Consider the following 72,089-nt stretch of genomic DNA (forward strand, 5'->3'; position numbering starts at 1 on the left):
CTATTATCATCCTGTTTGTAACAATTTTTATTACTCAGAAAAATGCAAACATCTTAGCAATCAACTTTGATTACCATTAATGCCCCCATAACAAAAATGTAGTCAATTCTACCAATTTTGTGGTAATAACAGCCTAGTAGTTTAGATTCAAATTCACTGCAAGAATTTTTTAATCCTGTAATTATAGAAAATATCACCATCAACATTTTACAAATGCAGTTGTTTTAATATTACATTTAAAAATTTTAAATTTTAAATTTTCCTGCTTGAAGATAAAAACTTATTTATATTATCTGGTCTACTTCCCTTTTATAATTTCTGTGCACTGTTAATCATTTTTACTGCTGTGCTAGAGGAAGCAGTCTGAGATCAGCAGTGGAGAGAATGGGAAAGAAAGGGAATTTTGTAAAGAAAAAAAAGTCACATAAACTAGAAGTTAAAACAAGGTATTCAACAAATATTTTCATGATGCTTGACATCTCATGGCCATTAAAAAAGCATTATTTAAGTTTAAATTGGGGGCCAGAAAGATATTTCAAGTGGTAGAACACATGTCTAACAAATAAGATGCTGTAACCAAACACTGGGTCTCCATAGAAACAAACTGTCTTTACAATTTATTTTTACTGAAGTATAATTTATAATAGTATTAATGATTTTTAATATTTTTAGGCATGCAGTGTTACTTCAGCACATCCACCACCAGAGTTTCAATCTCTGCTCTCCCTGGATTCCTCTTCTGCACCCTCTTCCCTCTGCAAAGCAGCCTGAGTTCTATAGAAAGATCCTTGGATTTTGTTGTCATTAGTGACAGCTTATTTCATTTTTTTCTTTATGCTTTACATATGAGAGAGATTGTAGTGTATTTGTCCTTTTTTCTGACCCACTTCACATATTACCCCACTGTTACCATGCAAGATGCAAGATTTTATCTTTCTTAGATCTTAGTAGTATCTGTGTGAATGTGTGTGTGTGTGTGTGTGTGTGTCTGTGTGTATACATAAATTTCTTCATCCAATCATCTGTTGTTGGATACTTCAGTGGTTTACAGATCTTGGCCATTGTGAATAGTGCTTCAATGAATATTGAATGTAATTTTTAAATATCTATTCTTTGGTTAGATAACAATGAGTAGAATCTCTGGGCCATTGGAAAGCTCTACTCTTAACTTTTTGACAAGTCCCCATTATTTTTCCATGAATGTTGAACCACATAACATTTTCAGTCCACACTTGGTGAAGGAAGGCATGGTTTTCACCATATCCATATCAATTTTGTCTGTTTCTGGACATTTTGAAGTAGGCCAGTTCTGACTGGTGTGAGGTGATATGCTTGTGATGTGCCTGTTGGCCATATTCATGTCTTCTTGAGGAAAATATCTGTCATAAACTCTCCCCATTTTTGATGGGGTTGTTTGTTTTGGGTTATTGAGTTTTGTCAATGCTTTATATATCTTGGATATGAGTTCTTTTTCTTTCTTTTTTTGAGTTCTTTTTCAAATGGTGTGTAAATATTTTCTTGCATTTAGTATGATGTTTTAAAATATTTTACCCATTGTTTCACAATCATGAACTTTTTAAACACTATCCTCCCGTTGTTCATTGATTTCCTCGAGCGGGCCCAGTAACATCTCCATTTTGAGACTTGTTGTTACTGCGTTTGGCATATTGAATATGTCATGGGTAGCTTGCCAGGCTTTGCCGTGAAGGCGAGATACTCTAGGTAGCTTGCCAGGCTCTCTGAGAGGGGCAGAGGAATTGAACCCGGCTCAGCCGGCCTGGCTGCGTGCAAGGCAAACGCCCAACCGCTGTGCTATCGCTCCAGCCATGAACCCCTTGTCAGATGGGTATTGAGTGAATATCCTTTCCCATTCTGTAGATTTTCTTTGTATTTTGGTCACTGTATCTTTTGTAGTGCAGAAGCTTCTTAGTTTAGTATAGTCTCATTTGTTTATCACTGTTTCCACTTGGTTGGTCAGTGCCATGTCATCTTTGAAGATACCATTAGCCTGCTCCCAGCAGCCCGGCAGACCTCCTTTACCTCCACTACCTCCACTACCCGGCTGCCGACATACTCCAGGACACTTTCTGGACACTTAAGCTGATACGCACAAGTGAAGCCCCATAGAGCGAGGGAAGTGGAACTCTGTGACCTCGGACTCCAGGATCAATGGACCCGGGAACAGAGATCCTCTGCCTGCTCTCAGCAGCCTGACAGACCTCCATTAGCTTCATTATCTCTACTACCTGGCCGCCGACACACTCCAAGATGCTTTCTGGAACACACGCCCAAAATGCCGCTGTGTGACACATCATAAAACACTTAATACAAGATTACTGCACCATATTTGATTGTGTTGAAATGTGGTTTCAACCATGGGAACACCTGCAAGAACGATTAAAGGCCGCCCTAAAAGTCTCTGTTCCTCAGGGTTGAATATACTGACATCTCCTCTCAAACATATGATCATCTAATCTTTGATAAAGGAGCAAGAAATGCAAAGTGGAGTAAGGAAAGCCTTTTTAACAAATGGTGCTGGCAAAACTGGAGGACTATATGCAAAAAAACTGGGCTTAGATCTCTGCCTAACAGCATGTACAAAAGTAAGATCAAAATGGATCAAAGACCTCAACATCAGACCAGAATCAGTAAGGTACATTGAAGACAAAGTTGGCAAAACCCTCCATGATATTGAAGCTAATGGTATCTTCAAAGATGTCCCACCACTGGCCAAGCAAGTGAAAACAGAGATAGACAAATGGGACTAAGAAGCTTCTGCACCTCAAAAGAAACAGTGACCAAAATACAAAGACAGTCTACAGAATAGCAAAAGATATTCTCCAAATACACACCCAACAAGGGGTTTATATCAAGGATATACAAAGTACTGGTTGAACTCCACAAGAAGAAAATGTCCAACCCCATGAAAAAATGGGGCAACGAAGTGAACAGAAACTTTCTCAAAGAAGAAATCCAAATGGCTAAAAGACACATGAGAAAATGCTCTACATCATTAATCATCAGGGAGATGCAGATCAAAACAACAATGAGATATCATTTCACACCACAGAGACTAGCCCACATTCAAAAGAACAAAAGCAACCTGTGTTGGCACGGATGTGGCGAGAAAGGGACCCTCCTACACTGCTGGTGGGAATGCCGACTGGTTCAACCATTTTGGAAAACAGTATGGACGATTCTCAAAAAATTAGAAATTGAGCTCCCATTTGACCCAGCAATACCACTCCTGGGAATATACACCGGAGAGGCAAAAAAGTAGAGTTGAAGTGACATCTGCACTTGTTTGTTCATTGCAGCACTCTTTACAATAGCTAGAATATGGAAAAAACTGTATGCCCAGGAACAGAAAACTGGTTAAAGAAACCTTGGTACATCTACACAATGGAGTACTATGTAGCAGTTAGAAAAAATGAAGTCATGAAATTTACATACAAGTGGTACTACATGGAAAATATCATGCTAAGCGAAATGAGTAAGAAAGAGAGGGACACACATAGAAAGATTGCATTCATCTGGGTAACATAAAGTAACAAAAACACCCAAGAACAGCTGTGATAAATACCAGGTTGTTCACTCCATGGCTTAGAGGCCAGCCGCACACTATAGGGGTAAAGGCAGCTCAGATAGAGAAGGGAGCACCAAATAAAGGGTGCTTAGAAGATCCACCCAGGATAGAAGATGCATGCTGAAAGTAGTCTATAGACCTAACATGATTGCCACCCAATGTCTCTTCTGCAGACCACAGCACCCAAAATGAGAGACAGAACAAAAGGGAGTGCCCTGCCACAGAGGCAGGGTGGGATGGGGGATGGGAGGGTGGGAGGGATACTGGGATTGGTGGGGGTGGAAAATGGGCACTGGTGGTGGGATGGGTACTCGATCATTGTATAACTGAAACCCAAGCACAACAACTTGTAAGTCTACAACTGTACCTCATGGTGTTTCACTAATAAAACAAAAAACATAAATAAATAAATAAATAAATAAATGTCTCTGTTCCTCTCGGAGAGCTTGCCTTGGTACTGAGACGGTTCTGCCCACACGGCAGATCTTGGAAAGCTATCCATGGTGTATTTGATATTCCAAAATCAGTAAATACAATGGGTCTCATTCCCCTGATCCTGAAAGAGCCACCAATAAGGCAGTGTTAAGAAGGATGAGGAAGGAGAGACTGATAAAATCTCAAGGCCGACCTAGGCTGCCACAATGAAGAAAGACAAAAATGACTGTCTGGATAACGGGTTAAAGAAACTTTGGTACATCTACACAATGGAGTATACTATGTAGCTGTTAGAATAGATGAAGTCATGAAATTTACATACAAGTGGTACTGCATGGAAAGTATCATGCTAAGCAAAATGAGTCAGAAAGAGAGGGATAGACATAAAAAGATTGCATTCATCTGGGGACATAAAGTAACAAAATAGGAGATTAATATCTAAGAATAGCCAAGATCAGTACCAGGAGGATTACTCCATGACTTAGAGGCCAGTCGGGCATTCTAGGGGAAAGGGCAGCTCAGATAGAGAAGGGAGCACCAAATAAAGGATGTTTGGAGGATCCTCCCAGGAGGGGAGATGCATGTCGAAAGTAGACTATGGACTGAACATGTTTGCCACTCAATGCCTCTTTTGCAGACCACAACACCCAAACGGAGAGAGAGAACACAGGGGATTGCCCTGCCACAGAGGCAGGGGGGGATGGGGGGATGGGGGTGGGAGGGATATTATCCATGGTGGTGAAAAACGGGCACTGGTGGAGGGATGGGTATCTGATCATTGTATAATCAAACCCAAGCACAAAAATGTGTAAGTCTACAACTGTAGCTTATGGTGTTTCACTAATAAAAATTAATTTAAAAAAATGACTGTCTGTACTTTCAATGCACATATGCTGGCATCGGATCCATTAGACTGTCTGAGTTCATCATGTTGCCCAAGACCATCCATGGTCACTCACAATTCCAGAAGGCCAAATCTAAACGTTGGACATGGGAGTCTCCCGGTGGATGGTTCCACTACGAAATAGTTCCACGACTACATCATATTCACTTGATGGCCTTGCCTGACTGATGTCGCTGTTGTCCCAAAATTCCAAACAGGATCGGACCACTTTCTCCTTCAAGCAAAATTCTACTTCACAGAGCAGGGAGAAAGGGCTGCAAAGTTTAAAAAGAGAACTCCCAGAACAACCACCAACTGGAAGCTCTTTGGCACTATTGCGGCCACATAGGAAAATTCCATCATTGACAACATTGACAAGGAATATGATCCACTGGTTCAGCACCTCCATGATTGTGCAAAGAACGCTGAGAGAGAGATAGCCACAAAAAGATGCCTTTGAAAACTCTCGAGCTCATTTGCCAACGCGGCTTGGCGCAAACCTCAGGCAACCACATGCGAACATCCAAGCTCTCAAAGCAGTGCAGAGAAGCAATCAAGGAAAACCTCAAAGAGAGAAGAGCAGCAGTGCTGGCAGATGCAGCAAAAGCTGGGAAAAGCATTCGCAATGCCTGCCTATTCTTCACCAACTACAAGACCAAGATGACTGCCCTCCAACTTCCTGATGGATCTATTACATCTTCCAGAAGGGCAATGGAGAAGATTATCCATGACATCCACTTGGATCTCTTTGATAACCACGTCCACCTGCCAACATACCAAATTCCGCAGAATGGATATGTCATTCCCAAAGTTCTCACTTCCGAAACTCGATATGCCATTTTGTTGGTAAAGAAGCAAACAGCACCTGGCCCAGACAAGGTCAGATCCGAACACCTGGAGAACCTGCCATTGATGAGTACTCATCAATACACTGGCTTGGCTCTTCACACACTACCTGTCTGAATGCAAGATTCCGTCCCAATGGAAAACCAGCAGGACTGTACTATTGTACAAGAAGGGAGACATTGGCAACTATGGCCCAATCTGCCTGTTGTCTCTCATCTACAAGCTGTTCACTCGAGTCATCCTGAATAGGATTGGCAGAACACTAGATGAAAGACAACATGTGAGTAAGCCGATTTCTGAAAAGGATTTAACACAATCGACCATATCCACACGATAACCAAGCTCATTGAGGTTTCTCAAGAGTTCAAGATGCCACTATGTCTAATGTTCATTGATTTAAAGAAGGCCTTTGATTCTGTTGAGACTGAAGTGGTCATCGAGACCCTAGCCAAACAGGGCGCTCAATGTCGATACATCAGGATCTTCCATGAGCTGTATTGCAGATTCACTACCAGGATCTCACCATTCTACAGAGAGATGATCATTGATGTCAAGAGAGGGGTTCAGCAGGGTGATACCATTTTACCGAAATTCTTCAGTTCCACCCTTGTAGAACTTCATGAGATGACTGGAATGGGAAGAAATGGGAGTAAAGATAGACAGTCGTCAACTACACAACCTCCGCTTCACTGATAACATCATTCTAATAACACCAAACATCAGCCAAGCAGCACAAATGCTGGCCGACTTCGACCATGACTGTGGAAAGGTTGGACTACAGCTGAACCTCACCAAGACAATGTTTATGAGAAATGGTCTCGTTCCTGATGTTCCATTCACTCTCAACGGGACAAACAACTCAGAATACAACAGTTATGTGCACCTAGGTCGAGAAGTCAACATGACGAATGACCTGGCACTGAGTTGCAAAGGAGGAAGAGAATGGCTTGAAACGCCTTCAACAACATCGAAGAAATAGCTAAGAGGATGAAGAACCTATGACTCCAGGCACATCTCTTTGATTCCACTCTTCTTCCTGCATTAACACACACCTCAGAGGCCTGGGCCCTACGCAAACAGGATGAGAACACTATTCAGGTCTCCCAAAGAGGAATCAAAAGAGCTATGCTTGGAGTATCATCCTTCACTTGAATGAGAGAAAGAATCTGGAATTCCCACCTCTGTCGATGGTCAAAAATCAGGGACACTGTCTCGTTTGCCAAGGCGTCAAAAATCAGATGGGCTGGACACGTAATGAGATTTGGAAACGACCACTGGACTAGAGGTATTACCAACTGGATTCCAGGGGACAGCAAAAGATTGCATGGCCACCCACCTATGAGATGGTCCGACTTCTTCATCAAGACCCTGAACAATCTGTTTGAGGCTCTTCATATTCCTAGAATGAGCAGGCACCATTCGGCTGTATTAGCAAGTGACAGGGATGAATGGAGACATTACTGGTGCCCGGTCGAGCAAGTCAATGAGTAACGGGATGTCAAGTGATCAAGTTAGCCTCAATATCGTGAATGGTTTTGCTGACCTTGTCTTCATTGTCTGGTCTGATGTTGAGGTCTTTAATCCATTTTCATCTGACTTTTGTGCATGGTATTAACTGGAGGTCTAAGCCCATTTTTTTTTTTGCATGTGATTGTCCAGTTATGCCAGCACCATTTGTTACAGAGGCTTTCCTTGCTCCACTTCACATTTCTTGCTCCCTTATCAAAGATTAGATGTTCACACATTTGGGGTTGTGTGTAAGAATATTTCACCCTGTTCCATTGGTCTGCAGCTCTGCCTTTATTCCAGTACCATGCTATTTTAATTGTTACCGCTTTGTAGTGGAGTTTGAGGTTTGGGAGGGTGATGTCTCCCATCATCTTTTTCCCAAGGATTGCTTTAGCTATTCAGCGTTTGGTGTTCCAAATGAATTTTAGGAGTGCTTGATCCATCAAAAAGATCATACACCACGACCAAGTGGGATGCATCCCAGGGATACAATGATGGTTTAACATTCAGAAATCAATCAACATAATCCATCATATCAACAAAAGTAAACATAAAAACCATATTATCATATCAATAGATGCAGAGAAAGCATTTGACAAGATCCATCACCTGTTTATGATGAAAACTCTCACCAAAATGGGCTTAGAAGGAACTTTCCTCAAGATAGTCAAAGCCATCTATGACAAACATATGCCAAGTATTATCCTCAAAGGGAAAAAACTAAAGGTCTTCCCTCTAAGATCAGGGACAAGATAAGGGTGCTCTCTTGCCACTTCTGTTCAATGTAGTACTGGAAGTACTAGCAATAGCAGTTAGGCAAGAAAAAGATATTAAGAACATCCAGATAGGAAAGAAAAATTCAAGCTCTCTCTATTCATAGATGATCTGATACTATGTCTAGAGAATCCTAAAGCCTCTACCAAGAAACTACTGGAAACAATGGACTTGTACAGTAAAATTTCGGGCTATAAAATCAATATCCAAAACTCCATGGCCTTCCTATCTGCAAATAATGAGACAGATGAAAGAGACATGAAAAAAAGCAATCCCGTTCACAATTGTGCCCCAGAAAATCAAATACCTTGGAATTGGCCTAACTAAGGAGGTAAAGGGCCTCTACAAAGAAAACTACAAAACATCACTCCACGAAATAAAAGAGGACATGAGGAAATGGAAACATATCCCCTGTTCATGAATAGGAAGAATTAACATTGTCAAAATGGCAATACTCCCCAAGGCACCATGCAGATTCAATGCGGGCCCTTGTCTTTACTGTCCTTGAGTGTTCATATCATATTATGTTATTTTATATTCCATGAATGAGTGCAGTCCTTCTATGTCTGTCCTTCTCTTTCTAGCTCATTTCACTTAGCGTGGTACTCTCCATGACCATCCTTTTATAAGCAAATTTCATGACTTCATATTTCCTAACAGATGCATAGTTTTCCATTGTGTAGATGTACCAAAGTTTTTTTAACCAGTCATCTGTTCCTCAGGCACTTGGGTTGTTTCCAGATTCTGGCTACTGTGACTTTTGACATTTGTATTTAATTTTTTGAGGAATTTTCTGTTCATTTTTTTTCTTTCGCAGGAGCGCTACCTTCCTTCACGGCATTACCACCAAATTCAATCCACTGCTCTTCGGAGCCTTGCATCACTTCTATGAATCTTGAACCCATAAAACTTCTATGACACTTAAGCCCTCCGGAAGCATCGATACAGGAAGCAGACTTGACTATGGCATCGCCGTTATTTCGGCCATCATGATGTTTTAAGAAAATGACCCCATCTACCCACAGACCAGCGAAAAACACACGAACATCTTCTTCATTCACTAAGTAAGGCAAGCCCCGGAGAAACAAATAAGGATTCTCAGCTTTCGATGGCCTTGTCTTTCTTGGCTTCAAGTCACCATGTCCGGTCCCGTTAGCATGGAACCCAGCATCTCGATTCAGTGGCGAGACATACTCAGAGTTACCTGCTTTTTTTCTTTATTTTTTGATGTGATTGAAGATTTTTTTCTTATATAATTCCACTAATGTCTTCAATATCCTGGAAATTAACCCCTTATCTATTGTACCCATTATTTACTCATTGGGTAAATAATTTTTCTCATTTCATGGCTTCTCTGTATTTTTGGTAACTTTGTTTTTTGAGGTGCAGAAGCTTCTTAGTTTAATGTAATCCCATTTGTTTGTGTTTGTTTCCACTTGTTTGTTTCCTGTGGTGTTTCATCCTTAAAGATGCCTTTAGCTTCAATGTCATGAAGGGTTCTGATACAATTTCCTCCATGTACCTTATGAATTCAGATCTGATATTGAGGGCCTTAATCCACTTTCATCTGACTTTTGTGCCTGGCATTAGACAAAGGTCTGAGTTCATTTTTTTTTGCAGGTAGCTGTCCAGTTTTCCCAGAGCTACTTGTTGAGGAGACTTTTTTGTTTGACTTCACTTCCAGCAATTCTTGCACAGTTGGTATAGTTATAGCAAGTTCTTATTTGTCTGACAATGTTTCTATCCCTCCCTCAGGTGTAAATGGTCGCTTTGCAGGATAGTAAATTTTAGATAGGAAGGTTTGTTCATTCAATATTTTGATTTTGTCATTCCACTCTTTTCTTTTAAGGTTTGGGGCCACATCCAGCGATATTCAAGACTTTACTCCTGACTTTGTGGTCAGGGATCAGTTCTAGCTAGTTCAGGGAACCATGTATGGTGCTAGAGATGGAACCCCAACTGGCTATGTGCAACTACCACTGTGCCATGGTTTTTCTCCCCCCAACTTTTCTTGTTTTTATGGTTTTTCTTTGGAGATCTGTGGTGATTCTTGTTATTTCCCTTTTATTTGCAGTTCCTCACTCAGTGCCTTCAGTAGTCTTTCTCTCTGTTTGGTTCCCCCCCCCCCCCCCTTTGATTTAAGTGTATTTAGCATTGTTCTATTCGAATCTCTTTTTCTTGATGTTCTCTGGGTCTCTTGAATCTATGCAAATTCATTCTAAGATTATCTACTATGTTTTGTTTGTTCGGTTGGAGGGCACACCCAGCAGTGCTTACACTTTCTCCTCCCTCTGCAACAAGTGATCACTTCTGGAAGACTCAGCAGACTATATGGGGTTTCAGGGATTGCACCAGGGTCAACCATGTGCAAGGCAATTGTTTTACTACTTCTCTGGGCCAGATTCTAATACTATCCTAATTTTTAGTTAAGATAGTATTAGAATCTATCCTTAACAGATTTAGAGACGTAAGTGCATCTTTTCACATTTAGAGAAATAAGTGATGGTAAGTCAATAAGAACCTAAAAAATAAAGAAAATTCAAAAACTAACATTGTGTTGTTAAATAAAGAGAATGCAAAGATCCAGAGTCAGTAGCTACTTCTTCCAACAAGTGTTGTGTTTTATGTTTGTTTGTTTTGTAGTGCTGGTGATAGAGCCAAAGAATCTTGGGTATTCAAGCACTGAACCATGTCCCAGGCCCAGCAACCACTTCTTAATACTGTTCAGATAAAAAAAAAAACTTTGAGGCTTATTGTCACATGAGGTGAAAGATAAGAGTGCCCACGACTAAAGAAGCTGGTGCATGGAAATTTTGATTCAATACTTTCTTTTCTTCACCTACTTAGTTTAGACATTTGTCCTTAAAAGTAAGCTTTATGCAAATAAAATAATGACCTTAACTTCAAGTGTATCAGTGTATCAATAGTCTGAACTTGAGAACCTACTCACAATTCTTTATCAGGAAAGTCTCAGCCAAGTCAGGTGGAAAGGGGGTCTACTCCAGGCCCTGAAGGACATTTGCTGTGTTGGATACATGTAAGGGAAAGCTAAGGACAGAGCGTCTGTAAGATCATGTCTCCTGTGGTTTCCTGAAAGAAAACCTTCCTTCAAGGTACTCTTCTCTAAAAGAAAAAGGGGAAAAAAAGAACTAGGATTGTCAACAGGCCAAGCAGAGGGAGAGGTTGAGTTATTTCCTGAGTGACTTTTTTTGGGAGGAAAGATGTAGAAATAGGTGCATGCCTTTCTGTGATATAGAAGTAGCGGCGACTCCGGGAAGCATTCTAGAGTGGGTTTTCTATGCCAGGGCAAAAATAACTCTGTGGTCAAGGGCTACAGGGAAGACTGCCAAAGATTAGAAAGAGTTGGCTTCATAGGTCCATTCTCCTGTCAGCCTCTGAAATGATTGATTATGGGGATTTAGCAGATCCTACAGCCCAAAACAGCACCAGGGGAGCCCAAGGGCAGTACACGGCTCCTCAATGTAATAATAACAATGAGATATTATCTCATATCACAGAGACTGGCACATATCAAAAAGAATAAGAACAACCAGTGCTGGCACAGATGTGGGGAGAAAGGGAATCTCTTTCATCGTTGGCGGGAATGCCGACTGATTCAAACTTTCTGAAAAACAATTTGGGCATCCTTAAAAAACTAGAAATTGAGCTTCCATATGACCCAGCAACAACACTTTTGGGGACATATGCCAAGGGTGCAAAAAGGCACAGTAGAAATAACATCTGCACCTGTGTGTTTATTGCAGCACTGTTCACATTTTTTTCTTCTTCACAATGATTTTCTTCTCATTCAGTCATTCACAGTACTGTTCAATCTGATTGGATGCTGGTCAGGTATGGGAGTAGAGGCCTGCAGAATCTTCTGATTTTAGGAGTTAAGTCTTCAGATATTTTATTGTTGTGTAAGAGTCTCTTAGGTGAGGTGCTGAAGCAGTTGGGTGAGGGGGGGGGGTGTGAGAGACACTTGGGAACTCAGGGAAGTGGTTCTTTTCTAAGCGGGAGAATTTTAGTATATCAACAATTGGCCAAGTCAGATTGCTATGTAGTGACTAGAAATCTCTACCTTTTATTGTGTTCTGACTTGTTCTGACTTATGAAGATGTTTTAAAAGTTCATTTTAAACAAAATCGTTTATGGTTTGAATTTGTCTTGAATAACTTGTTTTGATGACTTTTTTAAAAAAATTTTTTATCTGTAAATCCTTAATAAATATATTTGTACATATGATTGAATACTACATAGTATTACTATAGTAAAATTTCTAGACAACAAAAAGTTAGGTGAAAATATTTCTTTTTTGGGTTTTAAGAGCTTTTGTCAAAAGTTGTATGCTAATTTGCACACTCACACAATCGTTCTTGCATCTTCTTTTTAAATTTTTTTTAATGAAACACTGTGAGGTACATTTACAGACTTACACACTTTCGTGATTACGTTTCAGTCATACAACGGTTGAGTACCATTCCCTCCGCCAGTGCCCATTCTCCACCACCAATGTTCCCAGTATCCCTCCTGCCATCCCCCATCCCCCACCCCTCCCCCGCCTCTGTGGCAGGCACATTCCCTTTTACTCTCCCTCTCCTTTTGGGTGTTATGGTTTGCAGTACAGGTATTAAGTGACCATCATGTTCAGTCTATAGTCTACTTTCAGCACACATCTCATATCCCAAACGAGCCTTCCAAACATGCTTTGCTTGGTGGGCCCTTCTCTATCTAATCTGCCTTTCCTCCTGATCCCCCTCCCCCACATGTGAGGCCATCTTCCAAGCCATGGAAGAATCCTCCTGTCCTTATCTCTACTATCCTTGGGTGTTAATCTCCCATTATGTTGTTTTATGCTCCACAAATGAGTGTAGTCCTTTTATGTCTGTCCCTCTCTTTCTGACTCATTTCACTTAACATGATACTCTCCATGTCTCCATTGCACTTATATGCAAATTTCATGACTTCATATTTTCTAACAGTTGCGTAGTTTTCCACTGTACCAGAGTTTCTTTAACAGTCATCTGTTGTCTGGCACTCGGGATTTTTCCAGATATTGGCTATTGTAAATAGTACTGTAATAAACATACAAGTGCAGATATCTCTTCTACTGTACTTTTTTGCATCTCTGGGATATATTCCCAGAAGCATTATTTCTGAGTCAAATGTGAGCTCAATTTCTAATTTTTTGAGAAACGTCCATATTGTTTTCCAAAAAGGCTGGACCAGTAGGCATTGCCACCAGCAGTGAAGGAGAGTCCCCTTCTCCCTACATCCATGCCGACACCACTTGGTTTGTTCTTTTGGATGTGGGCCAGTCTCTGTGGTGTGATATGATATCTTATTGTTGTTTTGATCAGCATCTCCCTGGTGGTTAGTGATGAAGAGCATTTTTTATGTGCCTTTGACCATTCGGATTTCTTCTTTGAGAAAGTTTCTGTTCATTTCATCGCCCCATTTTCTGATGGGATTGAATGTTTTCTTCTTGTAGAGTTCAACCAGTGCCTTGTATATCCTTGATATTAAGCCCTTATCAGATGGGTATTGGGTGAATATCCTTTCCCATTCTGTAGACTGTCTTTGTATTCTGGTCACTGTTTCTTCTGAGGTACAGAAGCTTCTTAGTTTATGACAGGATGACATTGTCTTAAACCTGTATATTAGGAATTCTTCAAATACTCCTATATAGGGTAAAGAGGACCAAAATGCCCTTGATTCTGTAACAGCAGTGGTGATCATGGTATGATGAACTTTTATACTTTAAAAGCCAAAAACTCAAGAGCACCAGGTCTGGGCAAGGCTACTCTTTGCTGATCTGAATAGTTTTCTGAAGATCTTTAGGTACTTGCTCCTGCAAGTCCCCACCTATAATCTTGGTCCACAGGGACATAAATCAACCAGAAGTCTCAGGAAGAGAAGGAATGGCTACTTCTGCTTTGGGGAGGCTAATCCTTGAAGATTGTAGACAAATTCAACAACAGTCCCTGGAATAACAACCTTCAGAGCAGTCCACCTTGTCTGCCCATGTCTGTGCCAGGTGAGTTATTCATGAATCCCAAAGGTACTGTAATCACACTTCAAGAAAGTCAGAAACACAATTGTTGGCTCTCTATTCAAATGAGTTCTACTGTCACTTGTTAGATAGGGATTTATGGACTGGCAGGACTCTTATTATCTTTCAGGATATTGCTTGCATGAGAATAATGTGTATCTAAATTCCCACTGAACAATATATAAACAATTTTTCAGATATATGTCCTTTTACTTTTATTGAGATAATACTGGTTTAGAAGACTGTATATGTTTTAGGAATACAGTTTCGCACTTCTTCAAATGTAAGTTAGTACACCACAACCAACACCAAAGCACCAATATCCTCCACCACAATTCATTGTACCCCCTGCATCCTTGAGGACCTCAGAGATATTAATCCTTAATTCCCCTCCACCTTCATCCTCCCTTGAGATCTCAATCCATAATTTACAGATTTGTTTTAGTTTGATTTGATCTATTCCTTTCTTCGTGTCTTTATACCCACATTATGAGCTGGATAACCTGTCTGTCTTTCTCACCGACTTTCCCTTTTCCTTAACATGACGCCCACCTGGATTCATCCATGTCTAATACAAGCTCTTGCGGTTTGAGGCCCACTGACACAGAACCTTCAAACCATACCTATAATACAATAAGAAAGAGGTTAGCAAAGAAATGATGCCAAAGGGAAAGTGTTATAGAAAACAAAGTGAAGCCTGAATAATTTCTAGTTAAAAGACACATGCTTAAGGGCAAAATTACCCTAAATTTCCTAGTAGCCAGTGAACAGAAAGTAATTCACTAGTTACATGATTCCTGAGATTTTGTTTTAGCCAAATTTCTTCAGAAAAGTCCAATTATTCTCATTAGTGCCTCTGGCTAAGAATAATTCCCAACAGACATCCTCATATAATGTTTAACATATTGGTCAGTACTTGGTGGGACCTATTCAAGCACATTCTCTTCATAGTTGTTCTTACCTCTAAACCCCTATAAGGCTTTACTGAAATGAGGAAACAGGCTCAGAGAGGTTCAATAATTTTGGTGGGTCATACACCTCATAAATGGGTGATTTATGAAGTGTGTGACCTACCCAACTTGGACTTAACTGAAGCTTAACTGGGTCTGTAGTCATTTAATTCCCTGTTGTTGACAACTGCTTTATGAAAAGTAACTGTAGAGCAAAACCAAAAGTCTATGTGGTATTTCTTATAATAATCTCAGCTACCAATGATGGAAAATGTGACTCAACAAAAGAGTAGGTTGCTTTCAAACTAGAATCTTAAAAGCATTACTTTCAACATAACTTTAATATTTTATATTAAATCCTTCATTTTGTTCCTTGCACTCACTAAGTTACTAGAAATTAAAGTGCATGTTCTTTACCAAGGATACAAATATTTCTCTAACAAACAGGTCTCAGTTCAAAATTCTTTATTTTCTTTTTTCTTTTTTTGTATTGACCACAATTCTATACAAACCTTTTTTCTTGCCTTCTTTGAGTATAAAATATAATGTCAATTCCAGGAGTTTCTTCTGGTAAATAAATTTCCATCTCATATTCATTTTTTGCAACCCGATGGACAACACCATAATTTTTCTATTCAACCCTGTCAGAAATATAAAGTAAGTTACATTTTCAACATGGGAAGCTTATTTCTTATTCACATAGTATTTACTTTTAGTGTCAAGTTGAAGAGTAGCATTAAGTGAATGCCCACAAAGCACCTTAAAGGCTAAGGAAGGATTAAACTAAATACTAAACTCTGAGACAGGTTTATGTACACAGTAGCACACTTGCCTAGGGCTTAGTGTTCTTTCTCTTATCTGTACAGGATATCAGAGGTAATGTTTCTATTCATGAAATAGGACTAATCAACTTAGTCAAGTTTATATATAAGGCAAGGTGAATCAATTAAGACAGTTTCTGAAACTGATGTCAGATGTTATTTTCAACCTGCATTGGAAAAAACTACAATTGAAAGAAAGTCTTTGATTGGATGGTTCTTTCATGAGCAATGTCAAAACCAAGAAGAGTTGACAGAGAATGTAAGTATACCGTATACATATTGATTGAGACTAGTTGTTCTTATTAAAATGTTTGCACACATAAAATAAGAGAACAATTTTATTTAAAATGTGGGTCTATATGAGTCTAATAAAAAATGTAAGAGTAAGGAAATAATCTTATATAAATAACACACACTAAATTTTTCATATCACCAAGAACATAAAAATTATAATAAAACACCTCACACTTTGAAAACAATTTTATAAAGAAATACTTAGATTTAACCGTTTTTGCTAAAGTTTCATTGAATCATTTGTTAGTAGTTTGTTAGCCAATGAATTCTTGTTTGACTAGTTACTAAAAAGAATATACTATTCTTGCCATATAGTTCCATCAGTAAATACTGTCTCACCTTAGTTTTTAAGTAAATGTGAAAGGGAGCTTGACAGAAATTCAGCACAAATTTGTATCTAGATACAGTATATTTTGTAAAATGTTTTGTTTTCAAATAGTTTGTTTGATTTGATTTCAAATAGTGATTATTTATTTTCAAATAATCACCTGTCTCTGTTGCTACTTCTGTAATTTTACTGTGCATTATTATTCTGATGGCCTCCCATTACCCCTAAACACAAGATTTTTTTAAATGTCACTATCTATTGACTATTAAAGTACCACAGTAGAAAATGTCAGGAAAAAAGACATTGAAAAGCACACAGGGAAAAATCCCTTATGCTAATATTTCCTAGTTCATTCTTTAATGTAATTTACAATGTTTAAGATTCAGTCCAACTATCTATGTCCTGCTAGAATTTCACTTTAGTTTATACACAAACTTGTATGTAATAGGCACTGCTTTCTTTTGAAAGGAGTGGGCATAATATTTACAAATTATAATTGCATAGAAATTTGTACAAATTCAAGTAGAGGAAAAAAATAATATGTACTCAATGATCTCAATGATGACAAAGGTTATTCCCTTTCCATTACAATATTTGCAGATTCTCTAGAATGTTAGATTTTAATATGGTAAGGAAGTATCCTAAAGAGAACTTCCATGGTGAGAAGGAGGCACTGCCATCGTCTTCATGTACCTGGGCACATGCTGCCTTGTGATGCACCTAGGAGGTCTAAGGTATATGCCTTGAGTAAAGTAAGATATGTTTGAGGGCTACTGTCTAGTTCTTTGAGACTAACATCCATTGGCAGCAGTACCTACCACAAAGGTGAGAGAGAGAGCTCCTCTCGCTTACAGTTCTTCTATTTTCAGTGTGCCTGAATAACAGGGAAAGAGCTTACTGGTGTTTAAAACCAAAGTGAAATCTAACTGCTTTCCAAGGTAGGGTATTAGTGGCATTGTTCAACCCGAGAGAAAAGAAATCAGCATTTACTCCCCTCTCCTTGGCAAAAATGAGGATGAGGAGGAAGACATGGGGAGATCCAGAACCAAAGGACCCTAAGGAAAGCTTGGGAATGGATTCCTGAGAAGGGTCCAAGATCTTCAGCAAAACCAAGTGGGACAGGTTTAGAATTGTCCTACATGCTGAGAGATCAAGAAAAAAAGAATAAGAAGTCTAACCTTAATGCAATGCTAGAAGTGGCTACTGAACAGCATGGGCTGTCCCCCCACCCCCTAAAAAAATGAAATGGAGCTTGAATTGTCAAAATCCCCAAAGGAAGGATTTGCAGTAGAGAAAGACTTCTGTCTATATACAGTTGTAAATTGTCTTTGACAACTTTCCATACCTTCCCACTCACTATGGCTTCATATGGATATTCAGGGAAAGGGACAATATTCCTACTGTGCAGAGCACAGAGGGGACAGTTCAAGGACATGAGCTATATTGTGGGTGGGGAGTCCCATAAAAGCATAAACTCAGGGGAAAGGCCCACATGAGGATGAAATAATAGAAACAATAGTAATAGAAACCTTGCAGAAGGTGTGGGTTGGAAAATGAAGGTGACCTCAGTCATTCAGGTTTCATAGGACGACATCACTAGTGTAATATATATTACCATATATATTACCAGTAGTGTAATATATATTACCAATATATATAACCACATCTGGGTTAAGATATTTTAAATATGGGATAGAGAGTACACTGGGTAAAGTGCTTACCTTATACCCAGCCCACCCCTACCCAATCTTGGCACCCAATATGGTAACTTAAGGCCCACCAGGAGTGATCTCTGAGCACAAAGTCAGGACTACAGGGGCTGTGCCCCCGACCCTTTAAAAAATGCTTTAAATGTAACAGTGTGTTCAACTTAAAATAAGTGATAGGATAATCTTAGAATTTTCTTGTAATCATTTGAAGGAATTTTGTATCTTTATAATTAAAAATCTCAAATATTTTATGCCAATATTTTCATATAGTCTTTAATCCTTATTTCAAAAAACAAATTCATTTATTTTATTTTTTAAAATTTCATTAAAAAGTCATGATTTACAGAGTTACTGATAGTTGAGGTTTTTTTAAATTTTATTGAATCACTGTGAGATAGTTACAAGTTTTCATGTTTGGGTTATAATCACACAATGATCAAACACCCATCTCTCCACCATCCACATTCCCCACCACCAATATCCCTGGTATACCCCCCTTTCCCACCCTCCCCCTGCCTCCATGGCAGACAACATTCCCCATACTCTCTACTTTTGGGTATTATGGTTTGCAATACAGACACTGAGAGGTTATCATGTTTGGTCCTGTATCTACTTTCAACACACTTCTTCCACCCCGAACAATTCCTCCATTCATCATTTTCTTAGTGATCCCTTCTCTATTCCAGCTGCCTTCTCCCCTTTGCTCATGAAACAGGCTTCCAGCTATGGAGCAATCTTCCTGTCCTGTATATCTGCTATCCTTAGGGCTCCTGATAGTTGAGTTTTAAGTATACAAGAATTCAACAACAACCTCTTCATCAGAGTCAACTTCCCTCCACAGTCTTCCAAGATTCCCTCTCCATCCCAATCTCTGCTCCACCCCCACCTGTCAACTTGACAGGCACATTTCAAAGTTCCAGTGGTTGCCGCTTAGGTCTCATATTTTCAGTTTGTTGAATCTGTTTTTAGATATATGGCTACACCCGACTCATATCACTGCTATAACAGAAGTCCTGATGCCTGTTCACCCATTGCTTCTTTGAACAGGTGTATTCTGAAAGTCACACAATTGTTTTTATCCTATGCAACATTGCATATAATTTTTAAAAATGCTTCTTACCAGATAAAAAATGTTTTTCACACTCTAATCATAACTGAGACATTATCACATCTCTATCACTACAGCTACTTTTCCTGCTAGAAATATTTGCTATTGAAATACTTGGGACAGATCTCTTGCCCTTCTTAATTTTAAAAGGGATTTGCCAGTGTTATTTTAAAAAACTGAAAATATGCTTAAGAAAGTGTGCGTTATGTTTTAACATTAATATGCTTTTCAGAACCCACATTTTTGTTCCTGCAGGGCACCCAGAATAATGCTTGAGTAGAGCCACTAAGAATTGTTTTATACCTTAAATAAAAGTACTTTAAGGACCAAGGGCCCTCCAATTTTAAGGATTTGTATTGTATAAATGCATAGTTATACTAGTCTACCTTTGAAATGTAAAAACTTGCCAAATACAGTAATTGTTTTTAAATTAAGAATTATAATCACAGAATTCACGAACCATACATGCAGCAGATATTCTGTATATAAACGCACAATTTTAAGGTTACCCAAACTCAAACTGTACTGACTTTAATGGGTAGTGATAATAAGCATAATATACATACACATTTGTAATATATAATATGCATATATGTATATATATGAGATATTGAAATATAATTTAAATACTTAGCAACCTGACTACTGTGCATAAGGCAACTATTCAGTAAGTATTTGCTGATTCGGCAAGGGCTTTAGTTCATGGAGTTCATGTCTCATGCGCGTGCCCTGATCAGTTGAGACAGAATTAGCTCTGGCTTAATCGTCTGTGTGCTGCCCGAAGGGGTTGTGGAGGGTAAGAGTCTGAAGGCAGAGATTAAGGAATCTTCATCCTCCCAAAGTGCTGAGCATCCTGGATTAGGGTTCAGGGTCAGGGAAATCCAGGCTGAATGCAAACCTAAGCAGCAGGCATTGGGGATTACAGACACGCTGCATGAAAACGGATAGCCAGCCTGTACTTGGACTGAAGAGCGTTTTATCCGTCACAGCAAAGTGACCTTGGTTGAGTGTGTCCACATGTTTCTAAAATAGAAGAGTCTACCCTAAATATGTGAAAGTGGATATCTAAAGTCCGATGGTTGATCTTATGACTCAGTCCGCCCCACTCTCAAGACGGTGAGTTTGTAGAAAAGATTTGGAGCTTCAAGTACTCGCATGACTGATGAAGGGGAAGAAAGATCTGGTCAATTCTCGAATATTTCTTATGCAGAATAAAATAAAATATAATTTGGGTTAGGACAATGAAACCATCCCATAAAATATTAGAGCAATAGATATCTGTTATACATTCATCAAGATCTATAGGATTGACCACACTAAGAATGAACCCTAAAATAGATTGTAGATTTGGGTGATAATGAAGGGTCAATGTAAGGTCATCAACTATACATGTTCCACTCTGGTACAGGATGTTTATAGCAGAAGAAACTGCATGGTGGTGGAGAGATATAGGGGAGCTCTCTGCCTATGCAGATTGGGGTGGGGAATACCCGACTGCATTTATGTCTTCTTTTGATTTTGTGCTCAGGAATCACTCCTGGAAGTGCTGTATGTGGTGCCAGGGATCAAACCAGGTCAACTGTGTGCAAGGAGAACACCTTACCTGCTCTCCTATCACTCTAGCCATAGTAAATTATTTTTTATTTTTTTATTAGTGAAACACCATGAGGTACAATTATAGACTTACAAATTTTTGTGCTTGGGTTTTAATCACACAATGATCAAGTACCCATCCCTCCACCAGCGCCCATCCTCCACCACCAAGGGTCCGAGCATCCCTCCCACCCCCCTTCTCCCTCTTCCCACCCTGCCTCTGTGGCAGGACATTCCCCCTTGTTCTCTCTCTCTCCTTTTAGGTACTGTGGTTTGCAAGAGAGGCATTGAGTGACAATCATGTTTGGTCTATAGTCTACTTTCAGCATGCTTCTCCCCACCCTGGGGAGGTCCTCACAACACCCTTTATTTGGTGCTCTCTTCTCTATCTGAGCTTCCTTTTCACCTAGCACGTGTGGCTGGCCTTCAAGTCATGGAGCAAAATTCCTGGAACTAATCTCAACCAATCCTGGGTGTTAGTCTCCCATTTTGTTGCTTTATGTTCCCCAGATGAAAGCAATCTTTCTGTGTCTATCCCGCTCTTTCTGACTCATTTCACTTAACATGATACTTTCCATGTAGTACCACTTGTACGTAAATTTCATGGTCTTAGTCAATTTTTCTATAAAACTAAAATTGCTTTTAAAAATGAAATCTAGGGTGCCAAACAGATGGTACAGGGATAAAGTAAGACACTTGTCTTGCATGTGGTCAACTTTAGTTTGATTCTTTGAAGCAACCTTCAAGCACAGAGCCAGGAGTAGCCCTGAGCACTGCCGTTCTCCCTCCCAAATAAAAAATAAATAAATTACAAAATGGTGGAGAGTATTAAAATTGTGTTAGGATCAAGTTTGGGTTCAATTCTCAAAATAATAAAAAATATGTACAGATCTTTAAAAATTGTACTATTATGCGGGGCTAGAGAGATTGTATAGTGATTAGAGTGCTTGCATGCAGCCAAACCAGATTCAATCCCTGGTACCCCATATGTTCCCCAGGAATGATCCCTAAGCCAGGAAAAAGTCCTGGGCACAGCTGAAGGTGACCCCCAAACTAAAGAAGATTAAATTATCGTATAACATAATTTGGAATATACAAAGGGTAACAGGTATAGCATGATGCATTCAGATTGCTATAATAGAATGTCCAGGGTGCTTCATAAACACAGATATTTATTTCTGGAGGTGGAAAAGAAAGGTCTAAGACCAAAGTACTAACAGTTCTAGTGTCTGAATGAAACTGCATCTTGATTTACAGTTTAGTTTTTTCCCTATGTCTTCACATGGCAGAAGCATCAGGGAGCCTCCACTATCTCTTTTTTTAGGATACAAATACTATTTATGAGGGCTATCACTATCACAACCTAATCACCTCACTAAGATTCCTCCTCTGAATAATTAGATTTTGAAAATTAGAAAATTTTGAAAATTAGATTTCATGTATTGTAAAAGGGAGATTCCTAGATCACTCTTGACCCCAGTATTTAGAGAGAAGATAGAGAAGGAAAGAAATCAAGGGGAAAAGAGAAGTATAAGAAGTAATGGGTTCACAGGCAGCAGGACTTCAGTTATACCAGTGATATGGGTGAGGGAAATAGCCAGATACCCAAACATAGATTCAACAGAACTGAAAGCATGATATCTAAGTGGTGACCACTGAAACTTGGTAAGGTGCCTGTCAGGTTGTCAGGCAAGGGTTGAGTGGGGGTTGGGGGGATGGAGAAGGAATCTGGAAAAATTGAGGGAGGGAAGTTAACACTGGTGGAGGAATTGTTGTTGAATTATTGCATACCTGAAATTCAACTATCAGTAACTTTGTAAATCATGCATCTTTAATATTAATTTTTAAAATAAAATTAAAAAATAAAAGAGATGAAATTCAGAAATAAAGAGAAAGAAAGAAAGAAAAAAAGAAAGGAAGGAAGGAAGGAAGGAAGGAAGGAAGGAAGGAAGGAAGGAAATTAGATTTCAGCATCCATGGGTGGAAGGACAGGGCACAAACATTCACCAAGAAATGGTTTTAAAATGGAAACTATATATAAAATTTATACATTACATTCAATCCCTTGATACTTTAAGAAAAAGAAAACCTAACCTCAAGACCATGGCATTGAGCACAGGTACGGTACCCAAGAGGGCTTTAAATGTTAATTAGCTGACAGACCAGGGATGTGTCCAATGTTAGATTGCATGTCTTACATGTTTGAGACTCTGGGTTTATTCCTTGCTAGCCCCCACCCAAAGGAATGTAATTAGACGAACTTTTGTCTTTGGTGCTTCCTTTATGTAACTTTATTTATGAAAGCATAGCCTATTTCTGGCTCTTATTTCACTGATTGTGTGACTTAGAGTGAAAAATATATCTTACTGTGTTGTTGCAGACAATGAACCCTACAGAAACTCATAGAAACATACCTATGCCTGGCGAACTTGGTAGTACGGAAGAAAGGCATCTGTTCCAACTGTCTAGTGGAATGACTTTAGAAGGTAACTGCATTGCTACTATAACATTAGATGTTTTTGCTATGCAACCCCACCTCTTGACCCCTTCTTTAGTGCACTACAGTTACAGAGATTTTGGTCTGAAGACTTCCTCACACACAGTGGGAGTTTGTTGACTAACTCAAGCAGAACTCAGATGCAGGGGAGGACTGCTCAACAACCATGGCCCACAGAAATTGATGAATTGGGCCCCAGTTCCCACAGTGGTAATCCGCATGTTAACTCACTCCTTTTTGTCTTCTCTCTTTCTGATTTCATTTTCCAGTCCCTCATATGAGTTTCCTAGGTTCCCCTCCGGAATAAATGGCCTGCACTCAAATCCTGTTTTTATTTATTTATTTATTTTTATTTTTATTAATGAAACACAATGAGGTACAGTGGTAGACTTACAAATTTTTGTGCTTGGGTTTCAATTATACAATGATCAAGTAACCATCCCTCCACCAGTGCCCATTTTCCACCACCACAAATCCCAGTATCCCTCCCCCCTCCCATCCCCCACATCCCACCCTCCCTCTGTGGCAGGGCATTCCCTTTTGTTCTCTCCCTCCTTTTGGGTGCTGTGATTTGCAAAAGAGGCATTGAGTGGCAATCATGCTCAGCCTATAGTTTACTTTCGGCATGCTTCTCCCATCCTGGGAGGATCCTCCCAACACCCTTTATTTGGTGCTCCCTTCTCTATTTGAGCTGCCTTTTCCCTTAGCATGTGTGGCTGGCCTCCAAGCCATGGAGTGAACCTCCTAGTACTAATCTCAGCTATTCTTGGGTGTTAGTCTGCTATTTTGTTACTTTATGTTCCCCAGATGAATGCAATCTTTCTATGTCTGTCCCTCTCTTTCTGACTTATTTCTCTTAGCATGATACTTTCCATGTAGTACCACTTGTATGTTAAATCCTGTTTTTAAAAATTGAGGGAATTTCAAAGTAAGACACTGGTGTCTCTTAGGGTGGCTAATCACCATAGCACAGCCCTATGGTGATGTGTGAGAAAGAGGGAGGGCTGAATCCCTAGGGAGTATTTACTCTGGAAGGACTTTGCACCTCTCCTGGTTGTCTTTGTCCTTTTCCCATCTTCTATTATTGCCTGGTTTGTTTGGGCATCACATGGAGTGCACAGAAACACAATATTTTGTAATGTCAAAGACTCTCAATCAAGCTTATGCCAGAGACCATCAGCTCATGACGTAAGTCACACTCAGTAATGTTTCTGAATGAAACGTCTGGTTGTGTCCAACATTGCTCTGTTGTCTAATGGACTGAAAGAAAGAAGATGGCTCTGACCAGATCTCATGCGAACAAATGGACATTTCAAACCACAGGACACTGTCCTCACCAGAACTGCCAGCTCACATCTGATGCGCACCCAGCCAGCTATCTTTGTTGGCATTCTTGCTTCAACCAGGTGCCCAACCTGATATTTTAATTATAATTTTAATTGTTCCACATAACTCTAAGAGGTCACCCTCACTGCCTTCACAGAAACACAGAACTTTAAAAAATATGCATGAAATAAAGTGAGAAAAAAATATATGAGTATAAGGGAGATCTAGGTACTTAAATTTTCCAATTTGATCGGTAAAATTTGGCCTAAAAAGTGAAAGTTGTTTGAAATAGTATATATTTTAGCATTTAAGCATATGAATATATTTATTATTTAAAGAATGATATTCAGATATATTTCTTTTTTGAAAAAGAAGGACGACCACTGTATTGAAAAGTGGAATATTTCTCCCCAATTTCCCTTGTTTTTCAAGCACAACTGTAAGTATCTCAGACATCTTCAAGATGACAAATGAGGAATAATTAATTAGTACTTGTTTAACATTGAAAATTAAATATTGAAAAAAATTAATATTCAAATTACATTAACATGAAAATATAAGGCAAATTATAGCACTGTCCTCCCGTTGTTCATTGATTTGCTCAAGTGAGCACCAGTAACATCTCCATTGTGAGACTTGTTACTGCAAAATAGAATCCCTATAATGATAAATGCCTATCACAATCTCTTTTTGTGACTGGTTTCTGAAAATAAGTTAAAATTCTTCTGTTTGTATATGCCTGATACAATTTGGATGCTCATTCTAATTAAATACAGTCTCATAAAGTCAGCCTGTATTCACTCTAATAATATTTTCTTTCAGCTCTTAAGAAGATTTCCCCCCTCTTTTTTTTTTTTTTAAGTTTTTACTAGTGAAACACCATGAGGTACAGTTGTAGACTTACAAACTTTCATGCTTGGGTTTAAGTTATACAATGATCAAGTAACCATCCCTCCACCAGTGTCCATTCTCCATCACCAATGAACCCACCCGCCCCCAAGTCCCCAACATTTCCTTTTGCTCTCTCTTTCCTTTAGGGTATTGTGGTTTGCCAAAGAGGTATTGAGTGGCCATCAATAGTCTATAGTCTACTTTCATCATGCATCTCCCATCCCGAGAGAGTCCTGCAAACACCCTTTACATGGTGTTCCCTTCTCTATCTGAGCTGCTTTTCCCCCAGTGTGTGCTGCTGGTTTCCAAGTCATTGAGCAGACCTCCTGGTACTTAACTCAACTATTCTTGGGTGTTCGTCTCCCATTCTGTTACTGTATATTCTACAGATGAATGCAGTCTTTCTATGTCTGTCCCTTTCTTCTGACTCAGTTCACTTAGCATGATACTTTCCATGTAGAATCACTTGTTTGCAAATATTATGACTTCATCTTTTCTAACAGCTGCATAGTATTCCATTGTGTAGATGTACCAAAGTTTCTTTAACCAGTCATCTGTTCTTGGGCACTTGGGTTTTGTTTTGTTTTGTTTTGTTTCAGATTTTGGCTACTGTAAACAGTGCAGCAATTAACACAAGTGCAGATGTCATTTCGACTATACTTTTTTCTCTCTTTGGGATATATTCCCAGGAGTCATATTGCTGGGTCAAAGGGGAGCGCTATTTGTAATTTTTAAAAAATCGTCCATACTGTTTTGCTAAAAGGCTGAACTGTCGGCATTCCCACCAGTAGTGAAGGAGAGTCCCTTTATCCTCACATCCGTGCCAACACCAGTTGCTTTTATTCTTTTGGATGTAGGCCAATCTGTGTGGTGTGAGATGATATCTCGTTGTTGTCTTGATCTGTATCACCCTGATGATTAGTGATGTAGAGCATTTTCTAAAGTGCCTTTTAGCCATTTGGATTTCTTCTTTCACAAAGTTTCAGTTCATTTCATCATCCCATTATTTTATACTTTTATTAGTGAGACATCATGAGGTACAGTTGTAGACTTACAAATTTTTGTGCTTGGGTTTTAATTACACAATGATCAAATACCCATCCCTCCACCAGTGCCCATTTCCCACCACCACGGATCCCAGTATCCCTCCCACCCACCCCTATCCCCCCATCCCACCCTCCCTCTGTCGCAGGGCATTCCCTTTTGTTCTCTCTCTTATTGGGTGTTGTGGTTTGCAAAAGAGGCAATGTCATCACCCCATTTTTTGATGGGGTTGGATCTTTTCTTCTTGTGGAGTACATCCACAAGAAGCTTTGTATATCCTTGGTATCAAACCCTTATCAGATGGGTATTGGGTGAATATTCGTTTCCAGTCTGTAGATTGTCTTTGAATTTTGGTCACTGTTTCTTTTGAGGTGCAGAAGTTTCTTAGTTTAAGATAGTCCCACGTGTTTTCCTCTGTCTCATTATTTGCGTATAGGAAAGCCATGGACTTTTGGGTATTGATTTTATAGCCTGCGGCTTTACTGTACAAGTCTATTGTTTCTAGGAGTTTCTTGGTAGAGGATTTAGGGTTCTCTAGGTATAGTATCATATCATCTGAGAATACTGAGAGCTTGATTTCTTCCTTTCCTATGTGTATGCCCTTAATATCTTTTTCTTGCTTAACTGCTATTGCAAGTAATTCCAGTACTATATTGAACAGAAGTGCTGAGAGTAGGCAGCCTTGTCTTGTCCCTGGTCTTAGTGGAAAGGCCTTTAGATTTTTCCATTGAGGACAATGATTGAGATAGGTTTGTAGCAGATGCCTTTGACTATCTTGAGGAAGTTTCCTTCAAATCCCATTTTGGTGAGAGTTTTCATCATAAAAGGGTGCTGGATCTGTTAAATGCTTTCTTTGCATCTATTGATACAATCATGTGTTTTTTTTATCTTTTCTTTTGTTGATGAGATGGATTATGTTGATTGATTTCCAATGCTAAACCATCCTTGCATCCCCAGGATGAATCCCACTTAGCCGTGGTGTATGATCTTTTTGATGAGTTGTTGGATTCTATTTGCTAATTTCTTATTGAGGACCTTTGCATCTGTGTTCTTCAGGGATATTGGCCTATAGTTTTCTTTGTTAGTAGTGTCTTTGTTTGCTTTTGGTATTAGGGAGATGTGTGCCTCATAGAAACTGTTTGGGAGAGTTCCTGTTTTTTTCAATTTCCTGGAAAAGCTTGAGAAGAATTGGTAACAGATCCTCTTTAAAAGTTTGGAAGAATTCACTAGTAAATCCATCTGGACCTGGGCTTTTGTTTTTGGGAAGACTTTTGATTACAGTTTCAATTTCCTTGATATTAATGGGTCTGTTTAGGTATTCCAAGTCTTTGTGGTTCAATCTTGGGAGGTTATTGAAATCCAGGAATTTATCCATTTCTTTCAGATTCTCTTATTTCGTGGCATACAGACTTTCAAAGTAATCTCCGATGATGTTTTTAATTTCCTTGTTTTCTGTCGTGATGTCCCCTTCTCATTTCTGATTCCGTTTATTAGGATTCTTTCTCTCTCTTTGTGAGTCTTTCTAGTGGTTTATCCATCTTGTTTATTTTCTCAAAGAACCAGCTCTTGGTTTCACTAATCTTTTGGATTTTTTTGGGGGGGGGTTCCATATCATTAATTTATGCTCTAAGTTTTGTTGTTTCTTTACTTCTCCAGGTTTGAGCTCTTTTTGTTGGTCCTTTTCTAACATCTTGAGCTATGAAGTCAAGCCATTTAACTGGGCCCTTTTCTCCTTCCTGAGGAAAGCTTGCAGCGCTATAAATTTTCCCCTTAACATGACGTTAGGTGTATCCCATAGATTCTGATAGCTTGTGTCTTTGTTCTCGTTTGTTTCCAAGTATTTTTTATTTCTTCCTTGATTTCTTTCCCAAGCCATTCATTGTTCAACATTGAGTTGTTTAGTTTCCAAGTGTTTGATTTAGTTTTCTGCATTTGTGCGTTTTGTTTTATTCTTATCACTAAACCAGGAATATCTTTTCAAAGACTTACCATGGGGGAGAATACATGCATTTATACCTCTGAAAACATAGAAATCAAAAGAAGTTATAAGGAAAAAATGCTAATATTTCTGGAATCCTGCAAAGCTTGTTTTATTGTTTCTATTATTCAGTACAAGTACTCTGCAACAAATTCTAAGGACACTTTGATAAAACCCAGAGTTCTACATTTAGTATCACTATAGCACTGTCGTCTCATTGTTCATCAATTTGCTTGAGTGGGCACCAGAAACATCTCCATTGTGAGACTTGTTACTGTTTTTGGCATTTCGAATACACCACAGGTAGCTTGCCAGGCTCTGCCGTTTGGGCGGGATACTCTCAGTAGTTTGCTGGGCTCTCTGAGAGGGATGGAGAAATTGGCCCGAGTCGGCCACGTGCAAGACAAACTCCCTACTGCAAGACAAACACCCTACTCCAGCCCTCTACATTAGTATCAGGTGTTTTTGAAAACCAACATTCTGGTGTAGCTGTTCTTCCTAATACTTAGGAAAATACAAAAGATTTCCATTGTGACCAAGAAGAATTCAAAGGTCCCAAAAAGTGGAATTATTGTCAAGGTATTTATCTGGTTCTTTTTTAGAACTCCAGCAGTGGCAAGAGACACTGATGATAAACCAAATGATGGCCATGAACCCTTTAATGACAGTCTCTGGACAGCAGAAGATCCCATTGGTCCCCTCATCCTTCGAGTCTCCAGCTGTGGATAGGTATTCCTCCCTAATAAAACACTCCAGCCAAAGGAGAAAAGGGATTGTCATTAAGTTTTAGAATGATGTTAACAGCAGTAAAGTTCATTGTCTGTTATTTTAGAGAAACGTGGTGCAATCGTTCACATCAAATGATTCTATTGACCCCTCCCCCATCTCAACTCTCCTTTGAAAGCAGCATCATGCAGCATTAACCAGCACTTTCTGTGTGACAGCAACCATGCAGGTGTGAACATTGGTTTGCTAGGGTTCTACAATAGGCTGGGTGGCTTATACAACAAAGGTTGATTTCTCACATTCTGGAGCCTGAAGGCCTAGTTCAAGGAGCCCACGGCACTGATTTCTGGTGAGGACTTCCTCACTGCCATTAGAAGGCCATCTTCTCACTGTGTCTCACATGGCCTTTTCTCTGTGTACATGCACATTTGACATCTCTTCCTCTTCCTACAGGGACTTTCATCATTCTAGATTAGGACTCTGTCCTTATGGCTTTGATTATCCTTAATTATACCCCATAAGTACCCAATCTTCAAATACAGTTAATGGATTACTTGTAAAGGAATAGTTCTTTCTTTTTCGAGAAATCAAAATTATCAGTATTTTGGTTGCCCACTCCAGCATTAATAAGGAGAAACAATTGTGGCTGCAGCATTATGTCATGGAAAATCAGAGTGGCATTGATTAAATTAGATCTTTTATTTTATAGACTTCCCTGAAACTTTTTATTTTTTGCTTTCTCTGTTATCAGCTGAAATCATCTTTCTCCCCTAATCTTCCTTATCATATTTCTCCTAACCCAACAGACGCTTCAGAAATTTAATACTTTACTTTGGGCTGGAGCGATAGCACAGCGGGTAGGGCATTCGCCTTACAAGCGGCCAACATGGCTGACCCCAGTTCGATTCCTCCACCCCTCTCGGAGAGCCTGGCAAGCTACCGAGAGTATTTGATATGCCAGACACAGTAACAACAAAGTCTCCAATGGAGACGTTACTGGGCCCGCTCAAGCAAATCGACGATCAACGGGAGGGCCTTTACCTTTACCTTTACTTTGGGACTATATGAATAAAATCATCTATGACAATAAAATATACCTCACTGTGTGTGCAATGGAAATTTTGCATAATTCCATTCCTCTTTTATCTATATTTTCCCCCCAGAGATTTGTTGTTGTCCACCACTGCCATTCCAACGGATCCAAGACAGTTTTGTTTTCCATCCCCGTTTGGATCCTCTGTTTCTCAAAATGCAAATATGCCCAACATGCTGGCCAGTCGCGTCTACTCAGGTATGAGATGTAGATGATTCTCCTCCACAGAGCCACCGTGAGTCTATGGTTGCATTCAGCTAGCCATCAAATGAACTGATCAATTTTAAAAGCAAAACTGAGAGTGGGGGTATTCCTTCTGACACACAAGGGAAGGAGAAGATTCTGATTATCCCTCACAATTTTAAACTCTAACTCTGAATAGGTATTTTAAATATAATAATTTAACCAAAGGAGTATATGCATAATCATTGTTTCATCAACAGTTTCTGCTATTGCTTCCTAGTTCTCCATCATGGTTCCACCACAGTGTGACCAAGTTGTTTAATACTTCTAACTCTCAATGCACTGGTGAATAGCATTCTAGACTGAAGTATTACTATCTGTTTTCCCTTTCAAACTGACAAATTGATGAAGTCAGGAAAAGATGAGATATGAGCGATAAAGGGGCTTAGAGTAGTTTATTTAGGACCCAGTGGATTATACATATAAAGGATAAGTAAATATTTGCTCAATATTCTGAGTTAGATGGGAAAAAGTTGAGGACTTGAATATAGAAAAAGTGACAGGATGTGAGTTATCATTTTATCAGGATAGCGCTGTCTTTTGTGTTGGGGACAAACTTGATAGGCCCAAAGTCTTAGGGATAAACTTACTGGAGTTCATGGGAAAACACAATAGGCCAAAGAAAATCATGGGTTGGTCCTGGGAGGTGGTGTAGTAAGAAGTGGTTGAATTCAGCAATTTTGAAGGTTTTTAAAAAATTCAACAACTTTGAAGGTTAAAAAGAGGGAGAGGTTTAGGAGCTGAAGAGATAGTACAGTGGATAGGGCACTTGCCTTACATATGTCTGACCTGGACTTGATCCCCAGAACTTCATGTAGTATCCCAAGTCTGCCAAGGAGTGATCCCAGAGTGCAGTGTCAGGAGTAAGCTCTGAGCACCACTGGGTGTTGCCCCCCAAACAAACAAAATCTTAAAAAACAAATGTAATCTTCTATTTTTCTCATAGTTTACAAATGATAGAAGACTGATAAGAATAATATAAAAAGATTTGGTCTGAGCAATCAAAAATTTGAAGTTGCTGTTCACTAATTTTAGGAAGAGCTTTGGTGAAGAAGAGTTCTTCAGGAGAGAGAAAAATTATATCTTCTCAATTTTGCTCATATTATATCTGAGATGCTTAATGGATAATCAAAGGGAGAATCAGGAAGAACTTACATATATAAGTTAGAATAAATTACTCAGATAGAATAAATTACTGAGAGTGAATGTTAATAGAAGTGGATAATTCCTAGCTAAAACAACAGGATTCAGTAGATGAGGAAGAATAAGCAAAGAAGAATTTTTTTCTTTCATTTTTATTTTAATGTAGGAGGATTGTTATTTATTCAGCCATTGATTAGGCTGATTGAATTGGGCGTGGAACTCCACCTTACTTTTTTTTCTTTTTTATAAACTTATTTATTGAATCACCGTGAGAGCAGTTACAAAGCTTTTGGGTTTAAGTCTCGGTCACACAATGATGAAACACCTGTCCCTTCACCAGTGCCCATTTTCCACCACCAAAAACCCCACTATAGCCCCCATCCCACACCCTCTCCCTACCTGTGGGGCAGATGATTTCCACATTACTCTCTCTCTACTTTGATTACATTCAATATTTCGACCCCAGACCCACCATTATTATTTAGTATTTTTACCCCAACACTAGATCTGCCGAAAAGGCAACCATAGACAATTTGTTTTCTATTACTGATTATGAATAACATATGATGTCACACAACATAGTAGTGGCTGCGTGATTTTGGAATTCTGAAATTTTAACAATTAAATCCAGAGAGATTTCTGCCAAAACATGCTGGGTTCTGAGATTTGTTCCTGAGTCTCTGGGATCATGGCTGTTAAGCACCTTAATCAGGAGCCAGAGAGGTCATTTGTGGGCAGCGAATCGGGGTCTCGTTGGGGCGTGGAGGAAAGGGCCAGCTCCACCCCCATTCCATGAGGTCCCATGTGTCTCGCGTCACTGCGGGCCCAAACCTGACTGTTCAGTGGCTTCTGGAGGATGGTGGCCACTGAGTCACCAGGGGGAACAGGCCAAGGCATGAAACCTATTCCCCCCTGGGGTGGCCTGGTGCCAGTAACCTACTGCGGGGACAGAACACATTTCTGCCAAAAGCTGCTGGTTTCCAAGATTTGTTTCTGAGTCTCTTGGATTATGGCCATTAAGCAGTTTGATCAGGAACCAGAGAGGCCTTGCCTCCAATTATATAGCTGAGCCGGAGGTGGTTTGTGGGTGTGTCTCCCACATACCTAACTTTTGGCCGTTTACTTTCTTGGTAAACTTGGCCTTAAGAGGTTGGGGTCTGGCCAAAGGCACAGCAGCAATTGTGGGGTATCTAGAAGCCTGAAGACACCATTAGGCTGCTGATGCACTCACCTGACAGGTACAGATTGACCTGCTGGTGGCACCATACCCCAAAGCAAAGAAGACATTTAAGAATCAAAAACTGATATGAGAGGAAATTCAAACTATGGTGGCCTAGAAACCAAGTGTTGTTTCTTTGGTTTTGTTTGGTTTTGCTCTACTTTTGTTTTTGAGTCACACCTAGTAGTGTTCAGGGGATACTACCAGTTAGTGCTTGAGGCTCAGGGGTTGTTTCCAGGTTGTGCTCAGGGAACCATGCGGTGCTGGGGAGAATCGTAGGCCTTCCATGCAGTGTGTACACATTGAGTTCTCTTTCTAGGACCTGGAAAACAGGTGTGAAAAGAGAGTAAACAACTGTCCAGTTTGCCATTCATAGATCAAGTAAATTAGGATCAAGAATTTCTAATTCAACTTAGCTACGGAGGCATTTGTGATCCTAAGGAGAACCATGTCTGCAAGATATCAATAAAAACATAATTGAGCATGCTTAAGAGCTAGGACATGAGAATGTCTTCTTGATATTGCAGATCTACCTGATGCATCTCACCTCTCCAAAACTACGTTCATGGGTTTCTCCTTATAACTGTTCCGTAATTCCCATGACCCTTATTAGATAGGAACAGTGTGAGTAAAAAGTCCTGCACAAAAATATTTATGGTTAGTGTCAGGTCAGTTAAGACTACTGCAGTGAAATTGAATGCCCAAGCTAGGGTCAGATTTGAAACTAGACACACAAATGGAATTGTACAAAGACTGAAGAAAACAGTCTCAACAGATGATCCTTATCTGGCAGGAAGAACTCAGTGAATTTATAGTCCAGGGTTACAGGTACCAGATAACAGACCAGAGAATGTTGTGTTGCTGAATGAATCACTCTAACAATGAAGAATTCAGAAACTACCAACATTTTGGTTACAAGCAGGCAGTTTTACTGTAAGCCTTTCCCAGGACCATAGGTCAAGTCTCTCTTCTCAGTTTGACATGTAAAAGAATAATCTATAGAGGGGAAATTAGAACTCAGGTCAATAGAATGTGTTAGCAAAATAAGTTAGCAAAATAGAAATTAAAATGAGTATCACACAGGACTTTTCAAGTAAACATTCTCCAACTTGGGCAGTATGCCATGAGTTGCTAGTTTCATACATGCTGGCTGTCTGAAAAATAATATCTTGAAGCAACTGAACTATAAAAATATAGCACTTCAGAGTTAGAAGGATTTTTAGAGGTCACCCCGTTGAGCCTCTAAGATTCACAAATGACAAAGAATCTTATTAAGACAGAATATGTTTATTTCAGGATGGGTCTATAGTAGGAGTTTGTTGTTCAAGCTTATAGAACAACATACAACTTCATGCCTATATGACTGGAGAAGAGATAGTACAGTGGGTGGGGTGCTTGTCTTTCACTCAGACAACCAGGTTTCAATCCCAGGGATTCTATGAGCCCCTGGACCCCTACAAGTAATTCCTGAGTGCAGAGCCAAGAATTGCCCTGATCATTGCCAGTTGTTCCTTCTTCCAAAAAAAAAAAAAAAAAACCTTATGCTTAAGCATTAAGCTACCCTCTGTTATGTAGATCACATTTACACATATAAAACTGTCAGTGAGCAACAACAAAAAAGCAAAAAAGATACATTTAATTTATGAGTTTGTTATTGCCAATGTCTATAGCTATGACTTGTTCTATAAAATATTTGTGTGAATAAATTCATTAAAAAATTTACAGCACCTTGTTAGGGAACTTTTAGTCTGTTAATCTAATATGTATTTTTAATTCTGCTTATAGTTCTCTTTGTTTTCATTTCCATTTTCTAAAAATTTATTTTATTCCATTTTAAAAGTACTGATCCCTATGATAAACTGAACATTTAAAAAAATGTTCTTCCACTATAGGTGGTTTGAGGAAAACTAGTGTTGGCTCCAAGGGTATAAAGTGTTCAGATAAATTAAGAAAAAAACGTTACTGTGGCATGAAGTTACTGTGGAGGCTTGAGTTTTGATTTCTGATGCTGCTGCTATTATTCCAAGACATTTTTGAAAGATTGACACTAACAAAGAATATAATTGCTGCCCAAACTCATAGAAATTGTTTTAGGAAAAGTATTTTCCCTAGATACACCAAACAGTGCAGAAAAAATTTCATATTTTATTCACTGAATTTATTTGCAGGGACTTTGATGCACCAAGAAGCATTTAGTTACTTTATTTTTCTTGAAAATCAATTAACCTTTCTTGTATTAAAATAAAGTACAATTTCTAATTTAAAAGAAAGAAATTGAGTGACCCACACTCGATTTGGTTTCAGTTTTTCTTTTTTTTTTTGAAGTATGGCAGAAGAACATCAGAAACCAAAATTATCTTTGTTTAGTATGCCATTGCTGTACTAAGATGCTCAGCAATTAACTGATATTGTTTTCAGAATTGTGTTCTACTTCTTTTGTTTTTTGAAAATAGGATTTTAAATCATTCTATAGTATCTGATTTTTTAGATGGGTGCTGCTAATTTGTTTGTGGGATGGGATTGTTGTTTTCTCTTTAAGGTTGGGGCGTTTTACCACCTGAATCCTTAAAGGCAATGACCAGAAGGAATGAAATGATTGAGAGGCAGCACACTGCCAGGTAATGTAGCCATGTTGTTTTAGTGATTCTTCGGTCTGGGACTTGTTTTTTTTAGATAGGTGATAAGTATTGATATGCATAGATGTCTTGATATTTGCACTCATTTATTATATTTTGACTGTTGTATTCGCACATTTTATTATATTATATATATAGTTGACATTAATATTTTAGAAACCTAAATAAATAGGTGATAAGTATTGATATGCATAGATGGCTTGATATTTGCACTCATTTATTATATTTTCAGACTGTTGTATTCGCACATTTTATTATATTATATATAGTTGACATTAATATTTAGAAACCTAAATAAATGGGGTCAGGAAGCTAGAGATGCTACACATGGGAAGATCAGAAAACAGCAGAAGTCATAATTCCTTACATTGGTCACTGTTTGCTTGTTTTGAGGCCTTGAGGGGTACCTATGAAAGAGGCCATGCACATGGCTGTCACCAAGAACACACTTTCTTTGCCAGGTTCTTCTCTTACATTTTTCTGAATGAAGTCCATTTGTAGCTTGACAGGCTGATTGACTGTCTTTTCTTAATTTGTTATTTGTTTTGGTTTGATGCCATATCTGGTGGTGCTTTGATGCTACTCCTGGTTTAGTGCTCAGGGGTCACTTCTGGAAGTGCTCAGGGGGGTCATGCAGTGCAAAGGGTAAAACCCAGGGCTCCCACTCGCAAAGGATGTACTTAGCCCTTTAAGTTATCTCTTCCATCTGATTTCCTTTTCTGAGGCTAACAATTTATTTACTCTGAATATGATTTACGTTGGCTGGAGCTATAGCACAGTGGTAGGGCGTTTGCCTTGCGTGGGGTTGGCCCAGCTGAGCCGGGTTCGATTCCTCCGCCCCCTCAGAGAGTCTGACAAGCTACCAAGAGTATCTCCCCCGCCGGACAAAGCCTGGCAAGCTCCCCGTGACATATTCGATATGCTAAACACAGTAACAACAAGTCTCACAATGGAGACGTTAGTGGGCCCGCACGAGCAAATCGATGAACAACGGGAGGACAGTGCTACAGTGCTATAATTTATGTAATATATTTATAATCTATATATTTTTTATAAAATACACAATATGTAAATAAATACTTATAGTTTACATGTATATTTAATACCTATGAAACATTTTCAGAAATATTGCAAAAAGAAATGCATAAACACATGGGGCACTAGTTGATTAAGGATAAAATAAAATCAGAACTTTGTTTAGAAGATAAGTCCATATATTATAATAGTTTGCCAATGCCTCACAATGAAAATACCCAGCTGTGTTCCTTTGAAATTATACTGACCATTTTTCTGTTAAAAACTCTGATTCTACCCCAATATATGCGCCAAGTTTGCCAAAGCCCCTTCAACCTCTGGCAACAGAGCCCAGGGAGCATCCTATTATCCCAACTTTGGCTTCCATCCATTGCAATCAAGGGAAATAAAATACAGCAATAAGAAATATGATTATAATTTCCTAGAAGGAGAGAAGGCATCAGAGTCAATTTTACCATCCCTGGACTCTACTGGGTCCAAGTGATGGCCAATAAAGTAAACTTAAATACTCACCAAGCCCTTCCACTTACATTAATTTGTATCAGTTGTAACAGTTGAGATTTGCATTGACTTTTATCCCTCTTTGAGTACCACTAAGATTTCAGTGCAAGATTAAAAACAAACAAGCTTTTCAGAATTTTACTTTCTTTGATAGGTAGTTTTTGACTAAAAACCCTTGTGCTACATTTCTCCATTCTTACTAAAGTTGCCATATCTGTGAGAAGCTATGCTCTTAAAACTGGCTGTGGACCTCCATGGTGAGTCATCCAAGCCTTTCATGCCAAATTACATTTCAAGTTCTGGGTTGGGGGAAGAGAAAACCAGGTAAGTAGTATGAGGACTCTTACCTTACAAACCAGGTGACTAGTATGAGGACTCTTACCTTACAAACCAGGTAAGTTTTGTGAAGACTCTTACCAAAAAGCAGAGGTGCTACCTTAGGGAAGATTGTGGTCATTGAAATTATATTTGGAGGACTGTAACACTGTAGCACTGTCCTCCCGTTGTTCATCGATTTGCTCGAGCAGGTCCAGTAACGTCTCCATTGTGACACTTGTTACTGTGTTTGGCATATCAAATACATCACAGGTAGCTTGCCAGGCTTTGCCGTGCTGGCAAGACACTCTCAGTAGCTTGCCAGCTCTCTGAGAGGGTCAGAGGAATCGAACCCGGCTCAGCCAGGCTGGCAGCACGCAAGGCAAACACCCTACCGCTGTATTTGGAGGGCTTTAAAATAAATTACATTAAATTAAATTACATTAAAAGCAAATTCTCACTTTTTTTTTTAGATAATATAACTATGTTGTATTTTCAGGATGGAAATGGAAATGCATGCCATTTACCAGAAAAGGAGAACAGAGAAAGTTAATTCCAAAAGAATAGGTGGCCTTGGGTTACCACTATTTTATGGCTCCTGCGTCCCTGCTGGTCCAGCTGCCTACCCCTGCAGAAGTATGCTCCCTACCAGTGACCTGCATTTTCCCAGAAATGCCCTGAGAAACCTTCAGGGAAATCCTATGCTCTCGGCAAGTGCTCCAAACTATCTAGAGAGCTGGGGACAGAAATGTCGTCGTCTCAGGAGAGGCACCGGAAACCCCAAAGTTCTATATGGTGATACTCAGAGTTCCAAAAGTCAAGCAGAAGACAGCCACTTTGACCAGGCACACACAAATCCCCATGAAGAGGATGAGTATGCAAAAGGCATCGAGCTTGAAATTCTCAACAACCAGAAATCAAATGAAGCTAATGAAAAACCAACAGTACCTTGTGTCAACACTTGTGGAAAAGCTGAGTCCTTGGATAGAAACCCTTGGGATTCTCGTGACCCTCTGCTGGAAGCAAAGGCCTGGACCGGTGGGAAAGATAGGCTCTCAGAGCAGACTCTAGCAGCCTGCAGCGAGAGGAATGAAACTGGTCCTCCAGCTCCATCTTCTCTACCAGGTGGGTATCTGATGGTTAATTGAGCCTCATGAACCACGACTCGTAAAGTATTGAGGTAACTATATAGTGATCTGTCTTTTCTTTAACTAAATTTAGAATTTCTATTTCTGAAAGTCATTCTTATGTTAGTTACAAAGATTTATATCAATAAAGCTAGCTTTTACCTTTATCAAGAATTTTCAGTAAAAATCAAGAAAGGTATGAGAAAGGATATGGAAACTTATCTTTATTTTCAGTGAAATGTTAAATCTAATTTGCTGCTAATTTCTTAAATACAAATTGTAGGAATTCTCGCTTAAAATTCTTAATTTTATCTTTCTCGTGCTAAAGTGTAGACAAATTAAACAGAAGCATTCACTTTTAGTAAAGGTAAAGGTAAAGGTAAAGGCCCTCCCGTTGATCATCGATTTGCTCGAGCGGGCCCAGTAACGTCTCCGTTGGAGACTTTGTTGTTACTGTGTCTGGCATACTCTCGGTAGCTCTCCGGGATCTCCGAGAGGGGCGGAGGAATCGAACTCTGGTCGGCCATGTTGGCCGCGTGCAAACGCCCTACCCGCTGTGCTATCGCTCCAGTGGTTATTAGAATGGCATCTAACCTAAACTGCACTACCTTCCAAAAAATGCACACTGAATTATTTTCTAGAACCATCTTTAGATATATACATTTTTAAGTACAGGGATTGGGGGCAGTGTCTAAACTAGCCACCAGCCCAGTTGCTTTCTTTACTAAGTGCTCACTTGTCATGTTCATGAAGATTTAGCTAAATTCATACATATTGCATAGAGAGTGGTAATAAAGCACTTAATAGTCATAAAACATGAGTGTTAATCTGAAGAATGGAATTCCCAGGGCACTTCTATTGATATCTGAGGGAGTTTAGAGCAATTTGGGAACATTTTACAATATGGCAATGAATTTGAAATTGTGAAACGTAACTGTCTCTGTCACTGTCCTCCCGCTGTTCATCGATTTGCTCGAGTGGGCCCAGTAATGTCTGCATTGTGACAATTGTTACTGCGTTTGGCATATTGAATATGTCACGGGTAGCTTGCCAGGCTTTGCCGTATAGGTGAGATACTCTCTGTAGCTGGCCGGGCTCTCCAAGAGGGGCAGAGGAATCGAACTCGGTTTGGCCACGTTGGCCACTTGCAAGGCAACCGCCCTACTGATGTGCTATGGCTCTAGCCCACAAAACATAATATACATATATATTTGTTTACTTATAATTATTACTATCAGACATTTAAAATTCTTTAGCAGAATTTTAAATATCGCTGGAGCGATAGCACAGCGGGTAGGGCTTTCGCCTTACAAGCGGCCAACATGGCCGACCCGAGTTCGATTCCTCCGTCCCTCTCGGAGAGCCCGGCAAGCTACCGAGAGTATTCGATATGCCAGACACAGTAACAACAAAGTCTCCAATGGAGACGTTACTGGGCCCGCTCGAGCAAATCGACGATCAACGGGAGGGCCTTTACTTACTTACTTTACTAGCAGAATAAACGAAAAAAAGAGCTATTAGAAAGCGTCTCTCACTCCATTTTTTAATTAATTTGTTTATGGAGATACAGTTTTGTCATAGTGTTCCAACACCCACCCCTCCACCCATGTACATTTACCATCACCAATATTCCCCACATCCCTCCTGCCACACCCCAACCCACCTCCAAGCCTGCCTCTATGGCAGGTCCTTTACTTCTCAATATTGCAGTACAGATACTGAGAGGCCATCATGTTTGGTCCTTTGCCCACTTTCAGCACACAGTCGCTCCATTTTTTTAAAAAAGAGCGTACATTGGTTTATATAATGAGTAAAGTAATGTATCTTTGCATGAGACTATTCTCTTAACTTCCTCATTTTTCCCTGGAAATTGTACGCCACAAAATAATTTATTTTCTACTTTAAAGGTACACATGCACTGGTTACAATCAGTGAAAATTTGTCTCTGGATGAAGATATTCAGAAATGGACAGTGAGTGATGTGTACAACTTCATCAGTGGTCTTCCTGGTTGTTCAGACTATGCTCAGGTGACTTAATATTACATAATTTCATAAAAGCAAAATGTTTTGAAATGCATCTCTTTTATCATGATTCTGTCAAAAATAATTTTTTACCCAAGGAATATTCCTAATAATCTCCTAACTTTAGTCTAATCTTTTCATTTGCTAAACATCCCAAATCGATGAGAAACATCTACCACATTCCCTACTGATCCAGATAACAACAGTTTTCCAGACAACTGCTTCTGTGCCAGAGTTTTAAGCTATTTATCATACATAATGGAAATGTGTTCTTCATTCTAAAAAGGACAAAATAGGATTACATCTGAAAAACAGGAAATTATTTTAAGTATCTAGTTATATTGGAACGATAGATAAAATACATGCACCCATATAATTCAACATAGTGAGTCGATACTATTTTAAAAAATAAATGAACTGTTAGGATGATTGGGGAATAAAACTGATTGACTCCGCATGCATGAAAAATTTGGTGATAAAAATTGTGGAAAACAAGTTTTTGGGTTTTTTCCTTTTTTCTTTTGGTCGATACCCAGCCATGCTGAGTGGCTACTCTGGGTTTAGTGCTCAGGGTTGCTCCTGGTTGTGCTTGGGTGACCTTTGGTGCTGTAAGTTGAGCCCAGAACCTCATGCACATGTGAACAGAGCTAGTGCACTGCAAATAAGCCGCGACTACAGTCCATTGACTATTCTATCAGAGCCACATTTTCCTGCACACGGTCTATCAAGTGATGCAATAGTTCAAATTTGAGCAGCAATGTGACTATTTAATCTGGTATGATAATCTTTAGGTTGCATATTAAAAGAAACTGAAGGGGGGAAAAGGACCTTATCTATGTCCTAAGTGGCTGGTGTCAGTGATAATTCTTTGCAGATTTTAGTTTTGTGATAATATATTTCTTCCCTGTGTAATCCTGTTCATTGGTTCCTTTCCTTTTCTTTTCCTTATTTGTTTATTTATTTATTTATTTGCTATACCCAGCAGTGCTCAGTACTTATTTCTGGCTCTGTACTCAGAAATCACTCACGGCAGTGCTCTAGGGATCAAACCCAGGCCACCCATGTGCAGGCAAGCATCTGTGCCTCTGTACAGTTCTCCAGCACCTCTTTGTTCTTTCACTTTCTGGACTTAAATAAATATTAACATACCCAATACTTAAACATTAACTTAAATATTACATACTTAAATATTAACATACCCAATATATGTTAATTTTATTATTATACCAATGGCTCCCAGAGAGAGAATAATCTCAACTTGCTTAAGAGGCAAATACTTGCTTAAGTATTCAAGTCATCCATTTGGTCTTCCTGCATAAAAGATTTTTGGTTTCTTTATTTTTTGCTTTTTGGGTCACACCCAGCAATGCACAGGGGTCACTCCTGGCTCTGCACTCAGGATATACCCCCTGGTGGTGCTCAGAGGACCATATGGGATGCTGGGAATCGAACCCAGGTAGGCTGCGTGCAAGGCAAACACCCTACCCACTGTGCTATCACTCCAGTCCCTGCATAAAATATTTTAAAAAAATTATTTATTCTCTTCTGTTCAAGGAGTATAACTTTATTGTTTATCATTTACCATTTTAATCTATGTCACTTATTAAGCAAAAAGTATCGCTGTATCACTGTCATCCCGTTGTTCTTCGATTTACTCGAGTGGGTGTCAGTAACATCTCCATTCATCCCAGCCCTCAGATTTTAGCATCCTCTCCTTATTCGTCTTTCCCAACGTATTGGAGACTCTTTCAGGGTCAGGGAATGAGACATGTTATTATTACTGTTTTGGACATATTGAATACACACAGGGAGTTTGCCAGGCTCTGCTGTGCGGGCAGGATACTCTTGGTAGCTTGCCAAACTCTCTGGGGGGACATATATTTCCCTCTATGATTTGTTACCAACTGTCTGGACTCCATCAAAGATGGTGTGGTGATTATGGAAAATGGATAGGGAGTGTCTTATGATGTGTCCAGGAATATGTTCACTCATGTGAGGTTTGGTCTGACCATGTGGAAAGCAGCCTGGAGCGTGACGGCAGATAGGTAGTGGAGGTCGGCTGCCAGGGCTGCGTCCCTTGGGGTGGGGAGGGCTCTCACGTGCCCCCCTCTGGGGCGCCCCAAGTGAAAACAGCCTAGCTTAGAGTCAGGTAATTAAGTAATTACTTAATAAGTACCAAGTAATAAGTGGTACAATGAAGTGACATGACATCAAATATGGTGCAATGAGGACACTAAATTTCAATAACAGCAGAAATACTTTAATTGAAGTAATCTCAAATAAGTAACAAACAAGTGATTACTAATTGCAGTTGAACTGAATCTATTTGAATTCTTACCCTTTTTAAAAAGTCAGTGATTCACTATTAAAAAGTGCAGCAAGTAACAACCGGCCTGATAATAAATAATTTAATCGTTTTTAATACTATGCGTCCCTGGTGGATCCAGAGAACTCATATAAACACAAATTCCCCAAATGGTTGATTCATAATCTTTCCCCCACAGCATGCTACCTCTCCCAAGAAGCGTCTTCTTTATGCCAAGAAGTGGTAGTTATTTCTCAAAAAGTGATTAGAGGGGCTGGAGCGATAGCACAGCGGGTAGGGTGTTTGCCTTGCACCTAAGTTCAATTCCCAGCATCCCATGTGGTCCCCCGAGCACCGCCAGGACTAATTCCTGAGTGCAGAGCCAGGAGTAACCCCTGTGCATCGCATCGCTGAGTGTAACCCAAAAAGAAAAAAAAAGTGATTAGAATCTAGTCCTGCTCTTGCTTGCTCGTTAAAAGTCTGTTTCCTCATAATGACCACTGTTGGTGTAAACAGCAAGAATGCCACTGAACTGCACAGTCCAGCCAGGCCCAGTGACTGTGCTCTCTACAGAAAAGGGCACCAGCGCTGGATACAGCCAGTGTGCTCAGTGAGCTCTGAAGCTGCACTGTCTAAGCCCAACCAACAACGCCCTTCGCTTCAAATGTCCCATTGACGTTTACTCACAGTTCCTGAAACTAGTGGAAGTTACAAATACTGGTCAATGGGCCAGAGAGACAGTCTAGCGGAAAGGCACTTGCATTGCTTGTGACCAGCCCCAGTTCAGTCCCTGGCATTGCTTATGGGTCTTTCTGAGCACCTCTAGGAGTGACCCCTGAGCACAGAACCAGGAGTAGTCCCTATGTACAAATGTGTAGGGCCTAAATCCCTTCCCCAAACCAACCAACAAAGAAAACGCTAATACTGATCTACCCTCTGTCCTCTTCTTCCTCACCTCTGCCTCCATCTGCTCAGTCACCTTCCACTCCTCACTTCCCGGGGTGGGAAAAGAAATCCCAGTGGGTTGGGAGAGAAAGCACTGCAACTCAAACCCCAAGCTCTTTTGCTTAAATGAGCTCTTAAAGAGATCATGAGTGTCTCAGTCATATAGGAACCCAGGAAACCTTGCAACACATTTTGTTTGCTCTAAGTAAATATCTGCTTCAAGGAACTCAGAAGATAAAATAGTCTCTCTATAAATAACCAAAAATACTAAAAATAAGTGCACATTGCTCTCATGCGCTTGGCCCAAAGTGCTATTAGGAGAATGGGTGAGGAACATCTAGGTGACAGTGACATTTTCTGCATGACCACAGGTTTGGCTTTCATGCACTCCAGGTGCTAACTGCTAAACACCTTGATTTGAAATTTTATCCCAGATGTTTCACCACCTTTAAACATTCACTCATGATCCCTTCTCTGCTCACTCAAATCTCTGCAAAGATTTCTGACAAATAAAGGGAGTTTCCAACTCTCAATAGATTAAACTTTTCATCAGCTCTCTTTTGGAAATAACAGTGAAACTGAGTTAGGGAAATCCTTGCTCGGAGTCAAGTTCTCTAATTTGATAACTGTACCTCTTGGTAAATTCATTAAACCTTTCCTATGTTGAGTCTCTCATTATTAAAAATAAAACAAACAAGGGCTCCCTGAGCACTGCTGGGGAAGGGACCCTACCTTTTCAAAACAAAAAAAAACTGCCTGATATTTATTGAGCATGTCACCTCTGTACTAGGTATATCATTTTTATCATATTCTGGGTCATAATTTTACAAAGATTATAACCCTATTTTGTAATTAAGTATTGCTTGGGAGATGGTCCTGTTGCTGGTGACTTAGGAGAAGAGGGGAAAACAGAGAAATATATCAGCTTCTTGTCTACCTACATGAGTCTCCAGGAAGTGGTTGGGGAAATCTAGGACTGATAAAAGTATGTTATGAGTCCCTGCACAGTACAAACCTGGTGTTTCACTAGTCCCATGTGGCAGCTGTGAAGCTGCACCTGAAATCCACTTGTTCTACACAGCATGGGATGTGATCCCTGCCACCAATCTCTTAAGGAGCTGTGACTAGAAACTGGCATGAGGAATTGCTTTTTGTTAAAAAGGGAAGTCAGGTTCGTTGTCTTTTCTGCACAGAAAAGAATCTCGGGAAGAGATGAATAGTGACGTAAAAATTTCGTTTAGAGATTATGAGTAAGGAAAGAGGTTGCTGGAAGTACACATCTCAAGTCTGGGAATGGTCTCCCTGAAGGTCTCCCAGAGTGGAAAGTTCTCCCTGTTTGCGATTGCAGAGTTGGTTTTATAGATTTTCTCCCAAGTTGCTCCCACATGGGGCTTTATACCTAGATAAGAGTACGGTGCTGTGGCAAACTTTTGGTCATCTACTGCCAAAGGTGTAGTTTGTTGTCACAACCCTTTGTTCCTGCTGGAGCTCTCATCAGAGGGGATTCAGCCTTACTTGGGCCTGTGCTGACATCAGTTAGAGTCTTGTCAGATCTCAGTTCCTGTGTCCACAGAGTGGGTCCAGGAATAATGCCTCTAGCTGCATTAGGGTTAGTGACAGAGTAACTTTTTTAAATTCAACCTTGGTTTTATTATGTCTTATCTATACAACCCCCATCTATCTGTTTCATCCCTCACCAAAAAAAATAGACAAATATGACCCTCTTCTCCTGAGACTTTGAGTCCAGAAGAGAGGGCATGAGCCACGTGAACATGCTCTGAGAGAGAAGATTCACAGCCTGGTGGGCTCACAAGGAGGGCCTCACGACTCCCAAAGGAGCCCTCGAAAGGGAGCTGATGAGAAATCTCCCAGATCATATGAGAAGATGTGGAAAGAACATGAAAGAAGACTTTCTAGGCAAGGACCATCAGCCAGAGACAACTTGCACAACTGGGATTTTGTGAATTGTTTCCAGTTGGGTTAAAGGTCCAGGGGCAGGGTGGGGGAGGTGAGGATGGCAGTATAGGAGAAGAGGGGAGGAGGGAATGATCACTAGGAACATTAAAGAACTGTGGTCTCATCGGGTAGGGAAATGACACAACAAGTTCTGATTTCAGAAAGGTCATGTGGATTGCTTTAGCAAGTCAGGGGGGTGAGTGGGGTGAGGTGTTCTCCTCGGATGCAGGAGCATGGTGTTGGATTCATGTGAGAGGAATTAGAGAGGTAAGAAGGCAATGGGAGAACATTGGCAGCATTCAGATTCTCAGGCAGAACTGCATGTTAAGCAAACGTGAGCAAGTAGAAACAATCACCCAAGCCCTAAAGGAAATGAGGGTGAATCAGAAACCTGGGGTTGCCCATTGATAAAGGAAGGAAAAAACGGACCAGAGCGATAGTATGGAGGGTAGCGCACACTTGCCTTGCACACTGCTGTCCTGGATTCTCTCCCCGATATCCCATATGTTCCCCGGAGCACCGCCAGGAATAATTTCTGATTGCAGAGCCAGGAGAAATCCCTGAGCATCTGGGTGTAGCCTCCAAAAGAGGAAGGACAAACAGTGTCACAGAAGTGACTGCGAAGTAGCAGCGGGAGAGCACAGGAGGGTAGAAGTCTCAGGAAGGCCAGGGAGGAGAATTTTCCAGGAAGGAGTCAGGGACAATGCCAAAGGCAGCCAAGCATGTAAAACCAAACCAAACCAAACCAAATGTGAGCATTGAACAAAACCCCAAACCTACATATTTGTTATAACAGAGTCACCAGGAACCCAGAAGGGAGTGGACGAGGGGCTGAGGGGAGGGTGGGACTGAAGCCAGACTGTCTAAGGAATGACTGAGAAGGAAAACCATGGGTATAGGAGTGTCAAAACTCACCAAGAAGTGGGGTGGCTCCTGGAGGGGCTTGGGGGTGGGAGTGGAGGGGGAGATGGGCTCCCAAGCAGTGCTTAGGGGGGCTGGGAGCTCCTCAGGGGATTCTTGGACATGTGAGAGCTGAGGAAGGATGTGGTGCTGCTCGGGCCCTGCAGCCTAGGGTTGCCCAGGTCGCCTCTGCACTCCTCATGATGTCTCGGGAGAAGTGGCACCATTTAGGTACCACCATTAGCATGAAAGTGGATTTTCCTGTGCTGCTGAGCTCTTGACAATTGTATGGAAGATTCGCATACAAAACTTGGTAGAGTAAAGGTTAGAGCTTATTGTACAGGTAGAACAGATGGGTCCAGGTCCCTCCCCAGGTGTCCTGCCTCTCTGTTACCTGTGAACATGCCTCTCTGGTTCTGGCCTGGACGCTGCCCTGTCCCGTGAACAATCTCCCTGTCCTGTCCCAGGCAGTCTCTATTTGGCTCCTGTGAATAGTCCTCAGGTCCCGTCCCCTTGCGCCCTGGACCTGCCACTGGGCCTCTCCTCTATACCCCCACGGTTCTTCTTGTCCCCTCCCGGCTTTCCTAGTTTCTGTCCACAGCCACGTAAGCATGGGTGAGACCCGTGCTCAGCATCTTGGCACTGCCTTGGCATCTGAGCCCTGCCTATATTCTGCCTCCCTGTCCCCCGCCTAAATACTATGAGCCTGTCCTGGGCCATGCTTCTGGATGCACCGCCCTACCTGGTCTGGGGAGAGAGGGGTGGGGAAGTCCAGATGCGGGTGCTCAGGGAGAGAGAGCGCACTGGATATGGGGCTGGGAGCTTCCTTTTATCTGCTGTCGTATCCCACCTCCGAGCTTCCCATTATCTACTCTGATTGGCTACCTGTTCCCATTGTCTACCTGATTGACTACCTGTTCCCATTGTCTACTCTGATTGGCTACCTGTTCCAAGGGCGAGGACTGAAAGTGACCTGCTGCTCCACACTTCAGCTCCTGCTGTATCACTATGACTTACCATACCGTTAATGGTAAGGTTCCCTGCAGACAGCAGTCTAAGAGAGAACTTCCCCCAGAGTGTCCACCCCACCCCCTGAGGTAAACTCAGTTCTGAGGACCAGTTCTCAGGTTCTATTGCTCTGGTCATTGGTTGTTTTTAATAATACAGGAGGAAGCACTGGTGCTTTTCTTTACATGCACAGTAGCAGGGAGAAAGGCGTTCCTGCCAGAACTCCACAGTCCCAACCAGTGGTGGTAGCTGAGCTGCTTCTCCCTCTCTCAGCTACCAAGGAATCTCTCCCATTCCTCAGAAACAGGAAAACTCACTTGCCTGTCCTCTTGTGGTTATGATGTCAGCAGGCCTCATGAGCAGCTGATGTGAGATGGGAGAAGAGAGATAGTCACTTTCTCCCAATCTTCCCCTGCCTCTGGCACCCAGGGTTACTGGGTTCTTGTCTCGCCTCACAGAAAAGAATTTCAGGAGTAGATGAGCAGTGAAGTAAAAACATATTTTAATTGGAGGTCTTTGAAGGAGAGGAGGGAGAGAAATTAGGAGAGGGTAGAGAGTGCTGAAGAGAGAACACAGGCTTCTCCAAGGGCGGAGAGAGCCCCTACACACATCCCAGCATGATGTGTGTAGGAAAGCATGAAAGTCCACATCTCAAGGGGGGGGGGGGGGCGACACATGTGCTCAGGCACCATATGTACTTGGCCTCGTGGGCAAAAGCAGTACATGGGCTCAGGAGCATATGCTCACCCTCCCTCTGTTCAAGGTGGCCTTTATAGTGTTTCTCCAACCTGCCTCCACATGGAGCTTCTACATAGGTAAAAGTCTATTGCTAAGGAGGTTACCAAGAGGAGTAGGGCTGGGGGTGGTCATGGTCTTCTTTGAAATTCCTTTCCTGGTCTTTTGTTTCTGCTGGAGCTTCTATGGGGCTCCAGTCTTCTCTGGGTCTGTTGCCTGCCAAGTGAAAGTCGTACCAGCCCTTAATTCATGTTTTATGCAAAGTTAGAGTTTTGCAACTTCAGTGCTATTGATATTATTTCCCAGGAAATTTCATTGCCATTGCCTTGAGGCAAGGAGTCCTGTCCTCCTGCTTTAGTTATGTTCCCCAAGTTCCTCCCCCAAATCAAACTCAAGCCATCCTTAGCAATGGGGAAGGGGGGATGTCCTTCACCATGACATCAGTTTCTACCCCACAGGGGCTGTGGAGACTTTTCCAGTCAGGAGAAACTGAGGGTCAGGGGTAAACTGAGGAGAGCCTTGTTCCTCATTTACTGACCCTGAGGACGGAAGAAAGAGGTCAGGGTGGAGTTGGGGATGTGGCTCAATTGTAAGGCTCAGGCATTGCACGCATGAGACCTGGGTTCAAGCCATCAACTGCATAAAGAAAGTGAGTCGAGGTACCATGGAAGGTGCAATTGTGAGTTGAGAGTCTCTTCATGATATAGTGTAGGATGAATTCTCTCCACCAGGTTAAATAGGTGCCAAGATTCTAGAAAGAAAGAGAGAAAGAGAGAGAGAAAGAAGGAAGGAAGGAAGGAAGGAAGGAAGGAAGGAAGGAAGGAAGGAAGGGAGAAAGAAAGAAAGAAAGAAAGAAAGAAAGAAAGAAAGAAAGAAAGAAAGAAAGAGAGAGAAAGAGAGAAAGAAAGAAAGAAAGAAAGAAAGAAAGAAAGAGAGAGAAAGAGAGAGAGAAAGAAAGAAAGAAAGAAAGAGAGAGAGAGAGAAAGAAAGAAAGAAAGAAAGAAAGAAAGAAAGAAAGAAAGAAAGAAAGAAAGAAAGGAAGAAAGGTAATACAGCGTTCTGTCACTAAAATGCCCCCTTACAAGTGTGAGGTTCTGAGTCCATTGAGCTCCCTGTGCCAACCGCAGTCCTAGCAGCTCTGCTGTCTGGGATCTACAGACCCAAGAGTAATTTCTGGTCACACAGCATCCAGGCATGTGTCATCAAAGGAAAAGCGCTGAAGTACAGGAAAGCATCACAGCTGAAAAGATGTTCAAACGTTGTGGCCAAGAGTGAGACTGCTGAGGAAGACGTGAGCTGTGCAACTACCAGGATGTGCCTGGATATCACAACTAAAGCCGTTAGATCACACCATCCCTCCACAGCTGGTGTGCAGACACTGAAACGTGCCTTCCTTGAGCCACAGTGCAAAAAAGATCAGAAATGACTCCAGTCAGACTGAGCCCTCTCCTTCAGACCTGAGTCTTCCTGTAGTCTCATCTTCTTCCCACTTCTCCTTCGTCTCCTCAGCATGGCCTTCTGGAACCGGTCGTATGGAGACAGAAGTACCCCAAGAGCAGCAACAGCCATGTAGGGGTTCTAGAGTTTTGTTTTCTACATTTTCTATTTGGTTTGGGAGCCACTCCTAGCAGTGCTCATGTGGTGCTGAAGATTGAAGCTGGGACTCCTACATGCAAAGCGTGTGTTCAACCTTTACCTCTCATGCCCAGCACTTGAGTTCTAAAGCGCTGGGTTGCAAAGGAGATGAGACAGCAGAAGCGGTATCTAGGTATCTAGAGATGGAATGCGGAATGCGAAAGCACTTGTGTATTCTCATTTTCATTTAAATAAGTCACAGGCTTGCTTGAATGCTGATGAGAAAGAACCAGCCTAGGAGAGACTAAAGACAAGAGCTTTGTGCACTGAGTGAGGCATAGAGATGGGAGGGCACCCAGGGTGGTGGTGGAGAGTCGGTCTTTAAATATGAAGAACCCCCTCCTGCCATACACACCCTCTTTAAACAGGAGAAGGAAATACATGTTTTTAGGTTCATTGTCCTGCATTAGAAAAAAAGAGTTTACTGGTTTCTTTCTTTTGTTTAATTCTGACATTCTTTGTGTGTCTTAAGATGAGGGAGGATTCTCTGGGATCTAAAGTTTGAGAAACATGAAGAAAACTTCAGATAGGAAGGGGAACAAGCTCGTCAATAACTATGAAAGGATTGTTAGTTGGAAGAGGGAGGTTGAAATTATGACACCAACCACTTGTCCAGTTTCTTTTTAATCCATGGTTTTGCTTGTCCCACCTCCCTTCCCTCTGTTGAGGTGCTGCCATGACTGGGGGCCACCCCCTCCTTGGCTGTAGCACCTGCATATTTGATGGGCACATTTTGTTGTGGTGCTCCACAGGTCAAACACTGCGGGTGTGGGGCTCACACATGTGCTCACCAAGGTTATGCTCTTGATCAATATACCTACATATCTTTTAATTTGGATGCTCACTGGGGATTTCTTGTTTTTGTGGGCAGCTCACACATGCCTGGATGCAGCATGGTCAAAATTCACAGAGAACATAGCCAGACACAGAGGAGAGCTGCCAAGACTACAGTTGGTGCACGCAGGAAGATCAGGACTAGAACTTGAAGCCTCCTGTTGTGGTGGCATGTTCAACTACTGACTTTAAAACATTCTAAAATTAGACTCTAGGGGCTGGAGAGATAGCACAGTGGGTAGGGCGTTTGCCTTGCACACAGCCGACCTAGGTTCCATTCCCAGCATCCCATATGGTCCCCTGAGCACTGCCAGGAGTGATGTCTGAGTGCAGAGCCAGGAGTAACCCCTGTGCATCGCCAGGTGTGACCCAAAAAGCAAAAATAAATAAATAAGTAAATAAATAAAAATAAAATTAGACTCTAATTTAGCACAGAGACATCTCTCAACTTCCTTCCTCACCTATCCGTGGAAGCTTTGTCTATCAGAAGCTATTCTAATTTCTAGAACAAAGGAAGGCAGGTCACATCCATAAAATAGAACAGATATGCCCCTGCTTTGATAGCTCTCCTTTACTTTTTTTCCCCTTTCCATTTATGTAAAACAATGGATAGAAGGCATTGCACGTGTAAATCAGAGTAGAGGTTTTTCTGTCACAAACTCTTTATTCGGACTTTGTGTGCATTCACCGATTTCTCCAGGAACATTTATTACATAGCTTCTACAAAGTGCTGGTCACAGCAGATGGGTACATCAGTACATAAGACAAGTGTTGCCCTCAAATGATAATTCTTACAGCCTGGAGTAGAGATCTGTAAATCGACCTTGCAATGATTATTCAAGGTTCAGGAAAGTGCACATACAATGTGCTGTTGTGCGGGAGAGAGGGCAACTGAAAATAAAAAGATTTAGTCACTTTTGTGTTATCATCTAGCAATTCCAATATTTCCCCCCAAAACTTATAAATCTATATATGAAAGAGAACATTATTTAAAAAAAAACATTGAGACAAAGTTAACACCTTCTGTATTAATTAAGGTATTTAAAGATCACGCGATAGATGGAGAGACTTTGCCCTTGCTCACGGAGGAGCACCTTCGAGGCATTATGGGATTGAAGCTGGGGCCGGCTCTAAAGATCCAGTCCCAGGTATGGCGCCTTTAACTACATGTGTGTTCATGCCATGATGTTCAAGAGAAACACCTTTCTTTTTTTTTTCCCACAGTGGTGTGAAGAATACCTATTCAAACTTTTAATTAAGGGTTTCCTTTCTGTGGCTACGAACATGGTAGAAGGGGGAGCACCAAAAAACAGTGAATGGGGGAGGGGTGACCTTTAAAGAGAACTGGGAAGGTCGAAAATTGTGGGGTGCTGGTAATTATGCAACAAACAATTCTCTTTGCAACTAAGATGTAACCTGATTTGTAGCACTTGCCAATTGCTACAGTGTAACTATTTTAGCAAGGCCCATACCTACAAATGAGATGCCACCTAACATAACGTTGCTGATACAGAAATGGGAAGAGATATATGTGCGGCCCCATTTTAGATGATCTTTACCACGCGAGTAGAATAGATATAAATGACCTCGAAAAGCAGAGATACTGATAAATAATAATAGTAAAATATTTAAGAAGTGAGGGTTTTAGTTTTCATCACTTTAGTTTTCAGTATCACTTATTTAATTGTAAATTGGCATACTTTTAATTTTTAATCCTGGCATGTTTAACTACTGACTTTAAAACATAATCAAAATTTACAAGGCGATTTCAAAAGTTGGAACAAGCCTGTTCCCAAGCCCCTTTCCTCAACACTGTCTCAACTGCTCATTCCAGACTCAAGTCCCATTGCATTTCAATGGATTAATTCGCCTTTCAACTGTCCTTCCTACTCAGCCTTTGTCCAGGCAGTGACTGGGCAAAGTAAACACAGTCAAAAATGGCTCTTCTAATACTTAAGACATGACTCTTGGCTTCCAAGTCTGCAATAACTTCCTTTTCTTCTAGAGTAAAAGTCACGTCTCTCTGTTACATGCAGTCCTCCCAACTCACCACTACCACTAACCTGGTTTTCCTAACATTCTACTTCCGTCTCCCCAGTCACTGCTTTTGCCCAATTGCTCCTGGGAGTTGCTTGCGCGTATCCATCCATACACCCATGCTCTGCTGCCCGGGGTGCTCTTTGCCTGGCTACTGAAAACTGTTTATGATCACCCTATGTTAAGTTACACAACAGGAAAAAAGTAATGTTGGGCTGGAGCGATAGCACAGAGTGTAGGGCGTTTGCCTTGCACATGGCCAGCTGGTCGAGCCGGGTTCGATTCCTCTGCCCCTCTCGGAGAGCCGGGCAAGCTACTGAGAGTATCTCGTCCGCACAGCAAAGTCTGGCAAGCTACCCGTGACGTATTCAATATGCCAAACACACTTAACGACAAGTCTCACGAAGGAGACGTTACTGGGCCTGCCTGAGCAAATCAATGAACAACAGGAGGACAGTGCTACAATAAAATAAATAAAATAAAATTATACAACAGGGAGCTGGGGAATATGGCACAACAGTTAAGCACATGCATTGCAATCACATAGATGAGTTCCATCCCCGTTACTGCAAAACATACAAAAATTTATAGGCTTTTAGCCCCCACGCATTCGACTAAATACAGCTTTTTCTGTTCTCCCCTGTCCACCAGTGGGCCAATCATCCTCAGTCATGCAGTGTAAATTTCACTTGTTCATTATATTGATGTTTATTGTGGGTTTCCCCTGCCCTCTTTACCATAAACTCCATGAGAGCAGACATCTCAGTCTGTTTTCTTGATTGATGTGTCCTTAGAATAGGCCCATATTGGGCACAAAAAACAAACAAAAAAAAAAATTACTTGCTGAATGAGCTTCCTAAAAGTGAAACCACCAAGAAGCATCAACAAATTCTTTCCAGAATTTTCACAGGACCACACCTATTTATAATGCATGTTTATGCCAGGAACTGAGATTTCACAATGTCCTTCAAAAAACTTTTTTGGCCTAAAATTTGCCAAAAATTTCTTTTACCCTAATGCAAATAAATTACTGTTTTTATTGGTATTCTTTTTTTCCAGTTTCTTATTTTGGAATAATTTTTTTTTTTTTTTTGCTTTTTGGGTTACATATGGCAATGCACAGGATTTACTCCTGACTCTGCACTCAGGAATTACCCCTGGTGGTACTCGGGGGACCATATGGGATGCTGGAGATCGAACCCAGGTCGGTCGCGTGCAAGTCAAGCGCCCTACCTGCTGTGCTATTGCTCCAGCCCCAATTTTGGAATAATTTTTTTAAGTTTTGTTTTGTTTTGGCTATGCTCAGGGGTTGCTCCTGGCTCTACACTCAGGAATCACTCCTGGCAGTGTTCATGGAATGGACAATGGGATGTTGGGGATTGAACCCTAGTTGGCTTCATGAAAGGCAAATGCCCCACCCACTGTACTATCTCTCCAGTCCCATTGGGAATACTTTTTGATACAGAAAAGTTGCAAAGATAGTACAGAAGAGTTCATTCATCTTTTCCTAATGTTAATCTCTTCCATAAAGTAGCATATTTGCCAAAAATAAGAAATTAACAATATGATATTCGGTTAGACCAATTATTTTATGCTAGTGAGGGTATTTTGACATACTTCTTATATTGGTGAGCATCAGTAACTTGTGTTAGTGAGAGTCTTTTGACATACTTCATGTCACCATGTTTCCCCCCTCCCCCAATCAAATGTTCTTTATATTTAACTTATCACTTTGGATTTTTCAAGCAATCCTCACCAAACTGAAGTCACACTTTTTTGGTCGGTCAGGTGTGAAGAGGAGAGTTAGAGAGGACTCACCAGCAATGTTGAGGATGCCTGAGAGCCCTCCCAGCAGTCCTTAGCCAACCAGCCAGATGGGCCAATGCTCAAGCCCAGCAGTGCAAGGACTCTCAGGCCCAGCAATGCTGGGGGCCTACAGGGCTATCCCCAGTGGTGCTAGGAGGACCATGTAGTATTGGGGATGAAATTCAGGGCCTCACACATGGAAAGTATGTGCTTTGTCCCTTTGATCTATAGCCCTACCTTGTCCCGTGTCATTCTTAGTCTTTTCCTCACTAGCATTATCCCCTTATATAATCCTTTTTCCTTTTTCGGAGGAAAGGGACCACATCCAGCTGTGCTCAGAACTTCTTTCTGGCTCTACACTCAGGGTTCACTCCAAGTGGGCTTGGAGGGAACACATGGGGTGCCAGAGATTGAACTCAGGTCTGCTGTATGCAAGGCAAGTGCCCTATTCTACACAATTTTTCTTTTTTTTTTTAAAGGATCCCAGCATATTGTACAGGGCTCATGGTTCTTTTCTTGCATATGGAAACTTACTAACTCAGGTTCCATTCCCAGAAACACATACAATCATCTGAGCACGCCACAGTGATCCCTCAGCACAAAGTCAAGAGTAAGCTCTCAGTTCCACCAGTTGTGGCCCCCCAAATAAATAAAAGGTGGTGATGAATATAGTGAAGAACTGTAAGGAGGGGTGTTGGGCAGAGGCCAGTCAGAGCTATGTACTCTATTGGCATGCAGAGATAGGGATCAAACTCAGGGAGCCAAACCCTAGGCTCTTATGCAATTAAACAAGGCTGCTAACATTTCTTCTGCTCCCATAAGATATCTGTAGGTGTCTCCTTGCAACATCTACTGCGCCGGGCCCTTCTGTCCACAGAACCAGGCAGGACTGGAGGGGAAGGTTGATGGGTGGCAGACTTCCAGCTTTAAAGTCTTTGGGGTCAGAACCAAGGGATCAGGCAATGCTCAGAATTGAGGTTACGAGAACTATAAGTTCCAGAAGAAAAATAGGTAGGACTCAGGAGTAGGATTGGTGAGGTATTGCAGAACGGGACTGGGTATTGGTAGGACTCTTTTAGGACCCCGAGAAAGGGAAGAACTCAGTGATGTACCCACTCACAGGTGCAGATAAGGTCCAGCAGAAGCAGGAAACAGAATGGGAAAGTTGCAGCTTGATCCGTGGTGTTACTGCAGCTGCTATTATGGTCCTGGGAAACAAAGACCTGAGCCTCAGCGCAGGCTGCCCATGGTGTGTTGAGGTGGTATATTGACTGTGGATTAAGACAGCAAAGGGGCCAGTTCTGGGGGAAGACTTCACCCTCCTGTCCTAGGGGAAAGAAAGACACCGTCATGGCCTGAAGAAGGGACTGGTCCTCCCACAATGCAGACCCTGTTCGGCCTGTGCACATGAACACAGCCTCACTCCTCTACACATTGGAGCCCAAATTGCTTTGCCCTGTCAAACCTCAGAAATTTATTATTTCTTTGTTTACTAGGTGTAAAAACTTCATGCATTGCTCATTCTTCCCCATATATATAATTTTACATTCTTTCCCATATATATTATACATATATAGGGGAAATCATTCACCTCCTCTTTATTTGTCTCGTGTCCATTTTGCCCCCCTCCAAAAATTAAAAATTCCCCCTCCCTTCCACCACCACAGCCTAGAATCAAGTCCCCAAACTCTGCTTCCTGACAGAAACTGGCTCCACATCCTGCCAAATTGGTTTCAGTCAGGCTAAGCGGATACACTGAGTTATTTAGAAATTCATAGACTTAATGGCTTTTTTCTTCAAAGGTGTCTCAGCAAGTGGAGAGTGTGTTCTACAGGAAAGGCCTTTCACATCCTACACATGCAAAACAAAAATTTGATCAAACAGCAGATTCATCCCCTCTTTTGGATTTTCATGCCTGGAGTGATACATTGAACACACCTTGTTCCCAAGATATAATAGTTCCTAAAAGCACTGAGCAAGATGGTGTGAGAAATTGACTCTCACCTCAGGAGCTCTGACAAACTTGAATCTATTTTCCAAAGACTCTAGGATACAATGCAGTGGGTGTGAGGGGTTTTAGGACCAGATGGAGGCTGCAGGGGGTCATGTCAAAGAGACTTCCTAAAATAACCTTAGCACAAAGTGGCTGGAGGTATATCCTTGGAAGCAAACGCTGAATGAAGATGATTTGAAAATATATCAAGAAAACTACAGTTGGAAATTTCTAAGGGGAAGTCAAAAGAAAATCAAGTATGGAAAAAAACCCACAGAGTTTCTTGCCCTCATTCATTTCACATTCCCGACCCCATCAAATAAAGTGAAAAAGAGAACCTAGAGGAGACAAGAGCAGGAAGAAGGGAAGTAAAGAAACATGAAATAGAGAAATAGAATTGATTCCTCCCAAGAACTCCACCCTTTCCCACTGCAGGTTTCCATCCTGAAGGAGGGTAGAGAAGGACAGAACTGAAGCATTGAAGTCTGGCCACTGACTATTACTCAGCATTTTATTTCTGACATGAAATTGTATTATGACTAAAAATAACTGGAGACTCATTATCTGAGGACAAGGACATGAAAAGTTGCAATACTCACTTCAGATTTCACCCAAGGGGTGGGAAAGAGTTATCTGTGCAGAACAGGTTTGCCTTGGCCACATGGCAGGTAGAAGATTGTGTCTTTCTACCCCTGGTCTCTGAAGTCCCTCTTTTAACTTTACATTCAACAGAAAGTGTCTCTAAGAATATGCGAGAAATTGATAAGTTTTCTCAAGAAATGGACAAGGATGTGAGGGAGACTACTTAGAAATACTCTCTTGGACACTTAGCATTTGTCACTACAAAATGTATTTTTTATCTTAAAACTTTGTTTGAAAATAGAAAATTCTGGGGAGACTCATTGTCCTTCTCTCTCAGAAGAGAGCACACAACGACACCACCATCACCAGGCCACCAGACCCTGAACCAGGCTTTCACCCTGGAGACCCCTCCCACCCCAAGGGACCCAGCCCTAACAGCCGAAAACCTCCAGAACTCAACAGCGCAGGCTCACAGCCACTCTCCACACGCTCGGGCCGAGCCTCACCCATGAGTGAACTTTCTCCTGGAAGAGGGAAAAGAAGGAGCAGAAAGGTGTGAAGAAAAGGAGAACATTTTCTGCAAATGTTGTTTTAGTTTTCAGTTGTCTTCATCTCCTTTGTGAAAATAAAATAAAAGCAAAACCACCTAGTGCAAGGAAGTACCATGCATGTGATGGTCACACAACATTGTGAATATATTCAATGCCAGAGAACTCAGACTGCTTAAAATTGAAAATTTTAGACACAGTAGTGAAGAAACCTGGCCGGCGGGCTGCACAACACCCGGAGAATTCTCTGAGCCCTGTACCAAGCCGATATCTCCAGAAGGTCCTAGATGGGGCAGGCGCTGTCTCCCTGCCTTCTCCAGATGGAATCCTGTTGAGCATGAAATTCTACAAGCATGGCTCCAGAATGTGGGCACCAGGACTATTCTTCCCAGCTGCAGAGGGACGCTGGACTGGGCAGTTCTGCCCCGGCTCCCAGTCAGCCCCTGACCCCAGAAATCACGCCTCAACCCACCCCCAGCGCCATCTTGCTGCACACAGCAATGAAGAAAATTGGCTGGTGGGCTCCACAACACCTGGAGAATTCTTTGGGCCCTGTACCAAGCCGATATCACCGGGAGGTCCCAGATGGGGCAGGTGCTGCCCCCCATCTTCTCCAGAAGGAATCCCTGTGAACATGAGCTTCTACAAGCATGGCTCTGGTATGTGGGGACCAGGACTATTCTTCCAAATAGCCCACATAAGTGGCCACTCAGTCTTTCCTGATATGCAAAGTGAACAATGGAAAGTAAATGATCTAGGGTCTGGCCCTGGAGGCAGGCTTGAATGGTGGTGGGAAAATTCGAGCAAAATATAATGCCCAGCAGAAATGCATCTGGACTGTGCATTAAACTATGTTGCCATGCCACTCCGGGTGGGCAAGGGTGTTTGTCCCTCTGCCTTTTCCCCCTCACGGCGGTGGCATGGTGGCCACCATCTTTCAGAGCCTAATGGAGAGTCAGGTATGAGACTGCAGTGACGAGGCACGCAGTGCCTCATAGGATCGGGGTGGAACCGGCCCTGCTCTCCACCCTGACAAGGCCCCGAGTTGCCACCCACGAATGCCTCCTCCGGCTCCTGAATGACCATGATCCCAGAGGCACACAAACCAATCCAAGAACCCAGTGGCTTTTGGCAGTAATCCCTTCAGACTTATTACTAGAATATCAGTAACAGTGGCCACATGACATCATAATCAGCAATAGAAAACAAATTATCTAATGATGTCTTTTTGGCAGGTCTGATTGTTGGGGAAAATTCCAAACAATAATGGTGGGTCTTTTGTCGTAATATTGAATGTGATCAACATAGAGAGAGAGTAAAGTGGAAATCTGCCACACAGGCAGCAGGAGGGGTGGGAAGGGGAGTTTACTGGGGTTCTTGGTGGTGGAAAATGTGCACTGGTGAAGGGATGAGTGTTTGATCATTGTATGACTGACTGAGACTTATACTGAAAGGCTTTGTCAATGTTCTCACGGTGATTCAATAAATAAAAAATTATAAAAATTTGGAAATTTTAAAGTTGGCTATATATATTTTACCACAACAATTTTTTTTAAAAAAAAACAACCTCAAATCACCAATTAAAACTCTTTAGATCCAACTTCCTTCATTGAAAAAAAAATCTGAAACAATGAAAGTATTTTGAACACAACTGAGGGTATTCGGTGCTATTTTAAAATTATCTTTTGATGAGAAAATAGCTCAACAGGCTATTTTAGATGAGTTGTACACAGAATATTCCATCTCTGGCATATCCCTGACACCTGAATGTCTCCAAGAGTTGCCCTGGGCACTGATTCAAGAATAACCCCTGAGCACAACCAGTTTCCCAAAAACAAAACCAAAAAATCAGTCATTTGGTGATGTGCTAATAGTAATGTGATTTTTTTAATTGTGGGAAGGACATATAACATAACATTTTCCCTCTGAGAATTTTAAGTGTACAATACAATGTCATTTAAAATAGGTACAATAGCTTATCTCTTACAATTGTATACAAAAATAAGTAAAGAAGAAGAAATAATAAAAGTGATATATATTGTGTCTGAGATTTGGTTTAATTTTACCTGAAACCTAATAAACTTAACCAGTTACTATTTATGAAAGTTAAAAAAATATATATGAAACTCTTGGGTGAATTAAGAGAAGACTTTGTTACTCATGACTCCAGGAGCAGCCCAAAGCTCAGAATATTCAGGTAGAATCCTTTGCTCTCAAGTGCCATATGGGCATCTAAATTATCCCTAACTGAACTTAGGTTTCTCTTTAGGTCTTTGCTACATAGGGAAAGGTAGGCCCATGGAATGACCACACCAGCAGAGATTTCTTCACAGCTGATGGACACTGTGTTCACAGAATGTACTTTTTTATTTTTAAATGTAGGTGTGCTGCTATTTATTCAGCCGTTGGTTAAGCTGATTGAATTGGGCATGAACTCCACGTTGCTCTTTTTTAAAATTTTATTTATTTATTTATTTATTTGTTTGTTTTTAGTGAATGACTGCGAGATACAGTTACAAAGCTTCACTGTTTGAGTTTCAGTCATACAATGATCAAACACTCAACCCTCCACCAGTGCACATCCTCTACCACTAATGTTTCCAGTATCCTCCCCCCATCCCAACCCTCCCCCTGCCTCTATGGCAGACAATCTCCCCTATACTCTTTTGTATTGCTTGTTATGAATAGAATAAGATGTTGCGCGGTCGCAAGAGCAGCTGCCTGCTCCTGGAATTCTAAAATTTTAGATAATTGAGGTGTGGAGGAATCTCTGCAGTGAGCTGTTGTGTTTGGAGGTTCTGAAAGTTGGCAACCACCAGGGTCTCTAAGGGGCAGGCGGAGAGACAAAGCCTGCCCCTGTCTGTAGCACCCTCGTATAGTCGGCCTGGCTTACAGTCCAGAGGCCTCTCTGCAGCGAGCTGCTCGGTTCAGAGATCCTTTTGTGTGTCTCTGGATCTTGGCCATTAAAGAGCTTAAGAAGCAGCTGGAGGCAGTTTGTGGGCCTGACTTCCAGGGTCTCATGGGACAGGGGGATGAGAGGGACTGGCCCATCCCCTATCCCTTGAGGCCTGGAGTTTGCCCTTACTGAACCCGCATACCTGCACTTCTCATTGGGTTCTGAAAGTTGGCATCTCCAGGGCCTATTTAGGGGGCAGGTGTTGGGTCGACACCTACCCCCATCTGAGGCACCCCAGTGAAGTTGGCCTGGCTTAATGTCTGGAGGCTTCTCTGCAGCAAGCTTCTTGGTTGGTTCAGAGATTCCTTTGTGTGTCTCTGGATCCAGCTTGTTTGTGTCCCTTGTTTCCATCTTTTCCAGAGAAATAAACCTTTGGCATATACCCTGCAGGGCAAGCCCACGCACCTGTAGGGCACTGCACCACTGGTCCTAACTGCAGCCCATAAATCTATCGAGATTTATGGGTCTCTGAAATATGGCCAGTAAATGAGCTTGTATAGCTGAGCAGGAGGTAGATTGTGGGTGTGGCTCCCATATACTTTTGGCTGTTTAATTTCTTGGTAAACTTGGCCCCAAGTTGTTGGGGTCCGGCCAAGGGCACAATGGCCATTTTGGGGTATCAGGAAGCCTAAAAGTCACCATCAGGCTGCTGATGCACTCACCCTGCAGGTACAGGTTGAGTAGCTCGCAGTCCCATACCCCCACAGAATTTACTTTATTGCAAGCCTGCTCCTTGTCCAAACATTAAGGACTGAGGAGGAAATATCATCTCACTTTTTCAGGCTACCAAGTACATAAACAACCCTGAGTGGCCCTTGTGAAAGAAAAGGTAGGGCCAACTTTGCCGTGCTGGTCCACCCAGCATAGCTGTAGAAACAAAAGAGGCCAAAGAAGAATGTTTCCAAGTATCATGACTTGGATTTGATTTTTAAAATTCATTAAATGGCTGAAGAGATAGTACAATGGATAAGACACTTGTCTTGTACCAACCCAAGTTATATCCTTGACACCACATATAGTCCTCTGAGCATCTTCAGGAATGGTCCCTGAGCAATGCCAGTTGTGCCCTCCAAAAGAAATCTATTTGAGAAGAGTGTAGGTAAGTCAGTGGGAATATAGGCAAACAAGTTTGACTCTGAGTTGGTACTTGTAGTTGGGTTTGTATATGTACATAACATTTACTATATTGTTCACTATTTTTGAAAATATGAAAATTCTCCATAGCAAAAGGTTTTTAAAGGCTAGTTACTAAAACATGATCATACACCATTTATGTATACTCAAATTTTGCTTTAATGAAATAGAACATTCAAAAATAGGTATTTATTACTTAAAATTAATGATATGTATTTTATTCTTGCCATTAATTCTAATACTATGTGTCACACAAATATAGTTCTTGCTATGGTAAATATCTACACTGCTATTTTATTATAGTTATAACAAAGGTCTGTCTTATATGGAGTTGTAATAAATTTACTGTAATTGTACAACTTAACCTCTGGAAAATGAATTTCTCTTCATATATCCAACAGCACAAGATCTTTGATATATCTGCTAATAGTCACAAGATATCATTGTTCAGCTGTGAGAAATTACTCTCCCCAGGAAAGGTTAAACACCACTGATGGCCAATTTCTGGGCTGGAGCTATAGCACAATGGGTAGGTTGTTTGCCTTGCACGCAGCCAACATGGCCGGAGTTCACCCCTCTTGGAGAGTCCGGCAAGTTACCGAGAGTATCTCACCCGCACAGCAAAGCCTGGCAAGCTACCTGTGACGTATTCAATATGCCAAACTTTATATTCAAACATATTGAATATATATATTTTGAACATATATATATATTTTGAATATATATAGTTTGAACATATTGAATATATATTCAATATGCCAAACACAGTAACAACAGTCTTATGAACAATGGGAGGACAGTAACAGTGGCAGTGATGGCCAATTAAAAAAAATCTAAGTACATTTAGACTGTGTTTTTAAAAACTGCATATATAAAATATTTTACTACCACTACCTACTTCAACTCTTTCTCTTACAAGCAATTTTATTTAGCAATCTAGAATTTAAAAAAAACAACAACAAAGCTTTACCAACTGAAATTTAAACGGGATTAAATGTTATTTCTTTAATTTTGCTAAGAAGTTATTTTCATAAAATTAAACAATGAAGGCAAGGGTCTAGAACAACAATGCACTGCATTCCAAAAAAGTGTCTTACTACCTTTTGTCTTTGTCAATTTTGTCTGCAATCACAAAATGCCATAGGTTAGGTGGCCTATAAACAACAGAAACCTGTTTTCCCCAGTTCTGGAGGATTGTGAGCTGAGATTAGAGCGCCACGTGGTTGGATTTCTATGTGTGGGTCTCTTCCAGGTTGAAGACTGCTCACTTTTCACTGTGTCCTCACAAGGCAGAAAGCCAGAATAAGCTCTTATTCTCTTTCTAAACCACTGGGCTCCACCTCATCACCTCTCCCAAAACCCAACCCGTTAATGCTACCATTGTGGATTAGAATTTCAACATGTGAATTTCAGAGGGTACAAGCTTTTAGTTCATAACAGCTTCATCAGTTCATTTACTAACTGTCCTCGTGCAACATTCTTGGGTTCTTTGATATCTGAAAGTTAATTGGCAGTGTTAAATGCCCTGCAGTGTTTTTTTCTTTTGAAGGAATAAACAGGTATCTTCCCCTTTTTTCACAGTTGAACTCCTACAGTTGAATATAGAAAATCATCAATTGCATTTCAAAAAGAATGAGAAGGTTACAGAAAAGATGATAAAACAGTAGTTATTAGAACCTAAAAATTCTACTTTTTAATACTGCTCCAAATCCCTTTTAAGGGCATGCTTTCAGAGAGTCACCTCCCTGGTCCTCCACACACACACACACTCACACACCAGCTGAGGCAGGACTTGGGTAATGCCTTCCTCAGAGTACAAGGAGTGACAAAGAAGGACCAATAGCGCATTTTCTATACCTGGTATTTCACTTACCAGCCTCCTCACTCCGGCTATTAGCCTAGTTCCCACCTCTCCATCATTGACGCTCACAGTTTTGCTTTCCCTCACGCCTGCAGGTACCTGAGGCATTACTCTGTGCCCGGTTCTGTTCTAGGCACTTGGGCTACACCAGGGTGAAAGGGCCATCCTGCCCACCTGGTAGGGCCCAGGAAACAGCGCAGGGGTTGGGGTGCATGCAGAGTGCCCTGTCCCCAACTGCATGGCCTCCCGAACCTTGCTAGCTGTGGCCCCTGAGGCCCCTGAGCACTGCTGGGTGTGGCCTGGTCATCCCGGCACCACGGCCTGCCCCAGCATCCTCGGGAATAGCCACGAGCTCTGTGTCCGGTGGGAATCAGTGGAAGTGACTCCCGGCTCCTCCGACCTGACCGGGGCTTGCAAACTCCCTCCACCAAAGGTCAGCCCCCCTGGCCAGCGGGGAGAGACAGACAGGAGCAGAGAAACGAAAGGCTCGGAGGGGCGAGGGCAGCGGACACGCTGGGGAAAAGTGTGGATTTCCACGCGGGCGAGGGGCCCGACGACTGAGGAGCCCGACCCAGGCCTGGGGAGCCCGGCCCGCACCCGCGTTTCCCGGCGGCCGCACCAACCTCGCACCACCGGGCCCGGGAGGCCTTTACTCACTAGGGCAGCGGGACCTCGACCTCCTCTCCTGCAGCGTCGGGTTTGGGGCCTCGTGGCCGCGTGGCCGTGGGGGAGGCGGCCCGGCCCGGCCCGGCCCAGCCCTGCGAGCGCCCTCACCTCCTCCAGCCGCCGGCGCTGCTCCTTTTGCTCCTCGATGCGCTTCTGCCGCTCGGCCAGCAGCTGCCTCTTGTGTGCCCCATCGCAGGCAAGATCATGGATATTCATGAAGAGACAATGATGGTGACCTGGCATAAAGTCACTAACCTGGTGCCTGGTGCACACACACAAGTCGTTTGCAAGTTGCATCCCCGGGCAGTATCACCCTGCTCTCTGAGTTTCAGGCATGCAGGGACGTTTGGTGGGATGTTCTGCAGCCTGAAATGGAGGCCCTCGCTGATGGAATCCAGGGAGGCTAAATGCCAACCAATCTAAGAGCAATCTGTCTCACGGCCCCACCCTTAGTGGCCACCCGATCAAGCAAGAGAATGGTCATAAACGGCCAATGAGGAGCGTGGGGAGAAGTGCACAGTTACCTTCCAGTTGCGGGGCAGGTCGAAGAGCTTTCATCCGCCACCAGCTTCTCCAGGAGCCCAGCTTTCTGGCTGCCTGACTGCCTAGAGGCCTGACCGAAGGAAGACCATGCAGGCCAAGTGTGACTGTGGCACAGCTTCTCACACAGAGCACAGTGACGTCAGCAGGGAGGGTGAGTCTACACACACCCGACCATACACATGCACCACACACACACGCACACACACACACACACGCACACACACACACATCCCACCTACTGCACATACCCCCTCCCCAAACTGCACACACACACGTACCACACAGTGCACGTACACACAGTGTATCTTCTTTCAAAAGACCAGCTGTCAGCTTGTATGCTTCTGGGCTAGTGAACTTGTTCTTCATCCCTCTCCATGGCCCAGTCCTGCCACTCCATGACATTTTTTACGAAAAAATGATCGTCACTGTGTCCCTGAACACCACTGCAGAAATCAAACCTGTGCCACTCATGAGTAACACTGGTGGCTGTGATCTCCCTGGTTCCTAGAATTCATAGGTTATTTGCCTCCAAACCTATCCATCGTCTGGCCCAAAGTATCCCGGAGAGGAAGCTGTGAACAAGGAGAAGGAGAACCATGAGAAGGAGAATCAGGGGAGATATAACCTATAACCCAATCTACCGTCTAGTTGCTCTTAGCCATGGCAGCTAACAGACCATGGACAATCACCCGAGGCGCCCATTCTCAGGGGCACCCGGCAGACTGTCAACCAAGCCTTGTTTATATCTTCTCCCGTTCCCAGTCACATCCTCCTGACAGAATCATATCAGTGGTCTCCTAAATCCAGGCTTCATCTTCTCATTATTTTCATAAAACTTGCCTCCAAAGAGTTTTGGTCACTAAAAGAATGTGGATTATTGGAAGTGTCTCCCACCTAACTCTGAAGAGGGGCTATGTCTTTTCTTGTGACATTTTGACAATGAATGTGTCTTATCTTGTTCTGCCTCTATACTCTAAGTGTACCAATGCAGAGCATCTCACTTAGGATTCCCTATAACTACGTGCAACGGTGAAGCAGTCATACTTTCATACTCTGAATTATTCAGTTCTCCTGTAATGGTCATCTCAACCAGTCTTCCACTCACGGATCCAAGAGCCTAGGGAAGTTATACCAACAACTTGTGAGAAATAAGACCGTAAGTTCACTTTCTCCAGACCTCTTCTGACCTAGTATTCACAACCTACAACTTATACGTAGCATATGGTGTTGAAGCAACTTTTCTTCTGTGTTCAGAAGACCTTCTGCTGCTTCTCTCTGATTTAACTGGGTCCATAAATTCTCTGATTTAGCATCTCTAAATATTTATCTCATAATGTTGTAGACCGCCTCAGTTCATTTAAAAGATGTGCTGCACAATAATGTAAAGATAAAATGTAGGTGTATGTTATGTCTCAAAATCTTCTTCCTGGGGCTGGAGCGAAAGTACAGCAGGTAGGGTGTTTGCCTTGCATGCAGCCGACCTGGGTTCAATTCCCAGCATCCCATATGGTCCCCCGAGCACCACCAGGAGTAATTTCTGAGTGCAGAACCAGGAGTAACCTCTGAGCATAAGCAGGTGTGATTCAAAAAGGGGGGGGGGGTGGAAATCTTCTTCCTAGGTTATCTCTGTCATCAGCTGCCTGAATTAGAGACTAGAAATGCATTCACCTGCTCTAGCAACATTGAAAACACTAACAATGCCTTTAAAACTGTACAAATGTCAATGCCTTATTTATGGGTCAGGCAGATATTTTGCTAAACTGTCAACCTGTTCCTTGACATTTTTGCAACTAATCCAACCAGTTTTGTGAAGGAAGCATAATATTTGCTGCAGCAATTTCAAATGCAGTGATGGATTTTGTTTATAATAGAATTCTGTGGCAGTTTTCTTTCGGCAACAGAAATTACAAGATTTTGTGGAAAGCAGTGATACAATTGAATAAACAGCCATTCCCTGAATGTTTAAAATTTTCAATTGTGGGTCTCTTCTAAAGCAATATTTTCTTTCCAGATACATAGTTAGGTTTCTAGATACTGTTAAAAAGAAATAATTTCATTCAAATAGCAGAAAATAGTAGCAGAGTGATAGTACAGTAGGTAGGGTGCTTGCTTGTGTGCTCTTGACTGGGCTCAAGCCCCAGCACCCCATATGGTCCCTTGATCCTGCCAGAACTGATTCCTGAGCACAGAACCAAGGGTAGGCCTGGACAACTGGCAGGTATAACCCCCAAACAAAACAAACATACAAAATAAAAACCCCAACAGAAAGAGATGCTAAGTAGCTTTTTCTAAAACTAATTAGATAAAGATTTTTTAAGCTAATTGTTATATGAGATTGAAGTTACTGTCCCCATTTAAAAATTGGTTTGAATCCTTTTAAGGATAATGGGAATGTGGTTCAAGTGTTAGAACACATGCATTAATGCTTGGTGTCTGTGTGGCCTTGAATTTGATCCTCAGCACTGCATAGGACCCCTCCCCCTATACCAATAGGTATATAGCCTGAGTGGTCCCTGAGCATCAGGTAAAGAGCTCCACCCCAGCCCCTCTTGGAATAATCCTGCTGAAAGAATCCTTTTAACAGTCTGCTTCTCCTAAATTATCTTGATTATTTGTGCTTTGTATTAATATCATGGGTTTGCCATCACAATCACTCAACTGAACTGAAGAAACTAATTAATTAAGATTCATAACATACAAATAAGGGTAAAGCAACCAGCACCTACTATAGGTGCTCATGAGAGGGACATCAGGACTAAAGAGCTATCAAAGGCAACATTTTGGGGAGCGTATCAAAAAATCCTTTGTTCAAGGCCTGATATGTATTCCCATTCCAGAGAATTAAAGAAACAATTTTTTTTACTAGACTTGCCAACTCAAGCAAATGACATCCACAGAATAGATTTAAAGCCCTATTTCCCTTCCAGAGAACTTGACAAAGTGAACAGTCTGCATGGGTTACTCCTTATGTGTACTATACCTAAAATATTTAAATCAAGTATCTTTAATTTTTTTCTTTAAATCTTTGTTTTAAAATTTATTGTAAAGAATAACAATAAAATACATCCCAGAGAGGCAAAAAAGTATAGTCGAAGTGATATCTGCACTTGTTTGTTCATTGCAGCACTCTTTACAATAGCCAGAATCTGGAAAAAACCTGAGTGCCCGAGAACAGATGATTGGCTAAAGAAACTTTGGTACATTTACACAATGGAGTACTATGTAGCAGTTAGAAAAGATGAAGTTATGAAATTTACATACAAGTGGTACTACATGGAAAGCATCATGTTAAGCGAAATGAGTCAGAAAGAAAGGAATAGACATAGAAAGATTGCATTCATCTGGGGAACATAAAGGAACAAAATAGGAGACTAACACCCAAGAATGGCCGAGATTAGTACCAGGAATTTTGCTCCATGGCTTGGAAGCCAGTCACACATGCTAGGAGAAAAGGGAGCTCAGATAGAGAAGGAAGCACCAAATAAATGGTGTTGGGAAGATCCTCCCAGGATGGGAGAAGCGTGCTGAAAGTAGACTATAGACCAAACATGATTGTTACTCATTGCCTCTTTTGCAAACCACAACACCCAATAGGAGAGAGAGAACAAAAGGGAATGCCCTGCCATAGAGGCAGGGTGGGATGAGGGGGGATAGGGGGTGGGAGGGATATTGGGATCCGTGGTGGTGGGAAATGGGCACTGGTGGAGGGATGGCTATTTGATCATTGTATAATTGAAACCCAAGCACAAAAATCTGTAAGTCTACAACTGTACCTCATGGTGTCTCACTAATAAAAATTTTTTTAAAAAGAATAAAAATAAAGTACAATAATTGTTGTAGGACTGGAGCAATAGCACAGTGGTAGGGCGTTCGCCTTACAAGCAGCCAACATGGCCGACCCGAGTTCAATTCCTCCGCCCCTCTCAGAGAGACCGGCAAGCTACCGAGAGTAAGCTACCCGTGACGTATTTGATATGCCAAACACAGTAACAACAAGACTCATGATGGAGACGTCACTGGGCCCTCTAGAGCAAATCGATGAAAAACGGGAAGACCGTGACCAGTTGTTGTAACAGCAACCTTTTTCATAAACATTCAAATCTTTTAAAAAATAGTTTTTGTTTTGTTTTGGTTTGAGGGCCACGAAACACTGTTCAGGGCTTTCTCCTAGCTCCATGCTCGGGGATCATTCCTGGCTATTCTGGGGAAAATATTCTGTACCAGGGATTGAACTGAAATAGGCCATGTCCTAGACAAGTGCCTGAGCCTCTGCACTAGCTCTCCAGGACCTTTAGTTTAGTTATTATGTTTTAAGATGTTGGGTTAGGTGGGATGTTCTTTCTTGGGGGGGAGAGGGGTCACACCTGGTGATGCTCAGGGATTACTCCTGGCTCTGCGCTCAGGAATTACTCCTGGTGGTGCTCAGGGGACCATATGGGATGCTGGGAATCGAACCCAGGTCGGCCACGTGCAAAGCAAACGCCCTACCTGCTGTGCGCTATTGCTCCAGCCCCCATTCTTTTGATACAAATGACAGAAACCCTATTAGAACTGTCTTAAACTATAAAGGAAATGTAGTGGATCTCGTGACCAAACACTACAAATGGTTGGCTTCAGACAAGGCCTATTTCATTGTCTAAATGGTGTCAAGGATTCAGTTTCTCCTTGTGTTACCTTCCTTTGAATTTGATTCTTCAGAAGTGGCATCCAAGTCCACTCTAGACCTTCTTATTATGGTAGTAAAATGCCTGCAACAGCCCAGACCAAATATTCTAAAGTCACAGAGTAAAAAGGAAGGACATATGTCTCTTTTCCTATATCCGAGATAATGGGAATTACTCACTGTCATCGGTCTCTTTGGTTCCTACCTTTGCCAGGATTGGTTTTATGTAAACCCTGAATTTTACTATATTCTAGCCCATAATTCCAGTTTTTAATTTGTAATAGTTAACCTCATGATTTTGGATTTTGGCCCCTTAAAAGTAGCAACTGCCACTTCTAAATCCCTTCCTCTATTTCAAAACACACAGCAGTGAGGACTCAATAATGGCAATGGGTTGCACACTGTGATTATAAGTCATTTAAAAATAAACTATATGAAAAACTTCTCAGTGACATTTGTGAAAAAAATTAGAATCACATAATTATGGATGATCTTCGTGTCTACCCAGATCCTCTTTCACCCTCTCCACCATCTCCGAGTCCCCAAAGGCCTCCTTTCACAGACCTCCTCAAATAGCCTCTTTCCTTCCCTTTCACCTTCATTTGGACTTAGCCAGTGGAAATCATCAGCAGGAGAAAGGGAGATTAGAGCATTTATTCTTTGGCACCTTTTCCAGCCAGTCTCTGCCTCAAGAAGGTCACATCAAGCAACCATATCACTATCAACAGCTATAGCTGTGCCTCTCTCCCAAGCTCCGGCCACTCATTTCTCCCTGATAATTTTTGCTGGTTTTCTTTATCCCCAACCATGCCTTTGTAAATGGCCCTTCATTAAAGGCGCCTCAATAACCTTGTTCAAGTGCTTCACTTGTGTCCTGTCAGTATCCCCATAGGCTCTGTAAGATAACCCAACTCAAACGGGTTTAAATCATCAGTTGGATTTATTGAATTACATTACTGCCAATATAGTTTGGCTTCACGCCAGTGCAGTGAATGACAGGAATAATGGTGTCAATGCTAATGTAACTGGAAGGGAGTTTATTAACCAGATTGCTGGTTTTAATCCAATTAAACATATTTGTAATGAGATGAGCTCCATTGTTTGCTCTAGTTTGCTATTAAGCATTCAAAGGCCAATGATGTAACGGTGTGCTTGCTTTGCACATGTGGTTCCTGGAAAGGAGGGAAGAGGAAAAAGAAAAAGGAGGAGCAGGAAGGAGGAGGAGGAGGAGGAGGAGGAGGGGGAGGGGGAGGGAGAGGGGGAGGGGGAGGAGAAATGAAGTTGTTCTCTGGCCCAGTTGTTTCTGAATCCTATCTTAGCACCCTGTAAACATTTGAGACAAACGAAAATTTTCAGCAGGCCAAAGCAAGTTACCTTCGTATGAAAATATGGAACCTAAAGAGAAAGTAGGCCACTATTGGCTCACTATTATACGCCTTTATACATCATTATCACCAACTTTTATTCCTCACAGCATAGTTGGAACAGAGTGCATGTTTGGTAAATTGACAAGTGATGGAAAGTCCAAATGAGCCTCCATGCGATGTTGGAGATGGAGCTAATTCTCTATTTCTAAATGCCAGCTGTCTTGTTCTTACCATTAGGATATTGGAAAGACCAAGAAAGACTAAGAAAGATCAAGGCCACTACAAGTCAATGATTGATAGCAACATACACCCATTTCTTTCTTTCTTTTTTTTTAGTGAAAAGACAAGCTGTGCATACAGTGTTTCAACTAGCTCTATAAGGTCACAGCTAAAGAACAAGATAACAAAGTCTGCTTAACAGTTTCTCTTTGTTTCAAATACTTTGTTTTTCTCTGTAACAATGAACAATCACGGCATTAAACGGAAATACTTGTGTAAGATTTAATTTAATAGGTAGCTGACCTCTCAAAAAAACCTCTTTATTATGTTTAAATAGAAAAGACAGGGGCTGGAGCTATAGTACAGAGGGTAGGGCATTTGCCTTGCACATGGTCGATCCAGGTTTGATCCTCAGCATCCCATATGGTCCCCAGAGCACCGCCAGGAGTAATTTCTGAGTGCAGAGCCTGGAGTAACCCCTGAGCATCACTGGGTGTGACCCACCCCACCAAAAAATTTGAAGGGATAGGTGTGGGGGGCAGGGGTGTTAGTTTTGGATATCCAGCTTGGCTCTGTGCTCATGGATCACTCCTGGCAGGGGACCACATGTCGTGCCCGAGGCTAAATTGGGGTCAAGCCTTGTGCCAAAGCAAGTGATTTTACCACTGTACTATGTCTCTAGCCCCCTGGAAGAAATCTTAAAACATGCTC

At 41.4% G+C, this 72,089-nt stretch overlaps 1 protein-coding gene across 1 annotated transcript; it reads left to right on the forward strand.

The window, feature by feature from the left end:
* The first annotated feature begins 29,267 nt into the window (after positions 1 to 29,267).
* SAMD7 (sterile alpha motif domain containing 7) lies at positions 29,268 to 56,843 on the forward strand. The gene is made up of 7 exons (XM_056110505.1): positions 29,268 to 29,353; positions 30,514 to 30,641; positions 35,588 to 35,666; positions 38,035 to 38,660; positions 40,570 to 40,691; positions 52,041 to 52,151; positions 56,649 to 56,843. The coding sequence occupies exons 1-7, from the start codon at positions 29,268 to 29,270 to the stop codon at positions 56,841 to 56,843; spliced, it is 1,347 nt and encodes a 448-aa protein (XP_055966480.1).
* Positions 56,844 to 72,089: the final 15,246 nt, after the last annotated feature.

Source organism: Sorex fumeus, unplaced genomic scaffold (assembly GCF_029834395.1).
Source record: "Sorex fumeus unplaced genomic scaffold, SorFum_2.1 ptg000010l, whole genome shotgun sequence".
NCBI classification, from domain to species: Eukaryota; Metazoa; Chordata; class Mammalia; order Eulipotyphla; family Soricidae; genus Sorex; species Sorex fumeus.

What these genes read in the sequence shown, in the direction of transcription:
- SAMD7 (XM_056110505.1), top strand. Translation starts at nt 29,268, where the DNA reads ATGGCCATGAACCCTTTAATGACAGTCTCTGGACAGCAGAAGATCCCA. An exon ending in GAGAGGCAGCACACTGCCAG is followed by an intron (nt 35,667 to 38,034) that starts GTAATGTAGCCA and finishes TTGTATTTTCAG; the next exon opens with GATGGAAATGGAAATGCATG. An exon ending in GTTGTTCAGACTATGCTCAG is followed by an intron (nt 40,692 to 52,040) that starts GTGACTTAATAT and finishes GTATTAATTAAG; the next exon opens with GTATTTAAAGATCACGCGAT.